At 41.2% G+C, this 72089-nt stretch overlaps 1 protein-coding gene and 2 long non-coding RNA genes across 3 annotated transcripts; 1 reads left to right on the top strand and 2 right to left on the bottom strand.

Moving 5' to 3' along the window:
• Window positions 1-10329: 10329 nt before the first annotated feature.
• On the bottom strand, window positions 10330-14008 carry LOC119502518 (transcription factor Sox-9-A-like). Its single transcript, XM_037793570.1, has 3 exons — window positions 13569-14008; window positions 12818-13065; window positions 10330-12548 (listed from the first exon to the last, which is right to left on the bottom strand). Exons 1-3 carry the CDS (start codon window positions 14006-14008, stop codon window positions 11776-11778), a joined length of 1461 nt encoding a protein of 486 aa, XP_037649498.1. The 3' UTR covers window positions 10330-11775.
• Window positions 14009-25477: 11469 nt separating this feature from the next.
• Window positions 25478-41300, bottom strand: LOC119502541. The gene is made up of 3 exons (XR_005210098.1): window positions 41291-41300; window positions 39186-39189; window positions 25478-25562 (listed from the first exon to the last, which is right to left on the bottom strand). It is a non-coding gene; the product is annotated as an uncharacterized LOC119502541 (long non-coding RNA).
• Window positions 41301-48310: 7010 nt separating this feature from the next.
• LOC119502542 lies at window positions 48311-60389 on the top strand. Its single transcript, XR_005210099.1, has 3 exons — window positions 48311-48489; window positions 55195-55198; window positions 60379-60389. It is a non-coding gene; the product is annotated as an uncharacterized LOC119502542 (long non-coding RNA).
• Window positions 60390-72089: the final 11700 nt, after the last annotated feature.

The following is a 72089-nucleotide window of genomic DNA, read 5'->3' as shown; positions in this document are numbered from 1 at the left end:
GGGCCCTTTTATCCTCTCTTTTTGTTGTCTCTCTCTGTCTTTCTCTGTTGATGTGGGTCATTGATATGCAACAGTGCATTCCTGGATCTTACAGGAGAGCTTGTTCTCATGGTTATTGTGGAGCACTTTGGCAGATTAGACACAGGGACACAGGTCCTTGGACTTTTGTCATGGTCTAGGTAGGACATAAAAGCTGTAATGCAGAGGTTAACAGACCCCTGAATTATCAGATAGAGACTACAAAAAAAAACAGATTTGCAACTGTAGAGAAATGAGTTTAGTTTCTCAGGTCATTCCCAATCCTTTGAATTTGTGATTCTGTGGTTGTGTTTGATATCTAACACTATTAGAGCCAATAATAGCAGTCAAAACAGGGTGCAGCTGCAACTTATCAGTTTGCTTTACAACAATAAAGAGAAGCTTTAAAGAGAGGTTCATGGGGAAACCTCAGGAAAAAACAAATCTGGAGGCCAAATGTTGCCCGGTTGTTGTGGCTCCTTTGAGTGATCCTCAGTGTTTTGGGGTCAGTGCCCGAAGCCCAAAGGGCCACAGAGGCATGGATGTGCAAGGCTAGAGAGGGCAGGAGGAAGGAGAGGAAAACCTTAACAAGGTGTCAAACAGGCCCGTTGGATCTTCGCACATGAAGCACACGCATAGCTGAACCTGTGCTGTGATGTTTGTTGACACGTCTGGGAGAGAATTTAGAAGTTTTCACAGCTATCATAAATCAGGAGAGGGCATGATTTTTCCCAGGGTTTGGAGCTTCATCTCGCTTGCCATTGGGCAATACCAACGATGGGCCACCGAGGCCCACGAACGCCAGCTGGCTTTATTACCATGGCAACCAGTGTGTGCTCTTCTGCTGTTTGATACGAGGGCCTCTCCCTCTCATCTGCTCGGGGTTAAACTTAATGATGCCAGGTAGGGAGAGTGTTAAAAGACAACAAAACAAAGAAGTAAAATCGATCCTGCAAGAAAAATAATGGTTAAAACATGCAGTGTTGCATCGGAGAAGTTGGCTTTAGTGCACATAAAAACCAAATATCTTCCTCCTGATTCTTCTCTTCCTGACGTCTCGTTGGAATTTCACAGCAAGTTACAGAAAGTGACTGAGAAAAAGGCTGAGACGAGGAGCTTTGGCTCTGTACTTGGGCACAGCACTCACTCACTTATTGAAATCCCACTGTGTGATCCTGGAGATTCAAATTTCTCTTATAGCCCACTTCAAAAAGACACTTAACTGGCACCTTTACATATTCTTTCCCACTGTCTCTTCCTCCAGATGTATCAGCTAGTTTCCTCTACTCTTATAATCAAACAAAAACACAACTCCATTAGAAGTAGGCATCTCTTTCTGTCTCTCTCTCTCTATGTTTTATTCATTTAACATGTGGCAGACTTCATCACCCTCACCATGCGCTCACCACACACACCTGTTCCCTACAGCTGCTGCTGCAAGGCACTCTGGGACATGATGCTAATTTCTAAGCCCCTCGCAGAAAAACGGGGTACTGGAAAAGATTCATTTTTTTTGTTAGAAACACACAGCTGCCGAATAAGGAAGAGTTTTATCTTTTGAGCTGAGGCTGTACTAAACGACAGCCTGCCAGAAAAGAGACACAACCATCAAACAGATAAAACTGTCTGAGAGGAACGGGCATCTGTAAAAACAACTGTTCTCTAAAATTAGAGTTGCATAAAAGCTTCCTGCAGAGAGTCCCCCCTGCACCTCGTTTCAAAGTGTTCCCTTCTGCACACGATGAGGCCAAAAGTGCTGATGCTTCAGAGGTAGTTGGAAAGCACTAAACTGCCTGTGGAGAAAATAATAGGGGCACACAGAAGAACAAGCCCAAAGCCCTGCCCAACCCCCATCCCAGAACTGCTACCAATTAATGCGCTAAAGAGGCCGCACACATAACTTTGTGAAAGTTGGGAGCACATGATGCTTGTTTGACAAATCCATTAAATTAGGTCTCAAATTATTATAATTATTCCCCAGATATTTGCTTCAAAGCTAATGCAGATTTAACTTGCAGTTTATTGTCGCCCAGTTATGTGAGCAGTCAGCTGTCTTGCCGCAGTAATCTACCCGGCGAATCACAAGACGCTTGTGTCTTATTAGCCTCTTTAATTAAATAGAGTTACTGCTTCTGTTTGTTACAGTGATGCGATATTTGCTTTAATTTTAAGACGACCCGATGCTGTCGGGATCAGGCCTGTGGGGTGGGGGCGGTCTGCTTAGCGCTCTCTGACAGACTCTGACAGAGCGCTGCGTGGAGGAAATGAGGCCGGTGAAGACCCCATTGACCGTAAGGCATTCTGCCCATATTTCACTAAGCTCCTCTCCCAAAGGAGAAGGCCGCAGAGACGAACCATATCAGAACACATGCTGGCGCGGGGGGGTCAGCAAAGGAGAGAGAGTGAGAAGCAGGGAGGAGAAGAAACCCACATATAAACCCACATTAAAGCTGCAGTGGGTAGAAATGGAGCAAATATGATTAAAAAAAAATTATTTTTATAACTACATTTTTTGCTAAATGCAGTACCTGTGAGGGTTTCTAGACAATATTTGTCATTGTTTTGGTTGTTAATGTGCATAAAGCAAGCATATCTGCCTACTCCCATGTTAATAAGGGTATTAAAAACTTGACAAATCTCCTTTTAAGGTGCATTTTGAACACATAAAAAAATGTGCGATTCATTTGTGATTAATCACAATTAACTGTATGGACAATCGTAATTAATCCTGATTGAAAATTCCGATCGATTGACAGCCGTAATTCCCATACAACAAAATTGCATTGTGAATTACATTTCAAGGGAAACATATTTTGTGGCGGATTACGTTTGTTTGTGACGTATCAAAAATACGTTTGTAATGATAATCCGCGGAAGGAGGATGGGGTTCATGGGTCAACAAACACCGGAGTGACGCCCAGGAGACCGCTGTTCGTGTCCCGTGTGAAACCAAAAGTCAACATTCACTTATTTTAATCATGATGTTTTGATGCATTTTTCTTGTGTTTTATTTCCATTTTGTGGTCATTTTAAGATAAACCATGCTGTTTTTTTACTAAACCTAACAAAGTACTTTTGGTAGTGTTTTTTGCAGTTTAGTAGGAACCTAGGAGACTCACTCTATGAGAGAGAGAGAGAGAGAGAGAGAGAGAGAGAGAGAGAGCCTGTAGATTTGTGTGTGTGTCACTTCATGTCTTCGTGACAAACTCTGTGTGTAATTAATTGGTTAACTGCCAGGTTCGGGACCGGCTGTCTCTCAGGAATCTGCATCTGGCCCTGAACTTTACTTTTACATGTTAGTTGAGGTATTAACTTATTTGGACAAGGGATTAAGTCTCACTGGTTGTCCCGCAGATGGAATGGACAAACATAGGGGAGGTATGTTTGAGATACTGGGCCCTGTAAGTAAAGAAATGGCTGCCGACAATACTCACTGTAGTCACCGCGAGAACAACTAATACCTCTGTCCCCCCCCCCACCTCCGAACAGACACACACATACATACAACTCCTCCCCACTCTCGCTGTGATCTGAGACAAGTCTTCAATTGACATTGTTTTTCACGCTGTTATCCAGTACAGGACAAACACCAAAGATAATTATGACCCCAGATAGCAAGCAAACACAAACCTCAGAGCAGTGTTCCTGTTTGCAATTCAGTAGCTGAACAAATCTATAAATAGTTAAGACTGCATGGCAGAAAAAATACATCATTTGCAACCACTTTTTGGTTATTTTTCACTTAGCTGTGGTCATATATTTAAAACAATGAAACAACACAGAAGTTGCATTCCTGTGTTGCACGTCAGATAATCTCTCTATATATTTTACAGCCGGTTATGCCTCAAAGATCTGAGCTTATATTCATGCCTTGTGAGGCTAGTAACAGATTTGCTGACATGTCGATTTGCATCCCCTCAAACGACCTGCGTCCGACGGGCATGTGCACCGTAAAACGATACCTTCTGCGGAGATTTACCAGGTACAGACGAGGGAATTAGCTAAAGACAAACTACTGTATCCGTGGTTGGTTGCGCAGCCCGAACTTTTCTTTCTGCGTCTTAATTGGAAACAAATGTAGAGATGGATGGAAAATCTCATTATTATTATTGGAGAGAATCCTTTTTTTCTGAAGGACGAGGGATAATAAAGATAAGGATGAGAAGCCTTGATTATATAAAGCTTATAGACAAAGCCACTTGATCCATCATCTTGTTTTGGCTCCTGGCTTCAATTACGGAGAGTTGTCTTCCTTTTTGGCACGTTTAAAAGTTTTTTGGTCGTACAGTCAATATCTGTCATGGAAAATCGGTTGCACATACTGTGATAAAACACAGGCTCCAACTGAGGCCTACATGAGTTTATGATACATCTGCGTATTGTTTGCCAAAAGGCTAAGATATAATGTGCAGGTAAGCTGCAGTACCATCTCTTATTATCCGCTGACTGCGTTCATCATCCGCAAACCCACCCACCGCCAGCCCTCACCTACCTTCCTCCCAGACTGAGCTGGAGCTCATGAGGCCTCAGACACACTTAATGGGATTATGGTAATATAATTTTGTGACGCTGACCTCGGACCGGTGCCAGGTTTCTTCCACATCCTCAGAACAAAAGGCGGGGAGCTCACCAAGGGTTCCAGGAGGCCGGCCCAGCTCGGCCTCTACTTGGCACAGGCCGACGTCCTCATGGGCCCAAGCGCAAGATGGATGGCCGTGGGGCAAAGTCCCACTTCCTAAGTCTACTCAAACAGGGAGCGAAATCAAACGGTGGCGAGAGGGGATTGTAAACTTAGATAAATATCATTCCCCAGGAGTGAGTTGACTCCGATGCCTGTTGTCTAATGTATACAATAATCAATACGCTTCAGGATGTAGGAAATGTGCCCTCCCTTTGCTCCCGACTTGAATCGGCACGTAGTAGTTTTTCAGCTGAGGGTGTAGCTTCCATGGAAACGGCCTTGTGGTCAGCTTGTCTTTCTCGGTGATTTAACAGGGGTTTCCTCCACTGGATGTTTCTTATTGGTTTAAGAAAGGGTTTTATGGACTGGACAATTTAAAAGTAACTCAGTGTTGGGGTCAATTCAAACTGTCCCTGTAGGTAATCCAAACAGAAGGATGGATACCAGTGACTCAAAAGAACACACAGTAAACTGGCCATACAAACATATATCTGTATATCATTTTATTTTCAGTTTTGCCTTTTTAGAAACAGTTTCCCTTGAAATGCTGTAACAGGCAACACTTACACACCAGGCAGTCCATCTTGCAATACGCCACAGTGCTGTTTGACTCTTCATCTTGTTTTGTCCCGTTTTTACTTTGTTGTGTATTTTATTGTTGTCCAGTCTCCGCGGGTGTATCACCAGATTTTTCCCCCCTTTCCCTTTTCTTTTCCTCTTCCTTTTTGCCTTCAGAAAGACCACCCATAGGGTTCGGAGGGGGCAGACGTCTCTGTGGAATAATAATGGGGTCGTCCTGGGAAAATTGCCCACGGAAAGGCCTGTCTGAAAAAAAAAAAAGAAAGAAAAATTTGGTCTTGTTTCCGATCCTTCTCGGAAACATTCATCAGGGCACTCCCGCTGTTCGGAGGGGAGCGGTCCCATCGTAGGCCCCGATCCACTTGCTGGCTGGGTCACTCTGCCGCTTCCAAGACTTTCTGAGAAGAGGTCAGGAGGCACATGGTGTAGAAAAGATGCCTACAGATTTACAGTGTGTATTTCCCAGAGTCTGAATATCTGACGCTGCACAGTTGAAATTTCAAGTTAATTTCACAGTTAAAATTCTAGTAGTTGCTGTAATCATTATCATTTCTCTTGGCAAGTCGCTGCACGGAACATTTTAAATGCATCATTATGTTCGGGCTGCTACTGGGCAAGGCTGTCCGCAGAAAAGCCCAACAAATGAGTCACCGTGGTCTCACACAGGGAAAGCCTCAATCCTGATGTCATTTCCTGATTGGGTGACACGCATGACACATTATTCTGATGAAACACGATGTAAGTGGCTATCACCCTCCAGCTACTCTATATTTCACACGCAACAAAATTGTCTTCTCTGACTATTTTTAAAACTTTTATCAAATCCATACACCATACTTGCCAACCTTGAGACATCAAAAATAGGGAGGATTTCAAAACCAACGCGGGGGGTCTATGTTTCCTGCATTCTGGTGACTTTTAAAGAATAGAAATAGCAAAATAAGTACACTGCAACAACTTTTAATTTTACTTTTAATTCTCAGGAAAGAATACAGAATAGTTTGCTACCCTGACGTGAACTTTCTATGGCATAAACTTCATCAGTTTTTATTAATTCATTCATTTTTTGCCCCTGCTTGAGTATCTCTCACTCACTGAAGGTGAACCTGTGAGGGTTTCTGGACAATATTTGTCATTGTTTTGTGTTGTTAATTGATTTCCAATAATAAATATATAGATACATTTGCATAAAGCAGCATATTTGGCCACTCCCATGTTGATAAGAGTATTAAATACTTGACAAATCTCCCTTTAAGGTATATTTTGAGCAAATAATAAATGTGTGGTTAATTTGCGATTAATTGCGATTAAATATGGACAATCATGCGATTAATCGCAATTAAATATTTTAATCAATTGACAGCCCTAGTAAAATGTATAAAATTACAAGTAAAACAGAGGAACTATAGGTTTGGTTCTTCATGGAAGAGTCCATGTAGAAATAGTGTTTGTCTAAAGGAGCTCTTATTATTCCTGAACTTTAATTTTGAAAGACTAATTATTTCCCAAAAGCGATAATATGATCACCTGATTTCAGTTTATCTGAACTCATGATGAGCTGGACTTGCAAATGTAAACGTTTCACATTTTCCCATGCGCGCACGCCAACAACCTGAGAATGAAACAATTGAGCAAACATGTTCTGGTCATTCTCTGAAGCCGGAGGAACACGGACCTGTGTTTACCAAAGTCGACTTTTTTCCTTGTTTGCCGAACAGAAATGTTGGCTCCGTGCAGTTTAACCTCTCGGGCAACATCTTCCATCAGGAGCCAATCACGTCCTGAGTGCCGTGTTACTACTATACGCCTGTTGGAGCCGACTCAGACAGCATCAGGACATTGCGATGACTATTGCCAATGGTTTGAGTCAGACGAGATTTCTTTTACATTAAGAGCTCCTCCTAACAACTATGATGTCGGTGTTTGTGTTGAATGCGCTCCATAATTCCCTTCAACTTGTTTTTCTGACAGTCTGCGATGTTTTGAGTCCTATTTTGAATTCTTCTGAGAAATGTAGAGACCCGACATCTTAATATCTCAATCATTAACACAATTCCTCGGTTTGGAAGACAAGAAAGCGGCTTAGTAAAGTTCCTTACTCTGTGATCCCCCTGATCCACCTTCCTGCTCTCCCCCGAGCCGTCACTAACTGGCCTCCCGTTGCCCTGTTGGGCCCCGAGGCCCTGCTGCCCCGCTGCCTCGCTCCAGGTCTGAGCCACTGGAGATCCAGTGATGGATGGGCCTCAGGGGAGCTCTCTGTGGGAGTCGGGCTCAGGGCTTCACACACTCTCAGCCTTCATATTTAACCAGAGACAGCAGAGTCAAGCCTGCAGTAGAATCACGGTCATACATATTGATATGTTTTATTTTTCCTTTTTGTTTTGCAAGTTTATATAACACAATACTGTTTTAATCGGCGGCAGCAGTTTGAAGCAAAGTTACTGAAGAAGAAGAAGCCGGAGCAGTGATAACAAAAGACAAAGAGGAGCCTGATAAACAATTTCAGACATTTTTATTTTTGTTATAGTGGAACACAAATGCACAGGAGAACTGAACAGACATGTCACCAGAGGTAATACAATACAGCTCATATGTTATCAGGTGTCAGCTTGGTGTTACTTAAGGTTAGTTTCCCAATAGTCCCAGGAAGAAACACCAACAGGGCATCAAGTAAGGGTCACCTCAAGTCCATATCAGTCCAGTGACTAATACCTCCAACTAGGGCTGTCAATCGACTAAAAGATTTAATCGCCATTAATCGCAAATAAATCGCACATTTTTTTTGTTTTCAAAATGTACCTTAAAGGGAGATTTGTCAAGTATTTAATACTCTTATCAACATGGGAGTACACAAATATGCTGCTTTATGTAAATGTATGTATATATTTATTATTGGAAATCAATTAACAACACAAAACAATAACAAATATGATCCAGAAACCCTCACAGGTACTGCGTTTAACAAAAAATATATGCTCAAATCATAACATGGCAAACTGCTGCCCAACAGGCAACAACAGCTGTCAGAGTGTCAGTGTGCTGACTTGACTATGACTTGCCCCAAACTGCATGTGATTATCATAAAGTGGGCATGTCTGTAAAGAGGAGACTCGTGGGTACCCATAGAACCCATTTTCAGGTCAAGGGACCCCCAGAAAATGGCCCTTATAGTTTTCCTCACTAAAATTAAGCGTACGTTTGGAGCGTTATTTAACATCTTTCTCAAAAAGCAGTATGACATGGTCGGTACCAATGGATACCTTAGGGTTTCTAGTTTTATATGATACCAGTATATTCAAACTGAGCCAGATACAACCTCCGAAAGATCGATTGTGTTAATGCATTAAAGAAATTAGTGGCGTTAAAACAAATTTGCGTTAATGCAATATTGCTTACAACATTTATCAATAAAAGAAGATAGATCACAGAAAATAAATTATATATATATATAATTATAAATGTGATAATACTGGTAAAAATAAAAACAACACAATACCATGTATTCTTATGTATTAACCATTTGGATTAACACTTATAAAATGTACTGATGCAGAGTCTTAGAGAGTGTTTTATTGTTTTCAAAATTGAAATCAGTGATATTGCCAAGATTTAAAACAATAAAGTTGTGGATATCACCTTCAAATCCCAATTCTAACCGCACTGACATACTGTCATCATCACTCTGTGAATTCCATGCAGTATTGTGTGTTAAAATATTGTTATTTCCCTTTTAGCTGAACCCACATTCCCACAGTGTAGTTACTGTTTTCCACTTTGAACAAACCCCACAGCATGTGAGTGAACCACAAAGTAGTTTTGTTGCATTCTTTTTGTTTTGTTTCCTTCTAAACGTAATCGAGAATGCAGTTTCGAAAGACAGGGTTGTCATCTTAGCATATTATCGTGACATTGATATGATGGCATACAATTAAAATGTTACACAGCATTACTTTAAGCACTTTTGAACCCTACAAAACACTGACATTTTGTTTTAAACTTAAACCTAATATGTTAAACACTTATTGTCGCATACTAAACCACAAATAAATACATTAGTATGATAAAAACTTCTTAAGGACTCTTTCCTTTATTCCTCTTTACACGTGGGTGCAACGTAATGAAAAAAGCCTGCTTCCCTTTTTTTAGAGAACCCATCAAGAAATATTGAGAGGAATCACACAGAATGGTGCCAGCCAGTGTATATGCATAAATATTAAAATGACGTATGAAATGATTTGTGATTGGTTCATCAAAACAGTGTTTAATTGCAGTTCATCTATTTTTTTGACAACTTTTTGGGCATAATACTATAATTATCTCTCCATTTTTTATTGAGTTTTAAGAACAGTTAGTGGACGATGAGTTTGGGGAACGTTTCTAAAAGAAACTGTCCAGTCATGGTGGTGTCACGGTGAGACAAGGTGCAGCGGTGGGTGGCAGAGAAACGCTTCAGTCGAGTTGATGTGAGGAAAGAGACGTCATCGGCGAATGTGCCTCAAGTTTCAACACAAAGCTATAGTACCTGATTGTGTTTACACTGTCACTGATTTATTAAGGGCAGCTCGATTCCTATATTACTTGGCAGGTAATGAATAAACAATATTCAATGTCTTAGTTTGTTTCTTTAAGCCGTGGTGTATACAGGCTGGGGGGGGGGAGGGGAGGTGCGGACGTACGTCTTCTCAATAGTCCGTGGTAATAATGGACCTGTGACCTCGCGGTCAAAGCCAGAAGCAAAACCACTGTTCCCAGTACTGCAAAGTATACTGATTCGTATTTTCACTTCATATTGGATAACTTTACCAAGCTGCCTCTGATTACTGCAGAAATTAGATTATCTGTGTCACATTATAATAATCTTCTGGATTTCCGCTGTTTTCTAAGCATATGAGTCGGATGAAGACTGTTCCAATTCAGACTCAGTAAATAACACTTTAATTTATCTTCTGCCACCTTATCATAAGTGGGACAAATAAACCTCACTGATCTTTGTCTGACACAGATAACACAGTACGAAACATGCTCATAATTAAAGGCACAAGACAATGACATATTTCTCAGTGTTTTGTTTTTATTGCAAACAATATAATACAAAAGATAAGCTTTTAAGACAATGCAATGTTTACCTACGGAAACTGCATTAAGGAGATGACGAGATGAGAACTAATGATGCATGATATAAAACCAGGAACGCAACGTTTTTTTTTTCAATAACAAAAAGTATCCTGTTGATTCCAGCAAATTCTTTACAACAAAAAAACAAAACAGCCGCAGCTTCCATATCCATTAATTCATTTGTTAGAAAGAAAAAAAGAGAAAACTTCCAGTTTTTCTTTTTTAAGAGAAAGACTCATTATAAGTAATCTGTACATAAACTAGATCATGAATAAAGGAAACATTTACAAATGATAAATAAACAAATTTGTACCACATATGGCAGCAAACTATGCCACTGAAAACATCTCAGTTAGCTGCTGCAGAATTTAAAAGAAGATAATTGCAAAATAGTTATTTTCAAATAAAATTAATGCTAAAGAATAAATTAAGAAAAAAGGTTAGGAAAAAAAAAAAAAAAAAGGACGGGGGCTGTAGGAATGATAGAAGCACGCCAGACTCAGACCTGCTGGCTGCTGAGGAGAATCAGGTCAAAGGTCACTTCCTGCATCTCCTCAAGCAGGAAGTCAGAACTATGCTGTGGTTTTTCGATGCCAGCAGATGGAAGGAGCCTCTCCGCTGCGGCTCCAGAGGCACCAACGGTATCAAAAGGCAGTACCCGGATAAAAGCAAGCATTGCTCGGTTACATCTAGCAACACAGTAAGGCCCCTAGTAGAGTTACATGGCACCTGCTATAGTGTTTCCAACACAATCATTAGAGCTAAAGCAAAGAACAAGACGTAGAATATTTGACTAATTCACTGATGACACGGTCATATCGTATGGCCAAAATCTATTTCGAACCTGCATCGCTCAATTCTTGCATCTCGCGGGAATTACAATAAAATATGTACAGTACAAAAACTCAAAGCGGAACGTAGGCTGCAGGTATTATAAGACGGCAGTGTCAGTAAACTGATGTACAAAAAATACATTAGTGAGAAGTAAGGCCACTGAGGGTGTTTTTTACCCGCTCCTTTAGATGTGTTAAACCTTCAAATCGTGACGATGAGGATGCTGATGACACTGATTATGATGAAGAGCAGAACACATACACAGTACATACTAAAATATTTATAACCAGTATGTCCTCACAGAGGATTTAACTTTTTTTAAAACATTATATCTAAAAAAATATAATCACAATTCCAACCAATACAAAAGGCACTGTTGTGAGCCAATCCAAAGATATATTTTCAGTACTATAAAAAAAAAAAGAAGTCCTTTTCATGTTTTTCTGTTGGCAATGAAGGGCGTGTGTGGCGTGGCGGCGCAGAGGCCAGAAAGAAGTCTATATGCGTGGGGATGGGTGTTGTACAGTCAGTGCTGAGGGGCCGCCGCCTCATGGCCTGGAGAGCTGCGTGTAAATGGGCTGCTGCTCCCAGTGCTGCGGACTGTGGGTCTGGGGCACCGAGGGCACCCCGGTGGTGTCGGCGATCGGGGTGTACATGGGCCTCTGGCTGGGGCTCATGTAGCTGAAGGTGGAGTACAGGCCGGAGCCTTGGCTGGCGTGGCTGTAGTAGGAGTTGGCGCCACCTTGGTGGTCTGAATAGTCATACTGTGCTCTTGTGATGGACGGGTACGAGGAGGTGCTGTAGTGCTGCAGGTTGAAGGACCCGTAGGTGACGTGCTGCGGGGAGCCCTGCTGCTCGTTGTAGTGACTCGGGCTCAGCTGCTCTGTCTTGATCTGGGTGGTTCTCTGTTGACCTTGCTGGCCTTGCTCTCCTCCTCCTCCTCCTCCTCCTCCACCCAGGCTGGTCAGAGAGTGCTGCTGCTGCTTGGACATCCAGGCGTGGGCCCCAACGTTGGCCGCCTGACTGACCGAAGAGCCGTTGATGCCGTAGCTGCTGGTGTAGCCGGCTTGGCCCGCTCCGGTCAACCCGGCGTGGCTGTGAGGCGGCAGGTACTGGTCGAACTCATCGACGTCGAAGCTCCCCATGTTGGAGATGACCTCGCTGCTCAGCTCGCCGATGTCCACGGCTCCAAAGTCGATGCCGCCGAGCTGGCGGCTGGTGCCCTCCTGCATGGGGCGCCCCTCGCGCTTCAGGTCAGGTTTGCTGGAGGGGAGGTCTGTCTTGGGGGTTGTTGGGGGCGTTGGCGGGCCCTGGGACTGACCTGGTTAGAAAGAAGGCAGAGTTAACCTCACAGTTCAAATTCATGCATGAGGGACAGGTGATGAAGTGAAATACCAGTATGAATGTTTTCAGGAGGTGGAGTTTGTTGGCACTATACACTTGACAGGTGTCTAATCATTAAATGATTAACAGGTGTCTTGTTCAAGGCCCTAAAGGCTTCTAAATATTTGCCTTCCACAAGCAGTGCCACAATGAGTCACATTTGGAAACTAAATTATTTTTCTTGGTGTCTTCATTTAATTTTCTTACCTGAGTGTTCTCCTGGAGAATGCACCTCGCCCAGACTGGACGCAGGAGAATCGGCCTGCTGCAGCGCCTTGAAGATGGCAGTAGGAGAGATGTGGGTTTGCTCTCCGTCCTCTGGGTCGTTTTGTCCGTTCTTGACAGACTTTCTCCGGCGTGGCTGGTACTTGTAGTCGGGGTGGTCCTTCTTGTGCTGCACCCTCAGGCGCTCAGCTTCCTCCACGAACGGACGCTTCTCTCCCTCATTGAGCAATCTGGAAATAGCACAGAAAATTCACATTAAAAACACATTCAACGAGCACAAGAACATGAGTGATTAAATAGTTGCATGATAGTGCAATTTACTGAATTATTGCATTCACTGTTGTATGTTCTTTCTTGTATGACTGTAGCATGTTTCTTTGTTTTGACGTGCCAAGATGTGAATGAGCTTAAAGCTATAATCTGGTATATGGTGCATCAAATGATGACATTTATGTTTTAAACTCCCTTTTAAATAAAATAATAAATAAATAAAAATAAATATCAATAATTAAGAAGAAGCAGCTGAAAAAAAAAGTGTGCGTAATCTGAGTCTATACCACTTCTTCTATACTGGAACATAGAAAAAGGTATCCATAATTAGAAATAAGTAATAGAGAGAAATATAATTTCAAATGTCAAATTCCCAGTCTGCAAAGCTCTACGTGCAACAGCAGACAGGTGGTGCATTGCATGGAGGAAATAGTGCGTAAAAGAGCGTGCAAAGTGAACCTACCTCCACAGTTTGCCGAGGGTTTTGCTGAGTTCCGCGTTGTGCAGATGCGGGTATTGATCGGCCAGCTTCCTCCGTGCAGCCTGAGCCCACACCATGAACGCGTTCATCGGTCTCTTGACGTGAGGTTTGCTTTTACTGGAGCCGTTTACGCGCACCGGCATTGGCACCAGAGTCCAGTCGTATCCCTTCAGCACCTGAGACACCGCGTCTCGGATGCACACCGGGAATTTCTCCTCGTCTCCTTCCTTCTTGTATTCTGCATCCAGGAGGAGGTGGTTGTTGTTGGACGGTCTGGTGTTCTCGGTGTCCGAGCCGGAGCCGGATCCGCCGGACGGACACGGAGAGCCAACGGAGTCCTCGGACATGCTGGGGCTGGGAGCGTCGGAGTGACACTTCTCCTGTTCTTCTGTCATCTTCAGGTAAGGGTCGAGGAGATTCATGCGTAAAAAATGAAAGAATCTCGCAGAAAAACAAAAAGAAATGTAAAAAAAAAAAAAGGAGAAAATCCTTTTCTTTCTAAATCCCAAAGTGCCCAAAAGACTGCAGTGACTGACAGTCTGTGAGGGCGCACAGCTTCACTGGCAAATCCTTTTAAAAAGGTCGAAAATAAAAAGTTTTTGACGCTCCTTGGACTTTTTTTCACAATTACGCAGAGAAGAAGTTTTCTAATGCTCGACTTTGCACAACTGTGACTTTGGAGAGAAGTGTGACTGAGAGGTCTACTCTTGGAGGAGGATTGCTGGAGAGTCTAGAGACACAGGAGGCGATGCCTGGATTTATGTTTGACGGCGAGGAAATGATTGGGGGAAACTTTTTAGTAGGCGGAGACGAAATGTGACTCTGCTCTGCAAAGCAGAACTCAGCAAGCAAGTCAACAACAGCGAAAAACCAGCTCCAGTTGGAAAAAAAAGGTGTTTTTCCCCTTTATAATCTTTGGTTTCATTTAAATTTAAGGTGTAACTTCAAGTCTAAAAAGTGAATACTTAAAGAGAGAAGAAAAATAGACTATAATTACAAATCATAACTACATGTTATTATAATAATATGAAGCATTTTATTATTATAGTGATATAAAGGAAGATAAAAAAAATACAATCATATGAATTTTCTTTGATTACAGACAGAAAATCATCAACAGTATAATAACTTTCATTAGGACTGTTAGAAGTATAAACACAGTGCAGTTCTTATAGTTCTTTATTATACTTGGTTTTATTTATTTTATTTCAATTTTACAGAAATAACAGGCCCTTTTTGCATATTTTTACAACTTGTCCCCAGATTATCAAACCACTTGCTTTACCAACTACATGCCTAACAATAATTGTGTTTAATTATTATTTCTTTTCTTGGTTTTGTTTTGGTTTTGAATGTTGAGGTTGTTTTGCTCTAGTGTACTTGATGGGTTTGTCTGTAAGCTCATCTACTTAAAAGTTGGTTTATAGACTTTTGTAATTACAAACACTGGATTGCATATATGAAAACAGCCTTGAAAAAAAATAAAGTATATATAAAAAAAAAAATGTGTTTAAGTTTCTTTTCAGAGGGCAATAGTCTGGTGTTTGTATGACATATTAATGAGATACACTGTTTGGTTGATTTATACATTTATAAGTTTTAATCGTGTCTTTTCTAATGTGGGTATAGTTGTGTTGTGTTTGTTGCACAGAGACAGTTGAGTCTGTTTAAAGGAGCGGTTCCCTCAGTGTGTCTCAGAGCTGCAGTGACCTCAGTGACCAACAGGGGGAGACAGCAGTCCAGAAACTTGGAGAGGAAGCCTTGATACTGTTCAGTGGCTGCAATGATCCAAACAAAGTAAGAGAGGATGATACAACACATTTCAATATGTAAGTTTCGGCTCTACATTTATATTTTAGACCTTCCAGCAGACTATTTATTGGAGATTACAAAACAAAACACATTAAATGTGTTTCTTATCTCAAAGAATCAACAAGGGACATGACTGTAAATTCCATCCAAATTATAATGTCTTTACATAAACAGGGAGTTTTTTTTATTTTATTTATTTATTTAAGAAAGTTTGATGATTATTCTTTCATTCATGATTTAATTGATGTTGTGATCGGTTGTTTCTTATTCGCAACTGCAGGATGCAATATTAAAATCGCTTGCTATTAATATAAGGATCTATGCGAATAATAATGAATGAATGAAAGACTTTATTTCGATCATAAAAATAAATAAAACAGATACAAAATAATAACAAACAAAACAAGAGTAATAGTGTACGAAAAGAGGTAGGTAGAAGTAAAACTTATATTTCCCTACCCCTTTCTCACTTCTCCTCTAATAACTCATATATCATAGAATGATAATATAATATAATATATAAACTATCCCAGATTTATTTACATCCCAAATTAAATATATGAACAGCATCCCAAGTTTATTTACAACCCACAATAACAATTATAATAATAGTAATAATGATAATAATGATCATGATGTTATTACTTTAACAATACTATACAAGAAGTGCATGGACATTAAATATGATATTATATTTAATAGGCTAGATATTCTTTTTTTTTTTTTCTTCAAATAGGCCATAAAGTCTGTGAAAAAGCGGATCAAAACAAACGTGTCTCAACACTAAAATCCACTTTGCTGGATTTGCTCCAACACTTGTTTTCTGTGGACAAAGGACACTTTGTTGGGAGAGTTCAGTCACTATAATCCATGTATTCAATTTTTAGAAACCCAATCCGACTGCTAGTTATTATGAGGTGACATATAAGTCACGAAAAAGATTGAATGTTTTCTATTTTTATCACAGAGTTATTGATTTAGCAATGAATTATTTAAAAGTCCAGCGATTTGATCAGTTGCGTAAATGTGTTATTGTTAAGAATAAGACGCTCACACAGAAAATAGTTGTCGTACTTTTTCACAACTACTAATAAGGTGAAAATATTAAATATATATTAATCATAGAAGAGGTAATAAAAAAAGCTGATCACCTACGATTTTAAAACTTTAAGACAACTTAGATGAAGATTGTGTAAAATGATTTGCAAAATTTAAAGAACATATTCCAAAGAAGACATATAATAAATAAATTATATATAATATAAATAAAGAAATTAGTAAATATTATTTATTTATTTATTTAAATATAAGATTTAATTTTTATTTTTTTATATTTTTAAAATGCCTAAATATTTTGTCACATTTTGACATATTTATTTCCGTTATAGAACATATTTGTTCAGTAATAGTCAGTATTCAGCGCCTTTCATTGCTAAAAATAAACATTTTTCCATGAATATCATCTTTCTCCATAAAGAGGGCATTGGTTCAAGGTCTCCTGTGAAAGCTTTTCAGTCTGTCTGGGCCCTGACGTGTTCATTAGAAACAGTCAGATGTACCTGCTGTTTCTGCCCCTTTTCGTATTGGTTGACTGTGGCAGACTGCCCTGCATACAACTAGATAACATACAATTTAGAAATGTTGTTCTTCCAAAAGTTCATGCTGGTGAGAAACACAGTGGATCGGAAAAACTAAAGGGGTGCAAGTTGTTTTTGTTTCTTTGGCAGTTAATAGGTATAATTATGTTGGTTTTGTAATGCTTCAAAGTAACCTGATTCTCTGCACTTGGACTGAAATCCTTGATCCATTTCCCTCAATAAAGTGTAGCTTCTGAGATGCCTCTCAGGGTTGCAGCTCACGTCAACGCAGCGGTCAAATGATACTCTTACTTGATACAAAACAACACACTGCGTCTCATTAGAGGGTAAATATTTGATCAGTTTTTGCCATTTGAGATATTGCTGAGCTGGAGAGGTGACTGGTCTCAACACGCAGAGGAGGAAACCCAACGATGGCTAACACAGAGGCATCAGAGGTGTGGTCGGGGCATGTTCGCGCCCCCGCAGTGCTGACTGCTGAGGGTTTGAGGTGCCCTGCAGACTGACTTACGGTCGGGGGTGGGGGGGGAAGGGAGACCCACATCCTCAGGGGCCGGGCTCACACAGCTTATACATGGAATACCCGCCTGCAGGCCGAGCAGGTCTTGGGAAACTTCTCAGCTTGACTTCGAGCCATGGCGTCAAAATTTTGAGGCAAACACTGGGGGTAAACTGCCAAATCATGTCTTCCACCTCTCCTAGCTCTCTCAGATTCCACTGCGAATGTCTGAGCAGACTGCCTCTCTTTTTAAAAAAACCTTTAGTGTGTTTGTATTTTTTCTTTTGTATTTCTTTTATTACAAGAAGGGTTTGCACTGTGCAAAGAATTCATAGAATTTCAACCAAATACAGTAGTTAAAATGTCCACATCATCACCATGGGAACCATTGATTAAGCATTCATTAGGCTATGTGGACACCTTCTAAAATGCTGGGATCCACGTGTTGTAATAGCAAGAAGTGCATTAAATCCTTTGCTTAAATGATCTGCCATGAAGAATTAGAAGAGTGACAAATAGTGCGGCGGAGGTAGTGGAGGCAGTCAGAGGTGGCTTCAACCACTCACAACTGACATAACACCTGTCTGAGACTTTCCACAACTAGTGCCAACTGCCCCAGACATGGCAGAAGACTGCAGGAGGGAGAACTGACAAAATACCATCGGCGAACCATCTGAACTTTCTCTTTTTTCCGGCTGCTGCCACAGTCGGTTCCTCGTCGAAATGGCAGTTCGTTAATTCTTGAAAAGTTCAGGCCGGTTTGGTTGCAGTTCTGCGCCCTCGCCCACTGTTAGGTCTCGTGGGGAATGGACGCGCCGCCCCAGGTGTTTGCCTAACCAGATCAGAGCGCTTTGGCCACGGGGCGACTGTTGACACATTGCATTTTGCAAAGGGTAACGTTTAAACAGGAATTATCAAGGCCCTGACACCTTCAGAAGGATGGGCTTATATTCCTCGCTCTGACTCTCTCACACCTCCCTGATATCTCACCACAGCTCCCAGTGGGCTTCACCAGTAAGACTGAGGGGTGGAGGCATGCAGACATTTAGGAATTGTAAACGCAAGATACATTTTCAGATCGCATATTACGAGATTGATTCAATATATCTGGAAAACTCTGATCAATAAATAAAGTATTCATTTAAAATTGCATGCATAAGCTGCGTTCAAAATGATAACTGTGCAATTATTAATTGACCTGGCAGTTGCCACCTGCCATCATCAGGTTAGATAACACATTAGATAGCTCAGCTATGCCACTAACGAAGTCCAACTGGGAAACAAATGCATTCTGGCCTTCACCCCAGTGACCAGCGGTGTGTGTTAATTGCTGCTGCACGCTTTCTTGTATATCTTCTCCTTTCTCCGGCCTCCTCTGGAGATAGTGCAGCTGTGTAATCTCGGCCTTATCTGCTCCTGGCTTTTAGTAAATCGAAACACCTTGGGCCCTAGTTGATAATGTATCTGCCGGGGAGGAAATGCACGGTGATCTGGGAAAGCAGTGAAACCCATAGTTCTTGATAAACATCATCAGTGTTGGATAGGTTTGAGCCTTAGTTTGATGTTTAAACCAGTCTAGTTAAAACCTCGAAAAGCTGCTTGCATAAAATCCTAATATTCAGCACACCTGAAAAGCACGTCCAATATTGGACTCTGCTGAGTGACTACGTGGTACCCTCGGTGCCTTCAGGTGAAGTGACCGCTGAATCGGTTCAAAAGACAATGAAATGCTGTATAAGCAGAGCGTGATCTCAGCAGGTCACTCTCCTGCATTTCCAATAATAGAGCCTGACCTGTAATTATGTCCGAATGACAATGGCTCATTCTCAAAGTGCTGACAAAATGTTATGACATTACCCGGGTCTTTGCAGAGGGCTAATGATGGGCTTGCATCCTCAACGGGGGTCCTCTCAACAGACACTAGCTTACAGGTTGAAATAACACTTATCTTGTGCTGTCACTGCTATTTGCAATGATACAAGATCACATTTAAAGTAACTTTTAGAAAGACAAAATGACAGTCTTCCTGTTGCAAATGAAAAGTTGAATTCATAAGCAATACAAACACACCCTTGCTCAAGTCAATACACTGGATTTGGTATTATGTTAGCAAACTTTTCTGTGTTATTGACAATACTGAGTAATTGTTCTGACTTTTCACAGAGATTTCAACCACATTTATTTCCAGAGCAAAGAGGAAAAACCTGGTTTGAGCAAACTCTATCCATCTGCTCAGGAGGACCATGACATGTGGTTGAAATCTCCAGAAAAAGCTAGTTAAGATTACATTTTTGTCTAATACAGTTATCTAAAATCAACAATGTACTTTTACACCCTAGAATGTAATTATTAAAGCAACTCACCTACGAAAATGTTGGAAAATTAAATGAAATTCAACATGTCATTATGCTGTAAGTTATATACCCACCTAAAAAATGAGTATCAGTTTAAGTGAACGCTATATTTAGAATATTTTCACCAGTTTACCTTGCCATCAGACAGCCCTTTCCGAAGGGGAACTGAAGCTTGTATCCATCTATGCTCTCGTCACAGCCACCAGACTCCATTGAAAAAAACTGTAATTTTACGTTGCAGAACACCGGGGTTGCCGGTCTACCGCTGCCTTCATCGGTTAGTTTGTTTGTGCTGTTGTGTGACTTTGGTGAATCCAAACTCACCAAAGTCACAAAATAACACAAAAAACTAACTACTAAACTGTTTTTTTTTTTTTTTTTAATGGATTCTGGTTGCTTTTGGCGAGACACATAGTCTTTATAGCTGTCTCATGGCAAGGTAAACTGGTGAAAATATTCAAAATATAGCATACACTTACACTAATATTGATTTTTTTAGGCAAGCCTTTCTTTTAAGTGTCTAAAATACGTTTTGCTGCCGTCCACAGCAGTACATTGCTTTGCTTCAGTGCAGTAACTCCTGTCTGCTTCTCCAAACTGGGGGCGTCTACAGTAGGTAATACACTGACTATGGATAAGTACCTCATACAACCCCACTTCCAAACTATCCTTTTAATAATACTTTAGTCTCAGACTTAGTTAAATAATTTTTAGTTGCTTTATAATTGTGTTTTCCACATTTCCTTCATGACCCATTAACATTATCATAGGAGGCAAAAGTTCACCTACTTCCAAAGTGCATTGAGGAGCATTATCAACCACTCTCAACACTCAACAACCAACCAACCTTTCTTGCATCAGGTCTGTCTTCTTCTTTTTTTTTCTGAGTAACCTAATAATGAATCTATTTTTAAATACTATGAGTCATCTGACGACAAAAAAACTCCAATGTTATTGAAATGTAATGCCCAGACTTCATGTTTAGGCATTTTTAAGCAGAAATGCGAGTTCTGAAACTCTCTTCCGTCATGGATTATTGCACAGTTGTGTCTGGAGCATAGTGCTGAGTCAGGCTGGCTGACAGTACTATAGCAGCTCCCTGGCACCGCTACACATGAAAAGTCCCATCCACACAGCTCTGGATGATGTCAGCGTGGCACCTCTGCCTGCACACAGAGACACCTTTCACAAAGAACCTGTATGTGCTCGGGTCTGGTCTACGTAATGGAATATTCAGCCCTCCTACCTGTTTCTATGCTCAGGTGAAAACGAGACTGTTGTTGTGTCATAACCTAAAAATAAACTCTAATGTGTTACTCTACTTCCCCTTCTCACTCTTGTCACCTGCTTATGTTTACATCCTTTTTTTTATTTCTCACTAGAAACTTTTTAGTAGGCCAATATTTAATTTTCCTAGTGATATTGAATCGGTAACAATTTTAAAACATACTTTTAAATACTTACATTTAGAAAAAAAACACATTGCACTATTTCACAAATCCCTGGTGTCATGTTTTTGTCACATTTCCCCCCTCCCTTTCTCTTGTTTCATTATCCTCCCACCTTAACCTGGTCCTTTCAGCAGGGCTCATTAGTTGGGCCGGCCGATGAAAAGGGCCATTCTTTCCACACGGTCACCGTGATACGAGAAATACTGAGTTAATGAAAGAGTGATGATATCTAATCACCTTCCAGAGGATAGCACCTGCATCAGAGCCAGGACCCAAACCCTCGCTGAATGCTCACAACTGGATGGCCTACGGGATGTACTTCCTCTGTACGGTTCTACCTTTGATTGCACTTGTTTCAGGGGGAAATGGGAATATCTTGTGTGGTCGAGCAGATCCAGTCCTCTTAGGTGTTTCCACTGGGGATTTCAGCATTAGACCGCGGCATTGGGATTAATACGTTTAGAAAGGGCAGGGGTGAAATGAACAATGGCATACTTCAAGGGCTTTAAAAAGTGTCTTATTACAATGGGGAAAGCCAAGTCTATTCTTGATAAATCCTATTTCAGGGCAAAGGAAAAAGAGAAGGTCAACGAACGGCATTTAGTGACCGTAGGCTGTAAATGCCAATTTAAAATTGTCTTCATCTTAATATAAATTTTGACACTCAAAGTTGTATCAAAGTTGTATCAAGTTGTATCCTATTTTAGGACTCGTTGAGCAAACATAGCAGTCGATATTTTCATTTATGTTCAAAGACAAACATGCCTTTGACCTCCAATGTCTATATGACTAAATGCTTGACCACAATCGAATCACAGCAAGAAGTCAACCAAATAATTTTATACCATATCATCATATTATTATGGATTCATTATATATGATATCTATATTTTTATTAAGGACACACAGTTCCACTAATACTAAGCCCCTGCTCAACTTGTATCATCGAGCTATAGAGTCACAGCACCAGAAGTTTCAGACCTGCAGACACGGTCCAACCAACAGTTTGTATGATATCTTATGAAAAGTTATTTTCAGACTTTTTTTTTCGGGCATTTTTATCAGATCTTTTTTTTCTGACATTTTTCAGACTTTTTTTTTCAAACTCTTTTTTCGGACATTTTTCAGACTTATTTTTCAGACTTTTTGTTTCGGACATTTTTCAGACTTTTTTTCAGATTTTTTTTTCGGACATTTTTCAGACTTATTTTTCAGACTTTTTGTTTCGGACATTTTTCAAATCTTTTTTTTCAGACTTTTTTTTCGGACATTTTTCAAATCTTCTTTTTCAGACTTTTTGTGCGACATTTTCAGACTTCCTATCAGATCTTTTTTTCGAACATATTTCTGACTTATTTTTCAGACTTTTTTTTCGGACATTTTTCAGACTTATTTTTCCAACTTTTTGTTTCGGGCATTTTTCCAATCTTTTTTTTCAGACTTTTTTGTCCGACATTTTCCAGATTTTTTTTTTTTCAGACTTTTTTTTTCGGGCATTTTTCAAATCTTTTTTTTCAGACTTTTTGTGCGACCATTTCAGACTTCCTATAAGATCTTTTTTTCGAACATATTTCCGACTTTTTTTTCGGAAATTTTTCCGACTTATTTTTCCGACTTTTTGTTTCGGTCATTTTTAAAAAAAAAATTTTCAGACTTTTTTGTCCGACATTTTCCAGATTTTTTTTTTTCAGACTTGTTTTTTTGGGCATTTTTTCAGATCTTTTTTTTCAGACTTTTTTTCAGACTTGTTTTTTCGGGCATTTTTTCAGATCTTTTTTTTCTGACATTTTTTCAGACATATTTTTCAGACTTATTATCAGATCTTTTTTTCAAACATTTTTCTGACCTTTTTTTCGGGCATTTTTCAGATCTTTTTTTTCTGACTTATTTTTCTGACTTTATTTTCGGACATTTTTCTGACTTTCTATTTCGGACATTTTTCAGATCTTTTTTTTCAGACTTATTTTTCAGACTTTTTGTTTCGGTCATTTTTAAAAAAAAAATTTTCAGACTTTTTTGTCCGACATTTTCCAGATTTTTTTTTTTCAGACTTGTTTTTTTGGGCATTTTTTCAGATCTTTTTTTTCAGACTTTTTTTCAGACTTGTTTTTTTCGGGCATTTTTTCAGATCTTTTTTTTCTGACATTTTTTCAGACATATTTTTCAGACTTATTATCAGATCTTTTTTTCAAACATTTTTCTGACCTTTTTTTCGGGCATTTTTCAGATCTTTTTTTTCTGACTTATTTTTCTGACTTTATTTTCGGACATTTTTCTGACTTTCTATTTCGGACATTTTTCAGATCTTTTTTTTCAGACTTATTTTTCAGACTTTTTGTTTCGGACATTTTTCAAATCTTTTTTTTCAGACTTTTTGTCCGACATTTTTCGATTTTTTTTTCAGACTTTTTCTTCTGGCATTTCTCAGATCTTTTTTTCGGACAACTGTGAAATCACTGTGTTTACGTTAGATGTGTGTTACTTCAAGTTGTCTTCACAATCTTACACCAATATTGGAAACTTGTGGGAGAAAACACAAGTAGTTCTTGTGGCCTCCACATGGTTTTAACATTACACTGAAGTTGCTATTTACTGACTTCTACTCCACCCAGGATTACTTTTTAAGATGGGAGTCAAGCGTGAGTCAACGCAATTTGGAATCAAACTTGACACAAATTTTCCAGTTGAGTTGATTCACCAGTGTATTTTGTCCTTTATATTACTAGTATTATTTTCACTTTCTGTCAATGAGCAATATGAAAAAAACTAAAACAATTGTAAGAGATGATCATACATTTTTGTAATTTGAGATAACAGCAGTAGGAGCTTTGTCTTTAATCTCCCCGTCCTTACGTTTTCATCTCTTTATTTCCTCTTTTTTTTCTTTGTGCGGTCTAATGATCACTTTGCAGCATATTCAGGGGCCAGAAGTGTAGACAGGGAGAGACGTTAGGCGAAATATGTGCCAAGTACAACACAGCGCTCAGGGCTGTGTTTGTGTGTGTGTGCCTCCCCTCGCTCCTTCCTCCAGCTCCTTTCGGGTGCTCCTGTGTTCAGGCTGGCTCGGCCACAGCGGGGAAGCTCCATCTAATTGGAGCGGCCCAGCGGTGGTGGCCCCGAACCTCCGGGAGCTAGGCTCGTGCATTCTAATGTTACGCTCGAAGGAAATTGTCCTCCACTATTTCCTGAGATCCAATATTTGAGCGGCTTGGTTACCATTCTTGGTGGGAGAAAGAAAACTGTAACTGGTTTATTAGATTTGCTGCAGAGCTCAGTGTTGTCCTGTCTGCGATAGCTTGCTGCGTCGTGGCAATAGAGTGGGGAGTTCACCACAGGTTAGCTATCTGGCTTACAGTGCCACCTGGTTATTGGTTCGGTGTCATGATAAATGGAGGGATGCTTGGAGGAGTGTCAATATGCATGAATAGCATAGATCATTAGGATAATCCAGTGGGCTTGCTCCAGGTCTGAGAAGCGAAGCTAATGCGGAAGTGCCTTAAACTTGCATTTTTTTTTTAACAGCCAGCAGGGGGCGACTCCTCTGGTTGCAAAAAGAAGACTGATTGTATAGAAGTCTATGAGAAAATGAGCCTACTTCTCACTTGATTTATTACCTCAGTAAACATTGTAAACATGAGTTTATGGTCTCAATCGCTAGTTTCAAGTCTTCTTCGATACAGCATGATGTTCATTTGGTAAATTATGGTCCCATTTAGAGTCAATTAGACCATAAAGCAGGGGATGATTTAGGGCATGGTTACCTTGTGATTGGCAGGTCGCTGCCACGGCATTGTCCGGTCTGGGAGTTGTCCGTGTTATCGTCTTAGAGCTTTGACCCTTTCACGGTGTGTTTTCAGTTCAGGATAGTTAATAATAACCTTTTGGTCACCTGAAAATGTCTTATTTAGAGTTCGATTGTACTTAGCTCCACCCTCTCGTGTCACTTCTGATTGCAACAAAACAACATGGCGACGGCCAAAAACCAAGAGAGCGAAGGCAAAAATGTCGAGGCTTCAAAAACGAAAGACCACAAATCAATGGGTGACAGTGACTACGTCCAATTCTGATAAACAGTCTATGGGATAATCACAAAATGAGCCAGTTGAATGGAACTTCAGCATGTTTAAAGGTGCTCTATATGATATACAGAGCATTAATATAGCAGCAAACGACTATTTGCTAGTGCATGTGAGCGTGCCCCGATGGCTAGCTCAAGGCCGCCGCTCAGCAATGCTCTCATACAGCAGTTACATCTGATAACGCTGTCGCAACCGATGGCGTCGTCCCATTCTCCGGTTCCCCCCAAGTAAACACTGTTAGCTCTGTCAGCATTGTTGCCGTTGTTTCCACTGTTAGCGCCGAAATGCTCAATCTCACGTTTAGCACCTTTAAGGTGTTCTGACGTACAATTTTAACCAGCCAATCAAAAATGGACATTTTCCACAACAAAGCTAAAAGGCCATGTTCAGACCAACTATATATATATATATATATATATATATATGTTCTCATTCACTTCAATGAACGAGCCCAACACAGAGGCCTCTGGCAAATAAAGGCAGGGTTGTGCAGCAAAAAAGCTGAATCAGACTCACACAACACAATCAGTGTCATTTGGCAACCGCACTACGTGGCCAAACAAATATGTTCAAGCACGCATTCATGATTATTTCGTAACGTGAATGGGGAATTCCACCTTTCATCGATTGACACAAAGGATTAATCTGTGACGTTCCAGAGTTGTAAATGTCTGTCAGTGTATTATATAAACTGCTGTGTTGTGTTTTGACGTCTGATGCAACTAAAAACACATGGATGTGTTTTTCAAACTGGACTTCCTGGGATTGAATTTCATCTTCTCGATGATACAACACACCCACGCAAATGCTCTGCTATTTTTAGCTTGAATGTCCTAAAAATAGTGTGTCTAAATAATCTCACTACACCGATGACAGAAGAAATGATTTTAACCACTTAGACTTTCCGCTTTGACACTGTCAACCTCTTGATAATCAACCATTGTTTCCTCTGGATTTGTCACTGTTTTCAGCTGAGGTAGACTTTGAATAGTGACTCAGGTGTGTGGTTTCACCTGTCAGAGGTGAAAGCAGATGGCGGCTCTTGCTTTGAGTCTATAGGAAGTTCAGAGAGACGTATTTGCACAAAGATGAGGTTTTGTCCCGTTCTCACAGCTTACGCTCAGTCTGGGCGACAAACGGCCTCTGACTCACCAAACAGGTTATCAGGAAGCCATGACCCTCTTATCGCACCGCCATGCACACTCTGTAATTAAAAATCTAAGGTTACCCAGCACCTACACCTCAGCGCACTCCCGTGGCCTCAAACTGTGGCTTCAGCGCACCTCGGTTTGGTTGAAGTCGCTCACTGAGGCCTAACTCTTTAATAATGGGTGTCTGTACAGATGGCAGACCCGGAGAAGGGGCAGATGAAGTCCGATGGATGGCGAGCGTGTGTGGGGGAGTGGAAAGTTTTGTCAGTAAGCCCCGATCCAAGTCTCTTGGGTCGCCGCTTAAAGTTGTGCGTGGAACAGGAAGGAAAAGGAACACCTCTGCATGTTTCTCGCCAGCCTAAAGATCACAAGCCAAGGGAGGGAGAGGGTGCGACACAAGGCGCCTGCAGTCCCACCGGGGGATAGAATTTACAGTTGAAGGTGAAGGCTAATGGTGAGGGAAAACAACAACATGGAAACATGACAGAGAATACGAGATGGAGAGCAGCATTTCAATTTAGTATCATATCAGAATCACGTTTATGAGTGCTGCCATTTGGCCCTGAGGTGGCGTTTGGTTTTAAGAGTTTCTTAGTTTATTTAAGGTAACCAGACTGGATCTGTAAAATAAAATAATATGGAACACTTCTAACCACTTAACAGTCAGGAGCCAAAAGGTAGGTAAGGTGGAAATCCGTGTTTTAGGCGTGACTAGGGAGACTCTTTGTCCTCGGCGGTGACAGGACATACACAGGCACCTCCTCAACAGGCGCCAGCTGATTTTTATCGCTTTTGAAAACTGACTCCACTTCCCCAACGTCTTTACTCTCTGAGGTTCTACATATATTTCCGATTTCTTGCAAATGATAACAGGTAATTCTATGTTGGCTCAGTCCAAATCTACCATCAACAGTCTCAGTTATGAAGCTAATATCTCTACTTTAATGTTGTTTTTTATGAAAATAAATATTTGTAAGCTTTATGAACCGGCACTTCCAACAGAACTGCTTTGGATAGAATTGCTGACCAAATGGGACTGATAATTAAATAAATAAAGCAAAGTACAGTTAGTTTAATTTGGGATTTGCCCAAATACAAGCCTCTGATCTGACCTGCAGATATTGTGTCTTATTAATATTCTTTTTTTCTTTAAATAACGAGTCCAATTTTACTAACGGAAAGTTCAATTTCATAGCTCCAGGTTTCTTCAAGGCATAAATCCACATCTAAGATACAGTGATTAGATAAATGTTGTTTATTTGTTATGGCAACCATTTTATTTTTTTAATATGGTCTGCTTATGAATAATTTATCTGCTGACGGCTCATGTAATCCTTTTACTGTACTTGCCTGGCATCCTGTCGTGTGCTGAGTGAAATCTGGATTCCATCAAGTCCTGTGTTGTGCATTACAGCAAAATCCACTCTGTGTGTGACTTTTATGAAATCAGACCTCCATTGCATTCACCAGTAACAGGCTCATATCCTTTTTGGAGGACTCCGTAGTGTTAATCGGCCAATGAGGAGCCATATTTGATTGCAGGCTTGTAGTTGCAGGCCAGTTATTGCCCTGCAGGCTGTAACAGATACGGTGGATCTCAGGGCCTTTCTCCAAACATTGAGGTTTGGCTGATCTACAGGGTGCCAGTGTGGGTGATGCCTGCTTTCACACATTGGGAGAGACTGCACAAGCAGAGCCAATTACATAATAATGATCTCATCCATGGACAGCCATCCCCACATGACAGCCAGTCTATTACCCTGTTACTGTCACCTTGGGAGTCATGGAATGGGTTGGCATTATTATGCTGTGTAAATTGCTTAAATGTGAACACAAGTGTCTCATATGAAACTGCACAAGGAGGACTGTGTCAGGACGCCAGTTAGCACTTCTAGTTTCTGAATAGGGCTGTCAACAGATTAAAATATTTAATTGCGATTAATAGCATGATTGTCTATAGTTAATCACGATTAATCGCAAATTGATCACATTTTTTATCTGTTCAAAATGTACCTTAAAGGGAGATTTGACAAGTATTTAATACTCTTATCAACATGGGAGTGGGCAAATATGCTGCTTTATGCAAATGTATGTATATATTTATTATTAGAAATCACTTAACAACACAAAACAATGACAAATATTGTCCAGAAACCCTCACAGGTACTGCATTTAGCATAAAAATATGCTCAAATCATATCATGGCAAACTGCAGCCTAACATGCAACAACAGCTGTCAGTGTGTCAGTGTGCTGACTTGACTATGACTTGCCCCAAACTGCATGTGATTATCATAAAGTGGGCATGTCTGTAAAGGGGAGACTTGTGGGTACCCATAGAACCCATTTTCATTCACATATCTTGAGGTCAGAGGTCAAGGGACCACTTTGAAAATGGCCATGACAGTTTTTTCTTGCCAAAATTTAGCGTAAATTTGGAGCGTTATTTAACCTCCTTCGCTATGAGTTAGTATGCCATGGTTGGTACTAATGTATTCCTTAGGTTTCTAGTTTCATATGAGAATAGTAACATTATTCTGAAGAGGTATTTATTTTGCAGTGAAACACATACTACAACTTTTAGCTTTCTGTGGAGTTTGTTATCAGCATGAATGTTCATTGTAGAGAGGCTGTGGCACAATTCTTGTGTTGACCTCAGTTCATGTTTTATGATATAACTGATGTTTGAGGCGTACTATATATGAAATAGAATTAATATGACTTGCAACTCATGGCATATATAAAATAAGAATGACCCGAAAAAGAGCTATGCCAATGTATTATTAAGGAAAGTCGGCATGTTTACAAAATAATATTTTTCTTCATATGAGAACAAGAAGATTTTTGTTCATATGGTTTAACTTTAAACAAAACGACATGCTATCTATGGCCTATAAATGGTCTGTGAAATTATGAAACTCTATATTTTTTTCTGTTCTGTTGACTTTCACAGAAGGGGCTTGATCTACAGACATCTGTAATCAAGAGAAATACAGACACAGTCTGACGTCTCAGTCCCTGTCTGTGCCAGCGTTCTGAGCCAAGAGCAGGGGAAACAAAGCAGGGCACAGAACAGCCACGAGGTGCACGTGGCTGCAGCAGACAGCCGCCAGATGAAGTTTACTTAACTGATCCGACCATAAAATCCAGAGTTTGATTAGCGAGGCAGCCCGAAGCAGTCGCATTAGCCAAGGGAAGCCTAATCATCATCATCATCATCATCATCATCATCATTGCTGGACTCTTCATTTCTCCTCCCTGTTGCGCTGGACTCGATGCGCCGGCCCCGTTCCATTCCTGTTTTTTCATTCAGCCAGCATCACCATACAAGTGATGTAGTGTCCTTCCCAAATCAAAGTCATAAAAAATGGCCTTGCCTCCAATGCTCTGCACCACCTCTTTCCTGTTCTCCCTCCACCCCCACCGCCCTAAAGCTGTCAGCCCCGGCTGCTGTTCCCCTGAGGGAAAATGAAACCTCACAGCCAGTCACTCAGCCAGACAACTGCAGGCTGGACAGCCCTCGCGGTCTATCATGCTGTCATACGGTTTCTATAACACTCAACAACCGATCGCCATTTTACAGTTGTCTCGCCAATTATTGCTTATCCTTTGCAAAATGCGAGGGATTGCATATGAAAGAGCACAATGCTCTAAAAAACCAGCAACAGATGTGCGTGCACAGGCTGCCTGGCTGAGACGGGTCAGTGAAGCTGCCACTTGAGACTTTGATATAAACAGTCTCGCTGCCAAGAAAACATGTATGTTAAGTTTGAAAGAAATGTATCAGTAAAGTGATAAAGAATGGTGTGCCTGATTTTAACTAACCTAGGGGTTTGTTTTCACCCTTCATAGTCCAATGGCCACTCGTGTTGTTGGACCTACTTTTTAGAAATGTTGCCAATACAGAGATCTCAGCAAGTACTTTGGTGATAGAAACAATGGCCGAAATCATAGTATTCCTTTAAGGTTAAAGTTACAATCTGGAAGATCTCTATTTTGTTCTCTTTGGCGGCATCTATGGCGATAAGCGGTAATTGCAGGTGTGTTTTTGGATCCTACATTTGCCACTTGTGATTTTTTCACGGGAATGTCCAACACGTTCTCATCCCACCTCGTCAAATACTGACGCTTTTTCAGACCCCTTCGGTGTCACTTTTCGGTTGCAGTAAACACGTGGTTAATGTTGTGAATTAAAAAAAACGCTTAGGATTAAACAACAAGACCACTATAGTTAGGTTTAGGAAAAAACACCACAATTGGGCTTAAAATTACTAAGTTTGTACAGTGAAAACGTGACCTGACCATGTGAACAAAGGACACAAACGATCAGCTGATTGTGAAGTGAAAGCAGAAACGTAACACGTGGTACACAAACAGCGGTCTCCTGGATGAAAGCCTTGTGTTGTTGGACCCCTTTGGCTCTTTATACTACAGCACTTTCCCTGTGCGTTTACTGTTGCTGCAGATGGGTTTACATTGTAGTTAATGGATAGCCCAGTGCGTCGCATACCAGAGCTAAAGGGTGTCTTGTGCGGCGGTATCAAACTCTGACGGCCGGGACAAAACGTTTGACGCCCTGGGAATGAGAACCACAGACACCCTGTTTGTAATAATGCAAATGCGAGGGCTTTCATCAGTGGGCCGTATGCTCAATCACTATTGTGTTACCTCATTCAGTGATAGATAGTGACCGAGATTAAGGTATGGTTAAGGTTTGGCAACTAAAACAGTTGGTTATAGGTCACGGTAGGTAATGGGTAGAACATTTACATGTCTATCAGGGGATGCAAATTTCTGTCCTCCGCATGAAAGATGATCCCCATGCCCTTACCATCCACCTCGTTACCTAAAGGGCTCACTATTTCCTACATTGGCACTGAACGTTGGGCATTGGATGTGTCCAGTATCAAAGTAATTCCTAGGGATAACCTGACAGCTCTATTATCGTCACTACAGCAATAAGACAGGTTGTAGTTCCCTCACACACATACTTTAAAACATCCATTATTTGCTGACAGTGGTAACAATTTCTTTGACAAAACTTAAGGACAGGAAATGCCAACCATCGTTGTTGACATGATTTGGCTCCGTTACACTCCCCTACAGCCAATCAGATTCACTTAAAGCCAACAGAGAACAGGCCCCGGTAGCTAATTTCTCCGTCTAACCCCCTCCACCAACCTTCCGTGCCTTGCTGCAGTATGCACTTATATTCAATTTGTCAGCCGCTCTCATTAAACATGCAGAATAGAGAGGCCCTCCACTCTGCATTTCAGTGGCACAGCTAACCAGGTCAGAGTTCATCTGAGGACGGCTTTCAGTATTCCTCCTTGTGCGCAGACTAGGAAACATAAGGAATATTCTGCTGTGCCAGGTGTGAATTTTGACCTGAAAGAGAATAGATGCTACACACATTTTCCAAGCTCTGAAATCTGATCCAAAAAATACTTTAATGGTGCTTTATTTCTCCACTCTGTAATTGGGTTTAACATCATCAGCCTTGGATTTAAGTAAGCGCCGAGTCCGTCTGCTTAGGTACCGTTGTTAAGTTTGACATTTAAACACAAATACCCTTGAAATCATTTCACTCAGAGCAGATTTGTCTGACGTTTCACAGTCATTAGAAATGCTCACTTTTATTTATTTCATCTCTGTTTTTGCATGGATGCCTTCCTCTTTTATTTCAACCTTTCCACAATTGCTAATTACATTTTATTATTACCGCAAATTCCAAGCATTGACCTCAACGTGCACGCTTGAATCCTTACAAGCACAAAGAAGGGCCACTGCATATGGAGTTTTGTATGGATGTGGCCATAGCAGCCACTTGTGAAGTTAATATGTCCTGTAAAAACACTGAAAGGGATATTTATTACATCTTTATGCATTAGAGGACTTTATTTTATGAGGATTTTATGCTTCCTTGGGGTGACTATAACCTTTAGCTTTATTTTTAGGGGTAGTTTTTATTTGTATTTGCGCAGCTTTTTTACCACCAACCATCCCTTCTCTTACCTTCAAACATCATGCGCCATTATATGCTTTCTTAATTTGTATTATTGAGCTGTATTTTGTGGATTCGGCGCGGAGTGGCAGACAAAGAGACGCTCCTGCTTTGCAGCTTTTTACGCTAACTTTCTCAGCTAATTTTCAGCCTCGCAGGCATCCTCATGCAGAGAGGTTTGAGCTGTAATGCATGTGCTTGGCAGCCGTTTCTCCGTTGGCGTCCAGATGTTGCTTGGCCGATGCACAGCACACTTGTCAAATGAAACCTGGTGACGTTTCAGTGGCAATTATTCTCTTTGTGCTCAAGTGGAACTACACACATGTAGACACACACACACATACACACCCACAGTCAGGAAGAGATCTGCCAACAAATCTTCATTTGCCAGGAAGTAATTGTTTCCATGTAGCTCTATAAGATGCAAAACTCCACAGATTTTTCTTTGCTAAACAGTTTGAAGGATTCAAATAGAAATTAAATGCGTATAAAAACCTGTAGGATGACTTTATTATATGAACATTTGAATATTCTGTAGTGTTATATAATATTGTATTGGTTCCTGACTTGACTCCGCACCTCTGTGAAACGATTCAATGTCATGTTCACATCTTCATGGTCAATTAGTGAAGTTTGATCTTTTATATTTCTTTTAAATATGTTGGAAAGATGTCAGCAGCTGTCAGGATTCTCGTCTTCCTTTACTCGATCCGCCCTGCGGAGAGGAGTTTGGAGTTAGCGGCGGAGGAAAAGGGTGGAGTGGGAACGCAGAATAAGAAGGGGTGGTGTGATGATCGGGAGGGGCGGTTTTGGTCTGACATCCAACTCCTCAGCACACTTACTCAGGCTGGTGATGTTTTCCTCGTGTCGGCCTGGAAGCCGGTCATAAAACTTTCCAGTCACTCTCTGTTTGCTTCGTTATTGGGACATTCTGCACACTGCAGCTCAGTGACTGGCACATTATTAGATATTCTGTCTCTGATATACTGATATCACTGGACTGTAAACAATCACGACTTTACCAATGTGCATTGGAAATCATTGTGCTCCAACCTCTGATCTCCATTAAATAAATATGAATCCCCAATTCAAAATATTACCACCATCTATATGTATAAACTGTCCATTCGTCTCAAAACAGAGGGGACACATAGAGAGTGAGAATGAGCCCAGTGGTGGTTTTATGGCTCCTGGTTTTATAAGACAAGGGTGGGATGGTGGAGGTGAGGAGGAGGAGGGAGGGGAGTTGGTGAGCTTTAACAGGCACTTGGGGTTTGATGGCTGCTGAGGAGCTACTTGAGGAGTTGTGTCATTTTACAGCTGGGGTTATAGAGGCGAGGGGGCTAAATTACATCCAGGACCTCAGCTGTGTTTCAGGCCGACTGGGGCTGCCAGATAGAAATGTGAGTCACGCGGATGATGCCGTCCTCCTGTTGTGTAGGATGTCGGTGGATGTAGTCTGCGTGTGAAAACCTAAATAAACCTACTGTGGGTTTCAGGAAGGGAAATACAAACACCTGTCGCCCGGGTGTCAAACACCAGCAATCAATTAGACAGTCGTGGAAATAAGGAAATGGAAATTTAACAGCTATTTTTTTCTGTGCTGGAATTCTTCATAATGTGAAAAGTCTAATTTATTGCCTATTTAAAATGTTATTTTATTCCAAATCTTTATAATTTAAGTGACCTTAAAACTGCAGTGGGTAGAAAAAGTTATTTTTATACAACGGTCACTATGTCCTGACAGTAGTGCATTGGAAGTAAACTGAAAAAAATCATCTTTCTTTGTGTCCTCCGGTGCTCCTGATGGCATCTGAAAGATTTCACAGTCCGGAGGAAAACAACCAATCAGAGCTGATCTGCAGTCTGCCGTCCAGCTTCCGGCTGTCAATCACTCGTGAACTCCGATCAAACGGTCAAACTAGGCAGCGCTGATCAAATATAAATCAATATTCTGTTACTGTAATGCTTATTTCTTGCCTCAAATGTTCTCAGAAACATCTTGTAGTGCACTGTTTAGCTGTAAAATGAGAAAGTTTGTGACCTGGCAGCCATGTTGAGATTAGTTGAGGAAATACCAAGCACCGCCCCCTAGCCAGAGCACAGCCAATAGGAACGCTCTCTCTGAAATGACCTGTGATTGGCCGAAGTCTTCCATCACGGGTAAGATTTGTTAAAGCCTGAAAACAGAGCCATGAGGAGGTGCAGAAGTCTAGTTTTCTCTCAGAGCACTTGAATTACAATATGCTGAAAGGTTATTATGGAATTGTTGCCCAATGATGCCAAAAATATACTGCCTACCGCCACTTTAAATGTAAATAAATTACATCAAAGGTTAAGGCTAAACAAACACTCAACACTTCATATCACAGAAGCTCAAAGACCTGATGAAAGTCGCCCTGAAAACCCTGAAAACGAGACGCAACACTCTCACTTAGCACTTGCGTTTCTAAGTAGTAAATCTGTTTGTTTGTTCTGAGTAAACACCCCGAGCCTAAAAACAGAGGGGCTCCTACACTTTTTCTCTCTGTGTGACGGTAGAGGAGGTGCTGAAACGCACTCATCAGCCTTCTGAAAGTAAGCAACGCACTTGAAAAATAAAAGGTCGCTCTGTCTTTGCAATAAAGAGCCATTGATTGCTGCAAAGTTAATATTTTCATGTGTTTAGAGTATCTCTTTCTGGAGTTAATGTGCACAGGAGTGTCCAACAGATAGATTATCACCAGTCTCAGTGCACGGAGTTGTCCCAGCTGTAAACCACCAGGAGCTTAGTGCGTAGTTAGAGGTCAGAGGTTAATGTGGTGCTAGAGGCAATACAAGACATTGTCCTAAATATAGGCCTTTATATGGAGTCAGGACTGTCATTTGACCCCAGGGACGCTGGAATAGACATTTAAGAGGTGATTTGTCTCAGTTTGTTGACAGAGGACACTGCTGGTAATTTTGTAATTTCAGAGGGAGCTGTTATTTTCTTCAGATCTTACAGTAGAGTGAGATGTCACACTTCTTGACAGATATTTATGTGTTTATTCAGTAGAAATGTTCCCAGTTATTAAGGCTAACAATGGACTAATGTTCCCAATTAGAACGTATAAATAAAGACAGAAGAAGCATCTGTTGGTAATTATTGACCTTGCAGCACGCAGCCCGGCAGCGCAGCTTTGATGGAAGCAACACTTTTCTCGCTCAAGAAAAAGCTGGCCCTACAGCAGAGACAATTATCGGAGGCCACGTCCCGTGAGTTCAGCAGCGACTTTTACACGCGGACCACCTCAACTGCCGTGAAATGCTGGCCTGATCAGGCCTTCCTGTTTCCCTCTGTGTGAGCGCGCATGGCTCAGTGCAAAGCAAGCAGAGTGATGCTACGTGTCGGGATTGCTTTGGGTCCCGCGGTCAACCAACTGTGTTGAGACAGATTGCGCTTTTGCTCGGCACTGACATCTCGGGGCGTCTGCGTCTTGCCAAGGAGCCTTCAGAGACGAGGAGGGAAAGGAACTGCCCGGTGAGCCTGTCTCGTCTCAGCGTCCACCCGCTCAGGCCTGCTTTCCGGCCAGGGCTCTTAATTGTGTCTCTGGGTGAAGTGGTAGCAGCCCAGCGGTGGTGGTGGCGGTGGTGTGTGTGATGTGAATAAGACCACACACACAATCACATGCATTCACACATATGCACATTCACACAAATGCTGTAATCCCGTGGTCCGAATGAATGACCATCACAGTTGGAATTAGACATGACTATTTGTGGATATTAAGTGGTCCGCAGAACTGCAGGTCCCTGATACACACCGGGGCCTAGCAGCAGGAAGACCGTAGGATTACTTCTGGTTTGGCTAATGCCTGGATGGTTTAACTAAATGCCCGGGGATGATACCTTTTATAACATGACTCAACTCAATTCAAAAGTGATGTCCAGCATTATGTCAAAGCCAATTTTCAATGGGTTTGGTTTTTAACTTTAAAGCTACAGTCGGTAACTTTGAGCAAATATGATAAAAAGTTATTTTTTATAAAACTGTCACTATATCCTGACAGTAGTGCATGAGACAGTGAAAAAAAAAACAAGTTCCTCTGCATCTTCCTAGTGCTCCTAATGGCATTTTCAAGATTTCACAGATCAGAGAAGAGAAGTTACCGACTAATTTAACCCAAATGAGACCAATATATCCTATGTTCACACGACTCATATACACTTATAGAATACTTAAAGGTACTATATGTAACTTTCAGAAAATCCTTGCTATTAATAACACCAATGTCCGTTAAGTACTCAATACGCACTCCGTAGGGGCGAGCAATCATCGGCCAAAAGAGTGACGTGACATTACAGTACAATCATATATCACCGTTACTATCTGTAATGTCCAATCTCCATGATACTAACTAGCTTGCCATTTGCAAATTACTTCATCAACTAACGTTACGAAGCAAAACCGTCCCGAGTCTTTACATAGAAATGAGTCCACAGGCTGTTATAGGTAACCGAGAAAGTCGTGGAAGGTATCAGCTTTTAAGTTACATAACAATCTGTTCACAAAATGGCAATACAAAGCGATTAATACATGTAAGTTGTTACATATAGTACCTTTAAGTCTCTGTATATATCAGAGATTTTTTTTATTTTTATCCTTTCAAAGCTAGATTTTGGGAATACTTCAATTGAACTGTCTCCTGTTAAGGATTGTGCTTGTATATAAGCAGAGCCAGAAATAGATTCACAGCAAGTCTCCTCCTTCTCGCCTTCGTCAGAAGACTATCCCATAACAGTGATGTCACCAAGTCTTCCTCACACCTAGCCGAAAGTATTCAGCGCTGGCTCAGGCTGACCGCTGTCTGGCCAGCTTCCTGTCTGACCATCGTGGGCAAACACAGAGAGACGGGGCAGCAAACACGGGTGCATCCACCTGTTAACACAGCCGGGTCACGGGGGCCAGACAGGAAGCTGTCTCAGTTCCCTCTGGCTCAGCTCCAGAGGGAGAGAGAGGTGTGTGTGTCGTATAGGGCCACAGTTGAACTGTATTTCAGTGGAGAAGAGTAGCCTGAATATGGCTTCCTGGTATTTTTGTCTTTTGTTCCAGTTCTGGCTCTCACTGCTTTGTGTAATATGTCTTTTACTTTTAACCCTGAAATACAGTTGTAATGAATGACAGTATCATGCCCAGACTGGTCACTACTTTATAGTATTTGGCTCAAACTGAGCATTTCTTAGTCTCCAGTTGTCAGATTCTTTAATTGGGGAAGTCCGACCACCTACGTAAATTTATCTTATGCGTGTGCATGCAGCCGACCGACCACGGTGTTTATGTAGTGGTAATTGGTGGACAGGTGGGATGGAGGCCTGTTGTTTTGCTTAACCTTCTCTGTGGTAATTCAGAACCCGGCTAACTAGACCTTGCTTAACCCCCTGACTTTAGCCCCCAATCAACACATGGATATTAGGCACCGTGTAACCTCTGCCTTTGTGTATCTGAGAACTGGTTTGTGGTAAAAACCTGTCAAAATATCCCACTCTCGTTTCTGTTCGGCGACAGCAACAAGACCTCTACAGTAATTTCCAGAAATCTGTCCAAATTGCTTAAGTCTTAAATTATGTATAATTGGCCCCTGCGTTGGGTTACTGGGGGTAGCCTCCAATCATGTGGTGGGAAGCAGAAAGGGCCCTATAGTCACTTCCAGCTGGTTAATGATGGCCAAACGGGTGCTTACCAACATCACGCCAGTCGCCAAAGGTTACCACGGATGAATATTAGCTCCATGTGAGGTTTATTTTACTAAATGGCACCGGCACTTATGTGTGGCCAGCCACACTCAATGACTATGAATGATTTCACTGCTGGTACAATGCTGACTTGTCTGACTTGTCAGTTTTTCCTGTACGACACCTTTCCACATCATTTCACCTTTGTGAATAGCATTTCTATATTTAGGATCCAGCTTGATTTGCAATTGAAGATTCACTGAAGTGGATGCTCCCAATATTTCTCCCTAGGTGAACCCCCACAGCTAGCGGCCGGCCTATGCTATGTCAGTATTATCTTTTTAGTACCTGACTCACCTGTAACCTGAACTCTCTAAATAGCAATGATAACAGGCTTCTCTGCATGGGGTCACACTGCATTAGGGGTCAGGGTGAAACAGACTGTGTCTTTGTGCTTTGCCAATGAAGTTTAGGACCAGGGCTAATCAGGGGGGCGAAAGCGTACACCGCTCCAAATCAGCTCCAGCCAGGCCAGCTGAATTTATCTCAAACTTATTAACTTTGCTCAGGGCTCAAATTGAAACCAGCTCGGGTGCTCACGCTCTAGAGGTGCTGAGTGTGAGAAGTGACAGTATGATTTACAGGCGGAGCCATGGCGCAGATGCTGCAGAGCGAAGGACTGGGGGACTGAGGGAAGTGAAGCGTTTTCATCAGACAGGAAACCCTGTAACTCTGGAGAGTGATTGCTCTGTTAGTTTCAAAGTGACAGAAAAAAACCTACAGGACTGCACAAGTCAGCTAATGATGAGAGCATCACTATCAGCATCAGGAGTCTGTACGAGGGTTGGTACCAAACTCGGCACGTATAAAAAGTTGGTTGGACTGGTAGAAAGCAGCGTGGCCTTGTGGATAGAGAGAGATGACGTGTGTGCCTCTACATTCATTATACTTTATAAACTCGTCTTGCCTTCTTTTATTAGGCAAATATGGTTTGGGTCAACGTATCCTCATACAACGGTTTCCATGGTATTTTACGTAAAGTTATTCCTCATTTTTTGTGCATTTTCCTACAAATGTCCAACCAGTCTCATCCCAACTCATCAAGCCCCTTGGCTTCACTTTATTTCCGGCATCAAAACCACTATAGTTACACTTGGTGTCACATTAGGATTAGGCAACAAACCCACTATAGTTAGGTTTAGGAAAGAACTACTTGGTTGGGCTTAAAATTACTACGTTTGTACAGTGAAAATGACACTGAACGTTGTGAACACAGGACATGCAGAAACAAATGATTGCAATGTGACGCACGGGACACAAACAGCGGTCTCCTGGATGAAAGCCTCGTGTTTGTTTGACCCATCCACTTCCCCTCACACCCACCCAGTTTGTATCTTTTAGCTCTTAAGACTACATCACCACACTTCCGGCGCACTTTACCGGGAGCGTTTACTGTTGCCTCAGAGAGCCTCAGTATTTAACGCCTTGGGAATGAAAACGGGCTGGAATGTCCAGCAACACATGTCAATTCTTCTCATTACATGCATACAGTTTTTTAAAGAAAAAACTTCTGTCTTCACAGGAAACAACTTGCTTAGGTTTGGGTAACAAAACTACTTAGTTAGGTTTAGGAAAAGATGGTGGTTTGGAGTGGCAAAAGTTAAGTACGGAAGTTACGTGACTTCTGGTTTCACATGGGGTACGAACACCGATCTCCTGGGCAAAAGTCCAGTTTTTTAACCAATCCATCCACCCCGTCCTCCTCCATACAATGTGTTTGTAGCTCTTTATACTTCCTGGTTTATGATTACATGTATTACATACAAATTGATTTTGTAAGACATATACAGATTACAGTGCATTACTTTTTATAGGTATAGCTACAAACGGTGTATGACACCAGCCTGTTTTGGTAGTTACTTTCTTTCTGAAATTGCCTTATGGTTTATTTTCCCACAGCTCAGTAGCTGCTGTAAATTGAACTGGCCCTCGGACACTTGTTGATTTCGACCAAAAAAGAGTAGCACTACCTTAACTGTTCTCTGTGGGCCTCTAACAGCTGTTGACTAATGATCATGCACAATGGCCTTCATAACTCAGGGTTATCTCACAACACATTTTCTCACCTCTCACACAAATTTCAAGGAAAAAAAATTCTGTTTTCTATTTAGTGAGCAGCGGAAATATAAGTGTTTCTTTTTCCTTTAGCCTTAACAAAGTGTGTTTCTTTCTGAAGCTGCAGATGGCACATTCTCTCAGCTGGCACATAAAGTTTCACTGGCTGGCAACAATTTTTTTTATTGTTCCTGACCCAGGCTTCACAAGAGAGTCTCAAAACATATAAATCCTCAATGATCTTCTCCAGTGCGCTTTCTTATTTTTAGCTACCAATGCTTAGGATGAGCCCACAGATGGCCTTAAAAGAAAACACTTATGAATCCCCTCTTGTTGATCTTCTACCAGTAGTAGTCTGATAGTGGATGTGTGTGTGGTTCTGTGGGAGCATGCCTGTGTGCATGCTCATCCCTCCCCTCTTCCTGGGCTTTGTTAAGCCAGGTGTGCCTATTCTCAGTGCAGCGCCCGGGGAGCCGTGAGAACGCAATCGCCGGCCCTTCTCTCCCTCCTCTATCTGATTTATTTCAGCCTCTGTGGCATTTTAGCAAACAAAAGTACCGCTCAATATTGATCTGGAGCTCTCCCATTTCCTCGCTCCGCTCCCTTTGTTTTGCTCAGGTCCAGGGCTGCTGCTTTAAATCAGGCCCTCTTGACGTTTGCTTAATGTCTAATTAGCCATCGGTGGGCATGGCCTTTGATTATAGGAAGTGCCTGGAGGTGGGGCTGCAAAGACGACTGAATTTTGACAAAACACCACAGACTGATCAATCATTGCCTGACATATTGTTTTGTCCTTAATTTCAGAGTGCTTGGTTTAGGGATATGTCCTCTTGGTCACCTTCTTCTGGGTTCAAATGATGGGATTTCCTCTCACCGGCACATGTGCCACTTTTCCTGGGCCATGATGCGCGTCTCTATAGATCCACTTACATCGACTGCAGGGTGTACTGCGATCGACTCATCAATCTGGAGTGCACTGAGTTGATACAGAGAGCTAAACATCATTGTTAGTGTTTTTAATTGATCTAATTTTAACAATTAAAACCTTCAATAAAGAATCTCACTGCCTGATAAGCTCTGTTTACAAATATTTTGGAGAAAAAAATTGATTTTAGAAGTTTGGCGAATTATTTTTACTATTATATGTGCCTAAACTTTTTAAGATTTTATGGTCTTAAAAAGGTTTTGTATTGCTAAGAGGTTTTGGATACAGAGCCTTAGAAATAAAGCTTTCTCACTCCGTCTCTTCCAGCCTTCAAGGCTTCCCCCTCTATCCCAAACACTGGCCAGATGGCCGGAAAGTTGACTTTATTTAAATCTGGTAATTCCGGCTCTTTTCCTACTCCCCCCAACCCCCACACACACACAACGCCCTGCTCCCACCACACCGCCACTCCTCCGCCTCTCTATCTCCTCTCTGAAGATCACGGCAGTGGTGTGCCAGCGGGTAGCAGCCTCAGCTTAGAGTGGACATGTGAGAATGACACAGTGATGACATGCTTCTGCGGAAGGGATTAGAGGGTCGAACGCTCGCAGAGAGAGAAGTGAAACATTGAAAACAACAACTGGTTTACTCATGACGGAGTTATGAAGAGAGATATTTGTTAAATGATGAACGCGATTCTGTTTTCTTCATACTTTACATATTTTGCTCATGATAGATGATGATGATTCCCAGTGTGAAGAAGTAAACAAAATCGTTGAAACTGTGCAAAAATCTTTTGTTAGGCAACTTTTTTTAAAGCTGCGTCGGGTAGAAATGGAGCAAATTCAAAAAGGTTATTTTTATAAAACGGCAATAAGGTAATCTGAAAGAAATCATGTGCCTCTGTGTCCTCCGGTGTCCTTCTAATGGCATCTCCAAGATTTCAGAGACTGGAGGAAAACAACCAGTCAGAGCTGATCTGGAGTCTGCGTCCAGCTGCCGTCTATGAGAGCCACGAGTCAATCACTCGCGAACTCCGATCAAACGGTCAAACTAGGCAGCGTTGATCAAATATGAATTAATATTCTGTTACTGTAATGCCTATTTCTCTCCTTAAAATGTTTTCAGAATAATCTTGTAGTGTACTGTTTAGCTGTAAATGAGAAAGTTTGTGACCCAGTAGCCATGTTGAGATGTGTTGAGGAAATACCAAGCACAGCCAATAGGAACGCTCTCTCTCTGAACTGACCTGTGATTGGCCAAAGTCTCCCATCACGGGCTAGATTTTTTAAAGCCTGAAAACTGAGCCATGAGGAGGTGCAGAAGTCTAGTTTTCTCTCAGAACACTTGAATTACAATATGCTGAAAAGTTGTGACATTTTTGCCCAATGATGCCAAAACTACACTGCCTACTGCTACTTTAAGCGGACTGTGCTACCGTGTCTGTCACACGTCATTACTGCACCTGCCTCTTCTTCTATTTAAACTGTCATTCCACCTGCAGCCCACACTTCAGTGGGTACCTTTCATCTTGCCATCCTCCTTGGAGCGAGACCCCACACTGACAGAGTAATGTCCCTTATTAAAGCCCTCATTAAAATGAGGGTCATGGGTCAACCAGCCGGCGACAGGACATCAGGCTGTCATTAAGGCTAATTGTTGGCTTGTGATCATCCTCCGTCCTCTGCAGTATTTTATACCCCACATTCTTTTTATTTTTTTATTTTTCTCTGTATATTCAACACCTGTAACTTTCAAATTGTTGTAGTGTTGTCACGATCCTGGAATCGGAAAGATTGACACCACATTGAGGTCATCAAATTTTAGATTTTTATTAAACCATAAATAGCGGTGTGTGTGTCAACTCGCTGTTGGAGAAAGGAGAGAGCAGCTGGTAGGCCGTGTATCGATACTGTGGAAAATGAGTACTGAAACCGTTTCAAATATTCAGTATCGATATATATTCATACCTCGATATTTTTGAAAACACTATTTACAAGAATGCTTAAACAGATCTTCTGCTGCATGGAGTCGAGTGTCCAAATTTACAACAAAACCTCTGACATCACTGCGGCGTGCCCCTTGTGCTCCGCATCTATCCCAGTTCTTCCTGTGTCACCCTTTCAATGCTCCCCACCTTAGCAGGTCTTGTCTTTTAAGCGACCCCTTTTCTGAAAAGAGAGTAGCCCACTTCAGTAGTCCTCCACTGTGTGGCCACCTGAGAAGGAAACTGAATATAAATCCCTAACAATGGGCAGGGTGCTGGGGGAATAGGCCGAAACGGCCATTTAGCAGGTGCACCTTCGTGGCCTCCACGCAGTTCCCACACATATCACCGAGACCGGTGGCCTGCCCTAGAGAGTACCCCTGAATCGCCGTCCAAGATCAAGTAGCGATCAATTAATGGGAGAACAAGGCGTCCGCTGGGGGGATGTCCAGTGTCCCACCCTCCCCTGCTTTGACTCATAGAAGTGCCCATTTGCAACTCTATCTGTGTGGCTGCTCCATGTCAATGCGTGTGGGGCTGGGGGGGGGGACGGAGATATTATCGGGGTGACTGTGAGAACCGGCGCTGGCATTTCCACCTTTGTTTGCGTGAGCGAGGGCCGATTGGCGGCGCTGTGATGAGGTCACCTGGCAAAGCAGCAGGGGGTCCCGTATCTATTGTTCACCTGAAACACAGGGATGAGAACTGGGGTGGGGATGACAAATAGACTCTGTGAACGCACATTAGACAGGTGAAGGTTTTCAGTACATGGGAAATAATTAATACTTTCCTCTTACATAACATCAGTCCGACATATGCGGCCAGCTATTTGGACTTCAGGTCGTATTTGACATTCCTTTCCTATCTGTTCAAAAGAAAAAAACATGTTTGCTCATGGGTGACCGCTAGTGATATGCCAGCATTGATCGGCGAGTGTGACTCTGCTAATTGCATTCTTGTCCATAAGCAAACAGACTTAATCCTGGCCACTGATAAAGTCATGGAGGTAAATCATACCAGGAAAACACTGTCTGATAGGTTAAATTAATGCTGCACTGATATACTTAAAGGGATAGTTTTGGTGTTTTGAAGTGGGGTTGTATGAGGTATTTATCTATAGTAGGTGTATTACCTACAGGTAGATGATGTCGGTGTGCCCCCAACATCGAGAAAAAGACAAGAGCACACACAACGGAGCAAAGCAATACAGGACTGTGGACGGGCAGAAAACGCATTTAAGCCACCTAAAAGAAAGGTCCACCTAAAAAATATCTGTTTAAACCTGCAGTAGGCAGAATGTTTTTTGCATCATTCGGCAAGAAAATTCATAATAACCTTTCAGCATATTGTATTTCAAGTGTTCTGAGAGAAAACTAGACTTTTGTACCTCCTCATGGCTCTGTTTTCAGACTTTAAAGACTTTGGCCAATCACAGGTCATTTCAGAGAGAGAGAGCGTTCCTATTGGCTGTTCATTCAATGGAGGCGGCTGTCAATCACTTGGTAACTCCAATCAAACAGTCAAATTATAGGCAGCGCTGATCAAATATGAATCAATATTCTGTTACTGTAATGCCCATTTTTTCATCTCAAATGTTTTCAGAAACATCTTGTAGTGCACGGTTTAGCTGTAAAATGAGAATAAATTAAAAATAGAAAATAAAAATAGCCTTTCTTTTAGTTGTCTAAAATAAGTTTTTCTGCCGTCCCCATCCACAGCAGTACATTGCTTTGGTGTCGGTGCTTCTGTCTGCTTCTCGATGCTGGATGGTACGCCGACCTTTATCTATTGTAAGTAATACATCGACTATGGAGAAGTACCCCACCCAAACTGTCCCTTTAACAACCGATAAATCATACACAGCACTGATACAGTGTGCCTGCGTATTCCTAAAATATCCTCTTCCTGTGTTAAAGTATAGCTCGGTCCATATACCTGTAGGTTTCACCCACAGAACACATGCTGACAAGTTTGTGTCCATATTGTGGGTTTTCTTTATAAGGCTGGGAATGTGGTAAAAAGGGTATTCATAGCTTTTCCAACTCAGGCGGCTCCCCAGCGACAGTACAGCCACCTCTGAAAGCCCCAGCAGTGAATAAAGCTGTAAGTTATAAACAGCCTTATATAACTTCACACCCTCAAATATCATTGGAACATTTTCTTTACCTTTAGGTAACCAGTGAGCCTCATTAATGCAATGATTGATGGCTAAACTGTTCTCTCAAGGATACTTTTTTTAGACGGGGTGTAAAATCGTAGTGAGAAAAAAAAATATATAGGGATACACGACTCATATAATGTATGTTCTGTAAGAATTTGTGGCTAATTTTATTATCAACACATATTTCTTGGCGTTCACGGTGAGGCGAGGAGCCTGTTCACCTCTTCACCCAGCTGATTAAATGGATCCTTTCTTTCCTTTCCCTTCACCACCATGGAGTGATGGACAACTAACCTGCAATTACAGTGACCAGACAACCCCAACAAACTAGCCTGTAATCACCACTATCAAGCAAAGCGGGAAGGGGAAAAAGAGTCCCGAGAGGAACCTGGTCTGATCCTCACCCCACCCCCCTCTCCACCCTGTTTGCCCACCACCCCCTAAGACCAAAGGAGAATTGTGAAAGGTATCCTGCATCAGTAAACAAGGGAGGTCTTCAGGTCTTTAGGGGGCTTCCCTCTGTTTTCCATAGAATCAAATTATGTTAGAAGCTCACGCAAGCGCTGCCCACGGCTGTTATGACAGCGAGGTAGATACTCTCTCAAACCACCTGTGACACTGAGCCCAAACACGACCCTTTAACCTGGGGTCACATCCACTTCACCACATCCAAACCACCGCACAAGATCAGCCTCTTTTAAATAACGAATCTTGAAATTTAGTCTATGAATACTGGTGGTGTAAGAAAATATCGATACACATGAGAATCACGATATTATGTTTTGCAATACTGTATCGATTCTTCAAAACGCTGTATCGATTTTAAATTAACCTCTTAAAAATTGGACAGCCCGCTGGCTGACCTGGCCGCTATTCTGTCTTTCAGAGGTAGTAGCTGGCTCAGTTTTAAAGCTAGAGTGGAGATACTGCTATCATATCAGAAACTAGAAAAACTAAGGAATCCATTGGTACCAACCATGTCATATTAGCTCGTCATGAAGGAGGCTAAATAAAGCTAATAATAATAAAGTTACAATAAACTTTGGAGAGGAAAAACTGGCATGGCCATTTTTTCAAAGGGGTCCCTTGACCTCTGACCTCAAGTTATGTGGATGAAAATGGGTTCTGTGGGTACCCACGAGTCTCCTCTTTACAGACATTTCATGCAGTTTTGGGCAAAAGACAAAACATGCATGCAAAAGTTTTTTTAATTCAGTATGAATGTGTTATTTTCGCCTATTCTAAAATAGTGTATTTGAATATTTCTGCATACTGGGGTCCATATCCAATTGTATTCATGTGTAATGATGTTAGTCCCCATAGTAGCCAGTTTACATATTGACATTTTTTACTCAGATTTTATACATATGGAGGGTCTTTATACCAGTTTTCCTAAAATTAGATTTTTTTTAAAAATCGCAATATTTCGCCTTGTTTACAGTATCGCATATGCATCATACAGCCCTAATGAATACTATTCAAGTGCACTGAACTTCCCTTAAAATCTAATTTGGTGCATGTCGGATTTGAGATATTTTAGCTAAAATATACATGTTGTGCATTTACAGAACACCCCACATCAAAGTATTAATCCGTGGATAGATCTTTACAGTCATGTGCCTAATATATTTAGCTTTCTGTTTTTCTTCGGGGAGCAAACTTGATTTCTCGGTTCATTTAAATTTATAAGAGTCAAGCAAATGGAATATACATATATGTACTTTTTTGGAAAAGGGCAGTTTTATGGCAACAAAAACAGAATCTGTGGTCTCAACGGTCCAGGTTTGATGCAAACGCCTGTGGAACCTTTTATGCAACCTGGCGTCCAGGAGATTTATGAAAATATTTTGCTTTCCACCCTTTTGAGCCTTTTAGCCCTTGCTAAAGGAAAACTGCTAGCTCCAAGAAACCACACAGAAGAACGAAAAAAATCCACAGGGTCAAATGTCCTGAGTGGGCCGTTTGCCAGGTCTGTTCCACAAGCAGGATGCTGCTCACACACAGACTGGCTCCAGCCTCCCAATCCTGCAGAAACATATGAAAACAGAAACAAATCCCACCACGAGGGCCAGCACCAGTGGTCCATGAGAATATAAGAGGCTGTTTTAGTGCAGGAACAACGCAGATCGCCCAAGAAGATTAGCCTCGGTGCTACAGGGCCTCGTATAAATCTCCTTCTAATTGGCAGGGGAATTTGATTTGACTCATGCACTGTGAGAGGCCAGCGCTCATTATTGCTGCCCAGTTAATGCATAAACAGAGGTCTCAGCAGGTCCCCACTAAGTGGTAGCAATGATCAGATAGCAGCCTCTCGGTCTGAGAGGTTGCCTTTACAGAAGTTAATTGTTCTTATTGCAGTGAGCTCAATCTGTCAACTTTTAGAAACAAATTTAATGCTAAATGAGGTCACAGTTAAATCCCTCAGAAAGCACTATATCTGAATGTGGGTCAGTGCCAGTGACGGTAAACAAAATGTATGATTTCCACTTGATATAACACATATAACATGGAATATCAAAGTGATTTCAAATATTAAAATGTGTTGGATAATATTTAAAGGCTATGCATGGAGGATTAAAGGCATAATTTAAAGGGGAACACCTCCTAAATTAAGAATTACAATATGTTATTTCCATGGTCTAGTAAAGTTCAATCAATATGTGTGAACATGAGCTTCTCTCTCTCAAAGCCAGAAACCAGAGTAGTAAGTCTCAAACTTGTGATGTCATAGGGTATAAAGTCTGGAGCTGCTCCACAGACAATAAATTAGAGATTGACTTTATGAACCCACAGAGTGTTTGTTTTCTTTTTTAGATCCAAATTAGCTTTATTCTATTGCAGTGTTGTCAGTTGTGAAACAAAAAAATGATCCCATATACTCAGATCCTTCCCCTGGGTGCTGTCAGTGTCATCTACAACATCTCTCCCCATTCATTGTCTATGGAGCAGCTCCACACTTTACGTATACCCGATGACATTACAAGTTTGAGGTTTAGCATTCTAGTTTTTGGATTTGGGAGAGAGTTGTTCATGTTTGCTAATATTTTTGGGCTGTCTTAGACCATAGGAAAAACGTGTGAAATTCGAAAATGGGCATAGTTCCTGTTTAATGTGCTTGTTTTGTAAGTGACATTCTGACATATTTTCCGTATTTATGTTACTTTGTTTCCGTAAATATATTACTAATTTATTTACTTATTTTAAGCCCAACCATGATGTTTTTCCTAAACCTAACTAAGTGATTTTGTTGCTTAAACCTAGCTGTGGATGTTACCATCGTTTTGTTGCGTGGCGTACAAATGACGCAAAAATGTGTCCTCATGACACGCGGAATGTCCTTGTAACGTTGTGTCATTCATACGCCTTCCCATGAGATCGGGTTGATATATTTATATTACTGATATACTGATATATATATTGCTACAGTACAATTATAGATCCTATTTTTTATTTCTCCCTTCATTAGCACATCAGTGCTCATTGTGAGGCAATCCCTGTTGGTAACAGATTACTATGAGTGATTATAAATCACATTTTGCATGATATTATCTCGCCTTTTCATTCTGCATGAAATAATTGAGAATTTTAGACAATGTGATTATCTTGATATGGATGTAAGAAACATCTTGAGCAACTTCCTTCTGGTCTTAAACTGACAGAGTGTCATCAGCGGGATGAGTGGGAATGCTTTTATTCCCATCCGTCCACCTGCAGTGAGCCAAACGGTCCCTCAGTGCTCTCACTGTGATTATGGGCACTCTCAAAGAACAAGAGTTAAGATTGGTTACTAATTTGACAAAATTGAGGCCAGTAAGTAGCATGACCCAGCAGGGTCAGGCCCTCCGGTTATAGTAGCCATCATGCTGAGTCTGCCCACAGGCAACAGTAAGGGTCACAAGGGAAGACGGAAGCAGCTCCTGGAGACTGTAGCGGAGCCAACCACCCACCCTTGGGCTCCGTGGGGGTGGAGGGACAAGGGCACAATAATCCAGGATCCATTAAAGTGTGACTGATGCCATTCTTTTTGGGGTCTTATGACTGGATATCTTGCCTATATGGCAGCCGTGGGGATAGTTGGCTTACAATGCGGGACAGACAGACCCACAGCAGGCTGCAAGCGATCCAGACACTGACCTCACAGTGGAATCTACTTTGCTGCCAAATTAATTTTTCCATTTCACTAATGGGTGTATACCAATAACTTCTTTAATATGACAGCTTGTCAGGGTAGCAAATGAAAGTCAAAACTTGGAAGCTCAATCAAACATCGACAGACCCTGCTGTGAGCTGAAAGGTATCTGTTATGAGTTTATTTAGTTTGTGTGTGTGTGTGTGTGTGTGTGTTACATTCCTGAATACATTATCTGGAATTAACTGTTCCTAAATACCATGTAGAGCATTACAACATGCAATTTATTTTAATAGTGTAAACAAACAAGGTTTGCTGGAGCTGCTGCTTGTAGTACGAACAGCTCATGATTAAATCTGTAACAGTGGGTGGCATATCCTACCTTTCATCACCGGCCAATATTCTACGTCTGGCCCCAGATTTGGCCCAAGATGAGGGGTGACAGGAATCAGGATAAGACTCGCTGACCACTAGACTGAGGACAAAGTCCTGAAGCCCAAGGGCCTGTAGGAAACCAAATCCTGGCTATCCCTATGTGAAAAAAATACATTTGAACATACTAAACTTTTTATTAGGACTGTCAAAGTTCGCGATAATAACGCCTTAACGCAGATTCATTTTAACTCCACTAATTTTTTTAATGCATTAATGCAATCAATCTTTTGGAGGTTGTAGCGGGCTCAGTTTTAAAGCTAGAGTGAAGATACTGGCATCATATGAAACTAGAAAACCTAAGGATTCCACTGGTCTAGCTTGGTGCAAAGGAGGTTAAATAACGCTCCAAACTTGCGCTAAATTCTGGTGAGGAACAACTGGCCTGTTGCAGTTTGCCATGTTATGATTTGAGCATATTTTTTTATGCTAAATACAGTACCTGTGAGGGTTTCTGGACAAAATTGTCATTGTTTTGTTTTGTTAATTGATTTCATATGATAAAAATATAAATACATTCGCATAAAGCAGCATATTTGCCCACTCCCATGTTAATAAGAGTATTAAATAATTGACAAATCTCCCTTTAAGGTACATTTTGAACAAATTAAAAAATGTGATTAATTTGCAATTAATCGTGATTAACTACGGACAATCATGCGATTAATCACAATTAAATATTTTAAGCGATTGCAGCCCTAGTTTTTATGCTAATGATGTTTTAATTATGTATTTAAAATACTGTGAGGAGCTGCAGAACTTTGGCACGATGTGCCTTATTTTATAATTAAAAGAGTGTTAGCATTATCTATTCACATCTCACTGCGACTTATATAGGAGCAAAACTAGTGAGGCAATAATACTGTAAATCTTTGTCTCACCAGACAGCATTAACTTTTACAGCACAATGAAATTCATTATATAATGCCACACTAAATTGGCCGCCTATTATTTCCTAACATCTTTACTTTTATGAGAAGTCCTCCCAGCAGGATCACAACTCGGGGATCTGCTGCTTAAGCAGCTATATGGTCTCATCCCTGTAAGCCCTGATAAAGGGGGTTTCTCTCCACAAATCCTGTTTGAGCCAAGCTGTGCTGCGTCGCCCCCAGATGATCATTTCAAGCCCCGAGGAAGCCGACAGGTCTGCCCCATCCCCAGACGGTCAGCAGAAGTGTCTCTTTAATGGTTAATGTGCCCACCTGTGGTGCCCCCTGCGTGAGCCTTATTGCTCAGGTCCTGGTCATATTGAGCGGACGGCTGGTGGGAAGAGCTGCTCCAGGCTATAGGCTGCTGCACAGGGTTGTGATCCCTTTTACCAGAGGTGTGGCACCCCACCGACTCAAGGCTTTATGCTATAAAGCACGGACACTAATTGATTGAATATGCATCACATGAAAGTCAGCCACACTGGTGATTTATGCCACTCTCATGTTGGTACTACAGATTGAAGATAACAGAGTTTGACTTGGACCGTGTAAGAGAGTTGAGATAGTTGCAGGAGTAACTCTAGTAGTCTGATCACATCATTAGGCGTTGACCCTCCTGACCCCAGACTCCGGGAGACCGAGCTGTAACCAAGGGAACTGATGCAATGATGAGAACCTGAGGGGGACCCGGTCTGAGCGCTGAAGCCACTGGTGTAGATAATGCTAATGAACAGTCATGCAGTGAAACAAAATGGCTTAATTGTACTGGATTCATCTCGTGCTGAGCCACAAAGGCTAGGGGGAGGTTACGCTTCCAAACGTAGATTATTGTAATCCTCCAGTAATTACTGAGCCACATCTTCTCATGGGAGCAGTGGGGCACATGAGAGGACTGGACTCTGCGTTCTTATTCGTTATGGCAAACTGTTGCAACCAAAAGCTGCACATTTCGTGTCACTCAGACAATGCATATTTATGTGGTCCATACAGAGCCCGCCGAGGAGATAGGCAACTGTGAAAGTGCACGTCAATAGAGCTGAAAGCGCTGACTGCTTTATGTTGTATCTCGGAAAGTTAGCGCTATAATGTGTTTTTATAATGCTCGCCCGTGCCACAATGGCCTTCGCTTTATGCCTTTTCAATGCCTTGAAAATGTTACGCTTCCATTCTCCCTCTGAAGCCACAGAAAAGCGCACTTGGCCGGGGCCGGCCCCTTTCTGGCTTTTGACAGGAAGCTCATGATTTTAAATGTACGGCTCATGCATAATGAATGAGGCTGCACAGGATGTGAGGGCAGTGCATCCAGAGAGCACCTGGGCCAAACAAAGATGCCCTTTCTGCCACGGGATTTGTGCCCTGGTACCCGCTGTCACCAGCGCCCGGCTCGCACCCAGCTGCGAAGCATTCAAGCTCGCCACGCACATTCATCTCGTCAAAGTTGACTCCAAAAAGTGACACTGTCCACTCAGACATAAAGAGCTCTTTATGGGGTTATTAATGATGGGCTGAAAGCTGTGGACAAATGTTTTTGGAACAAGTTTGTCACTGTGGCTGAGCGTCGCTTTGTTTTAGAGCCATGCCAGTTCAGTCGGGGTGCATTCCGCTGCAATGGCGGCGGAGCGGTCTTGTGGGCGCTGAATAATGTCAGAGGTTAGGAAGCACATCTGATTGTCACAGTGTTGCAGTCTAGTTTGTCTCTATTTCAAAAGTCATCGCTTTAACAACCTTATCTCAACAAGTTGCAACGACAACTTGTGATTATTCATGCCGCTGACCTTAAGTGACAAGTGATCATCTAAATGAATCTCGCAGTTTGACCCCTGCACATGACACAATCTTGTCTGGTCCTGTTTCGTAGACAATGCCAATGAGACTGAAAGGAATAATTAGCATCGTCTGGGGTTTCATTTAGCCTCCGTCTGAACAGATGATAAATGATTAATATATGCATCCCGCAAGACACAAGAAAACAAAAACGCCTTGGTAGATACAAACAACCCCACACAACAACAATTTATTTGTGAGCATGTGAGTGCGTGTGTGTGTGTGTGTGCAGACCCAGCCGACTTGGCATAGAATGACCCAGTGGCATTGTTGCAGTGTTTGCAGCCTCAAGCATGGCAAGATTTATGCCGACGGGGGTGTGTTGGAATCCAAGCTCTCTCATCCAGCCCAGCTGCATAGAGAACAAAACCAAAGGCCCAGCTGCAGATATTAGCATGGGCAGTCTCTCTCTCTCTCCTTCTCTCTCTCTCTCTCTCTCTCTCCTTCTCTCCCTCTCACCCAGTCCATGTGCCCCCCGTCCCACAACTCTGTCACATGCCCACAGGGCTTTTGTGCCTCACTCTGTTGTTATGGTAATGACTCGGCCCACAAGAGAGAAGAAAAAAGGAGAGATGTTAAAAGTTGATTGCAGACAAAATTGAAAGAGGGAAAACCAATAGGAAACAAAGAGGGGACGACTTATAAAAGAATTCTTAATTAATTATTGAGTTCCGCTTAGAAAGTCAAGTCAGTGTTGCCGAACAAAGGCAACACACACACACACACACACACACACACAAACACAGCCCCACATGAAATGCAAACAACCCTTACTTGCTGTATGACTTACATGAGGACTGGACATGTATTAAATGTAAATAGTAGGGCTGCTAGAGTGGAGATTCTCATCCGCGTCATATGAAACTAGAAAACCTAAGGAATCTATTGGTACCAACCATGTCATACTAGCTAGTCGCGAAGGAGGTTAAATAACGCTCCAAACTTGAGTTAAATTTTGGCGAGGAAAAACTGGTATGGCCATTTTCAAAGGGGTCCCTTGACCTCTGACCTCAAGATATGTGAATGAAAATGGGTTCTATGGGTACCCACGAGTCTCCCCTTTACAGATATGCCCACTTTATGATAATTACATGCATGTTATGATTTGGGTTTCTGGACAATATTTGTCATTATTTTGTGTTGTTAATTGATTTCCAATAATAAATATATATCTCCCTTTAAGGTACGTTTTGAACAGATAAAAAATGTGTGATTCATTTCCGATTAATCACGATTAATGATGGACAATCATGCGATTAATGGTGATTAAATATTTTAATCGATTGACGGCCCTAGTAAAGAGTATTAAATGGGAATGTGTTATGTAATTGTGCAGGGATGCTTGTTTTCTTTTATTTCTCTGCTCTCGTCCACCTACCTGGCTGTGTTCTGTGGACCTATAGCAAAGATTACATGTGACACTGACCATATGGCATCAGTTACCAGAGAGAAAGTAAAGAGAACCCAAACAAAAATCACTTTTTCTTTCTTTTCTTTTTTTTGTCAGCTGTGACAAAGTCCAGTATGTAGCGTTAAAACACAGAAAGTGTAACTGGAGCAGAGAAGTTTAATATCAACTTAGCAAAACTGCCAAAGTGGTGCAAAGCAAATGAAATGCACTCCCGCTATTATTATCATTCCCACCTTTTCACCGTGTTTTCGTCTAGCCTCAAAGATCCACTGGTGCTTTACGTGGCGAGACCTGCCACAGACTTGGCATGTGTATGTGTATGTTTGAGGGTAACAGGCGAGGTCTCTTTCAGGTCTGGAAGCTCTCACTATAGTTCCCCCACACTCTGTGGTCTAACGTATAATGTTCGCTTTGCTGGAGAGCAGAAGATCTCCTCAATCCCTTATATTGTCTCTTTAGGCACTTAATGCTTTCTTCTGGCAGCATACGCGACACCAGCCTAACCAAGCACTGGTTGACTCCTTCTTCGCCACACACAACCCAAACACACTGCTTTTTCCACTGCCCAATCACCCGCTGCTAGTTGGCAGGTCGGACAACTCACTTGTGCCACTGCAGCCCCGCTGTATTACAACGATCAGACAGATGGCTGTATGAAAAGGGGTCTCCCTCTGTGTGGCCTGAAAAATCCTGGCAACTGACGACTACTAGATGCCACGATCGCGGCGAAGGAGGACTGTTTTCAGTCTCCTGACCTCACTTATAGTCAATGTATGCAAAGTGTCACAGTGAATGTGAAGTATATTATGCACCTTTCTGCCCAGACATGACTAAAGATTTCCCATTTGTTCAGTCTGACCTTTTCACCAGAATGAGTGCATTTGAATGCATGTTCACAGCCCCGCAGACGTATTCTCACATGAGCATGCTATATTGTATGTGGCACTGGCACATAAACACGCTCATGCACAGATGCATGCATGCACACATACTGTAAGTACATAATAATGTGCTTTCCCGTAATGTTTCGGTGACATAAGTGTTTTGACAGCAGATGTGTGTGCAGTGTGGACTTTTATTTTCTTCTCTTCATCCAGTTTCTACCTCTTTTCTTTCTTTCTTTCTTTCTTTCTCTGATTTTGGGAATTCCCACACACTTTCCTACATGAATTAACACTTTTGCAAATAACCATGTTCTGACACTTTCTTTTAGCTAACCGCTTAGCCTTAATGTACAGTAGTCAGACATTTTAAGCAACACAATTAGATTAAGCAATTACATGTGTCACTCATTGACTGTTTATTGACCTTAGATAGGCCACAGGGATAGGGAGAAATCCATGTTTTAAAAGCATACCTTGGCTAAATTCAATCCATTTCCTAATTCGGAGGTATTTATCTGTTGGCGTCAGCCGGGGACACTTAAGTCTTGTGGGGCAACGTTTGTCAAAATAAATTTCCCCGTGCATGGCTAGTGGAGAGTGACAAGTGTGTATTTAATAAACCCTGATTTGTTTACCGGCTGAGCACTTAAGACCATAGGCTCCCTGAGCAATGACAGCTTGGACAACAGTCAAATGCATGTTGGGATGCAATGTTACTCTCCGTGTGTACATTGGAGTAATGAGACAGTCTTGAACATTCATTATATTCTGGGCAGGTTCTGGACGTTGGGGATGAATGGGACTCCCTCAGCAATCAGTATATACATGAAGCTGATGCAAGACCTTGCATATTTGGTGTAGTGCTATGATGTTGGTTTCATATTCCCAGTCCCTTCCCCTCTCCCTTTGTTTCACAGCTCTGAGTTTGGACTTTGTTCTCACACTGTTCTTTAGACTCTCAGGCCATAGCAGAGATCTCTTGAAGTGGTACGAGCGCTGATAAGAGAACACGCCAGAGAAGTTTCCCATCGTTGATGTCCCTGTAAAAATGCAGATATATTCTGAGAGATGAATATTACATGTATGCATACAAAATGTTAGTGGTATTTGAGACCATTGAGACTGATAGGATACTGCTTATTGCTTATATGGTACCATGCAGGCTAGCAATAACAAAATGTTTACCTTGAACAAATAAACTAAGAGAAAGTTATTCTTTAATGTTCAGGAAGTCATGCTATTCATTTTGTTAACCATTATTAGCAACGTTACGGCCTCATTGTGACCTCCTAAAGGGCAGCATTTGGTTGTCAGTCCATCAAAATGTATAGTCTTCTGGTGCGATGGAACATATACTGTCATAGCTCGTATTTGCATTTTAAAGGGGACATATCATGCTCATTTTCAGGTTCGTATTTGTATTTTGGGTTTCTACTAGAACATGTTTAAATGCTTTAATGTTAAAAAAAATACATTATTTTTCTCATACTGTCTGTTTGAATATACCTGTATTCACCCTCTGTCTGAAAAGCTCCGTTTTAGCGCCTGCCTCTTTAAGACCCTCTCTCCAGAAAAAGCCCAGTCTGCTCTGATTGACTTGCGAGAAAAAATATGATGCACCTTTGCAAAGGTAGTTCTCAAGCTGTGGGCGATATATTCTAATGAGCCTGTATGTGACATAGGAAGGGGAGCCAAATCTGATTGGCTTGTTGAATCACATGTTTTCTGATCTAGGCAGCCTACAAAAACTGACTGGGCTCTTATTTCAGTTTGTGGGTTGGTAGACACTCCAGATATCCACATGTACTTGCACAAGCACCAAAAAAAGTGAGTTTTCCATGATTTGTTCCCTTTAAACTTTTCAACTAGGCATGTGAGAATTCATTTTCTTACCAATCATCAACTTAACATCAAATTTAAATTGTTCTAATCATCCACATTTTGTAAAATGTCGACCGCAGTACATAATGCTTGCAGCACTTGAAACGAAATTCCAGTGTTGGCAAACACAAGCCTTTCCACACCGCCCAGTTAAAGACAGATAATATTCAGCAACATGTGGAGGGCTGACCATTAAGCTGCCCTTTCACTCAGGAGGACGGACAAACAGGAGGAGATTTACTGCTCTAATCAAAGCCCTGCCGGCTGCTGGAAATCGACCGTGAATGACGTCATCAACCTGTCCTCGCACTGACGGTTTGATTTATAAAGCATGCAGAATGCTCGGGCAAGAAAAAAAGAAAGGCTTTCACAGTCCTACGCAGAATGTGCAGTGTGAAAATTCTGACCTTGTGTTTTGTTTTTTGTCCTGTCGTACATCAGGTGTGTTGATTCTCCGCTTTTTGTCTTGGCAAGGGATAAGGAGAGTAGCTCAGAGGTAAACCAACTTATTTGCTCTTATTTTCTGAGAGCTAAAGATTCAATATTTATGTAGCACTGTTTCCACGTTTGAGGTAAAGCAAGTAGGATCATATGTTCCCTGTATGTGATGATGATGGTGTTTACTTGGTGTCTGTGCAACATCACACACCGGCTCTCCGAACACCTTTATCCCCTCTAAGCATACAGGAAGCCCAGTAAACGCTGTCTTCAAGTCCCTGGGTGGAAGAAGACTAATTTGGTTACTTGCTACAGGTTGATGGATGGATTGTGGTTAGTTTGCAAAAACAGTCATGCTTTGGGTTTTAATAAACAACCTAGGACCCTGGAGGAAATACTTGAGAAGCCTGAGATGAGATGGGGGCCCTGTTTTCGCCCCGATGTAAGCACCTTCTTGGAATCCAAAGATTTTCAAATTGATTTTCAAACTCTCAGTGTGAAATTAAAGGTTTGCTGGGTCCTATTAAGTAAACTCTCACAAGGCATAAAATGCTCTCAAATTGAAAATGTGCTTTTCCAAACATTTGGAGCAGCACTCAAAGATGTCCTGAGGTGGTAATGAAAGGAATGTAAATGGATAATGTTTTTATGGGACTGTAGTTGTGTTGGACTCAGAGCAAACCAAATACCGGCCAAGTTTTCCTGGCAGGAACCTTTTATTGGGATTCAATGATAATTAAAAACCCTGACTTATGCATAGGCGTACTTTGTCTTTTAGAGTCCAAGTGTACATAAAGGGGAATTAATTAAATGCTAGGCAGTTTAGTGTGGCGCCATGGAAAGAGTACACAACTTCAAAACATGCCAGATTCTAGATGAATCAGGTCGGGGTGATCTGTCATATATTGCCTGGTTCTGACAGGACATATACAGTTTCAGTGACGTGGCTGAGCGATTGAGACAAATTGGGCGAAGCTCACAAAGTAAACACAGGGGAGTCTCGGGACATTTTTCTGGTTGTTTTTGTTTTTAAATCTGTGCATTGCCAAGTAGGTTGACCTGCGTGTTCTGTAAACAAAGGGTTTCATGTTAGAGCTCATTTGGAGTGCAGCTTTTAAAAGAGGAAGTGTTAGCAGTGAAGCTAGCCAGCATGGTGCCTTGGTGCTTAGTACACTGCAGCTCATTTCACATTCGGCCCCTGAAGAACAAACATGAGATGACATATTGTATATGTCATGCAGCAGGGGGTTGTTTTTTAGCTCCTTATTGTAAAAGTTTAGTTTGAAATGTTTTTTTAGCATCATACACTGTTGAGTAGCATTAGTATTTCACACCTGGCAGGTGCAGAAATTGGCTCTCATACACCGTTCATAGCCATACCTATAAAAGTAATGCACTGTAATTCGTATATCCCACGAAATCAATTTGCATATTATGCACGTAATCGTGAACCAGGAAGTATAAAGAGCGACAAATGCCGTGTTTGGGGGAGGTCGGAGTGGATGGGTCGGTCAAAAAACACCTGACTTTCTGCCCAGGAGACTAGTGTTCATACCCCATGTGAAACCAGAAGTCCACGTTTTATTTGTCACGTAACCTCCGTACTTAAGTTACACCACTTTTGGAGATATTTTAACCCTAACCACAATCTTTTCCTAAACCTAGCTAAGTCGTTTTGTTGCCTAAACCTAACCAAGTTGTTTCCTGTGAAGATGGAAGTTTATTTTGAAAAGACTGTATGCATGTATGGAGAAATTGACACGTATTGCTGGACATTTGCAGGGAAACGCATGAAAATGAGGAAGAAATATCATACGGACCGTTTTATGAGGATACGTTGAACTGTTAGGAGTATTTTCAATTCAACTAATTTTGAGCTCAAAATAATGTCATCACAAAGTGTGTCTTTTTTATAACAAAATTGACATTATGCATCATATCGATATATTTAAAAATAGTCTCCTCAGAAGTGTAAAAACAGAGAGGTAAGAGGACTTGTGTGGCTTGAAGTGTCTGATTGGGCCCTCAACAATGATTGTGGTCTGAATGGCTTCACAAAGCCCAGAGCCAGTTTGTTTAAACCAAACTAATCCAAGCGTGGAGGCAGGACACTGAAATTGCAGGCCTCCTGAAAGGCGATCTGGCAGCAGAGCTATGGTCCAGGGGCTGAAGTTTACATAGGATAAATAAAAATAATGAAGAACAAAATAACAGAGATGGTTGCCAAGCAACCATGCATTTATCAATGTTATATTTATGTGTTTGTCATCGTGTATTTATCTATACCGTTGCTAGTTTACTGCTTGTGAATGACCATTTTAAATACATAAAAATTTGATTTATTCGACATATTGGATTGACATTTCTAAAATAAAGCCAAGAATGAGAAAAATAACAGTTAATTTAAAGTTTTGAGAGTCCAAATATAAACATAGTTAGCATTTTTTGACTGCATACCAATAGTGGCAAATTAATTAAAGGCTGAAAGAAATCAAACTCTCTAGGAACTCTTCATCATTGGGGTGACTTCACTCTCTGTCCATTAGACGATTAGACCTGACAACCTTGTCCTGCACGTCTGCACCAGCAGTGTGGTAATCAGCAGTGTCTGTGCAAACCACAGTATGGATTTCAACCCTGGACTGCTGAGGACTTCCATTGCTCACATGTGGCGCAGAACACCTCTGCCAGGCCTGTCAGTTCATGTTCCAGGCCACCGCTGCCTAAATGGATCCTGATTGGCTATTTGGACAGGGAATTGTGCAAAAGGTTGACATATGAATCACTGTCGCTCCCCTACTTCACACTGTAAAGAGAAACATTAGGAGGAAAAAAAAAAGCTATCCATGTAAGCTACATGAAATCCAATACGCCTGAGTTGACCTTTTTCTTCATGTTTAATCAGGACTCATAAATGAGACTATTAATCTTTATTTCTATCATGGATTATTATGACATTTTGATATGATCAATGCTGCTGAGAGCCTGGGCTGATTTGTCTGAATGTTTTTACTGTGAAGTCTGGTGCAAGACAGATGAGTTTTGACATGATGACGTCACCTCAACCTTCCCAGAGTTTTGTCTACCTGGCATCCTAACTACTGACATACAACAGCCATCGAACCACACACGTTTAGGAGCCATTTCTGTGTAAGCAATCTGAAAATGATAACCATAGCTGTATAATCGCAATTTGTAATGACATGGAGGGATACGACTCTGACGCAACATGGTAGACTTGCTGTGGGCTGTCTGGCTGTGTATTGTTGTAAGAAGCATGACCTACAGCCTCATACGCCTTCTAAATGGTATCACCCAGGCAATGACCCAGCCAGTGAGCCACTACAATGACTGACAACACAGCAGTTGTGTCATCACTTACTGGGAAGGAAATTCACTGTAGACACTGACGCCAGAATGATCAAAACCATCCACACCCAAAAACCAAGCAATTCTTGCAGGAAGAATCAAAGGTAACATTACACATTCTCCTCGGACACAAAAGGCGCTTTCGGACCCAAATGTTCTGGGAAGTCCCTGAGAGGAATTACCCCGAGAACTGCATACCTTTGGCGATTGGCGAGCGGCGAGCTTGCTACGTTCCACAAGCTCTCTATAACTTTTTTAGTGATATTAGTATAAAAGAACTCTGTTACTTGCCACAATCATATAAACATAAGCAAAATAGGTGTCATGAAAGTATCTTTTGCGATTTCGGTTCGGATTGGCTATCGTTCTTCGGCTCAGTGGGTTCTTTTTGCTACTGGGTTAGACTTTGTTCTACTGGGTTAGCCTTTGTGCTAGTCGGAGTGAGCAGTAGTGCTCACTCGTTCTCAATGGTTGTGTTCTCATGATCGAGTTATCTTCTGCACTTCGCTGTCGGTCCCTTTGTCCGTGTTTTCTTCCATTTTTTACATCGCGAGCTGTTGTTTAAGTTTTGTGTCTGTTGTTTACACGGTCGTGTCTAGAAGAAAGCCTGCAAATTGCGAAATTTGATCTGGGATCTGCAAAAACTTGCAAAAACCCTCGCGAGACTCAGTGCCCGATGACCTAACCTAACCTTAACTATTCTAGGTCAATGCCTAACCTTAACAATCTTGCAAGAGTTTCCCCAGTTTCCCTTTTTACTTCTAGCCACTACCTGTTTACACGGCTAACAGGTTTTTAAAAATGCCAGTTGCCGGTGCTGAATTGACTCATTATTTTGACCTATCACCGTACACTTACGTCACTCACGGTTCCTATTGTGCTGGGAGAATACCTACTCCGACATGGGAGCTAAAAAAGTCCCTCAAAAAGGAGTTCTAAGATCTACGATTGTTCCTATTTATTCAATAACAAGGGGTTCTTATAACTATGAAAAAGTTCCTCCTGTTCGAAAATGCCTAAAGTCAGTAATTATCAGCCAGCAGATCCAATGCCAAATCTGTGTGATGGAAAAAACAACCTTGTTGCATCTCCTCCCAGAGTCCGGTTTTGTGTGCAGGTGGAGCCTCTGTTATCATTGGATAGTCGTGCTCATCATTGTTCAGGTCCCACCACAGACTCAGGTAGTGTATCATGTTTATAGGAGCCAGCGGGGAGACGATAGTACTGGAACATCTTCGCCTTAAAGGCTGGCATTTCCTGTTGCAAGGGAAGGAATGTAGAAATACGTGTTTGATGCCTATGATTGTGATTCAGTTGCCAGGAGAGACATATTCCAGTAGTGGTGTCAGGATGCAGAACTGCCACTCTATGATATGACAGCGTGGAACGTGAACTGTCCAGAGTTGGGCGCGCACTATATGATTTCTCGGAAAGTAAGGGAAACCGTGTGTGTCCCGAGTCCCACTGATGGCGCCGTTCCTCAGAAAACAAGTTGCTGTACTGCCTCATGTAACACAATCGTCGACAACAGCTGCTAGAGATAGACAGCCTGTTTTAATTGCATTGGCACAGGAAGTGGGTGGCCAGTGATGGCAAGCTGAGGCAGACAAAAAGACCTTATCCGTCATGTCTACCACTGCATGTCAGCTGAGCATGGTGTGTGAGAAAATGATGTATGGTTGGCACACTAAGATTCTCTTCCAACACTGCAAAGACCCTGGATTGGTTGACTTTCCAATGAACACAATGTTGGGTGGGAAGCAGGCGAGTTCTCGTCTGTGTGTAGGTGTAAAATTCATGTGAGGGAAATGACAATATGTTCTCTTTCTCAGGAGTTTCCTCCAGTTTAACCAGCTCCTTCTACTGTGCACAGCCTCCTTAACAACAGGGTTAACAGGGTCCTGACAAAGCTGCCTTGCAAACTTGCAGAGGTCAGGGCCGAATTACAGAAACTTCTTAACTTGCAGATCCTATCTTAACTGTTTGGTAACCATGGTAATTAGGGTTAGGACCTGATTTAGGAGAAAGACTTTACAGATGAAAGGTTCCTTAGTCAATGTTCCTATCCACAAGCATCCTAACTTCCCAAAATCCTAAATAAACTCTCCTAACTTTAGGATAACCATTAATCTGTCCATAACTTTCACTTCTCCACCACTTTTCTTCTGCTCTTTGGTTGCCTTCGTCTTCGTATCACTTGTCAGTGTGGCATCAACGCTCCATTGGATGCCGGATACGGCGGCGACTGTGTCTGTTATCTTAGTCTACTGTCTTTCTTACACCTCCCGAGATAGCATTGTTGTAAATTTCCCAAAAAGAACATCTTTGGATTTCTTTACAGATGTTACCTACACCTTTAAATCTTCTGTCTTGAAGTGCCCGCCGTTGTTTTTGCTCCATTTTTTTGTATGTTTCAGTGTATGTTTCAGTATGTTTCAATGAGAAAAACAATGGCTACAAAGTTTTATAGCTCGGCGAGATAGGAAAAGTGGCGTTGGTGGGTAGGTAACAGACATAAAAGTTGATGCGATGTTGGATTGAGTATTTAAGATTTCCTAACCTGAGATAAGATAGGATGCATAAAGTTAGTTAGGATTTGTTTAGACTCCTATCTAAACTTCAGACTTAAGATAGTAAGTTTCTGTAATATGGTTGTTCCCATTTAGGGCAAATGACCTGCTTTACTGTTATAGCATTGTTCATGCATCCCAAAGGCTTGTTTTTCCAAATAAATCACTGGTCTCTGGAATTCACATTTCACAAGAAGCTGACAGGCAGGGGCGGTGAGAGAGTACACCGACCGAATGAACAGCTTATCACCTCTTAGAGGCTTATTGGCCGGTAGCTGGAGAATTTCAAAAGTTGCATTTTCTACCGTGAACATATGCAAGGTCAGGGAAGTGAAACAGGAGCAGGAGAAAAATGAAACAATCTTTGCTTAGTATTAAAAAACTGATACAGAGGGAATCCTCTATTTTGCTGAATGTTTCTAGCATTTTGTATTAATTGAGCTAAATAACGCTAGCATAGAATCTAGTTCTGCATATTAATGTGATCTGAATGGTGCGCAGATTCAGTTTGATTTTAAATAGCTTGCAGTTATTTTCCGAGTCCTTTTCGGTGCGAGGCCTTACTTGTACGGAGTGATTTGTGGTTCCACTCTCGCACCAATCAGGGAGCATATTCATTAATTTGTATATTTACAATATAGGCAAACCAAAAGGGTGCCCCATGTTAATTAGCCACTTACAACAACATTGCTTTTTAATGAAGCGTGCATCCACCAGTGTTCTTCGGGCTACTGTTTATTTAATCTCTTCATTGTAATGAACCTCAGATGCCTCATGTTTACACCAGCAGTAGTCAGTGAATGTTTTTCCTAATTCCCTTCAGCTCAAGGTAAAGTAAACCATAGATTTTCACCGTGTTGTTCCACTGGAAGACTTTTTCCTGTAATTATGCTGAAAAATCAAGTTGGCAATTATGCCATGTCCACTTAATGTACAGTAAATGCCACATTGCTACCAGGGGTGATGACAGTGACATCTAATTGTAATTAGAAGCAGTCGGTGAGTTGCAGACAATTTAATCACTGTGGCCTTATATAAAGCAGCATTGTAGATCTCTCTTCTTTTAGTTAAATATATGAGTGTGGGTGTGAAATATATTTGATGTTATGCTGTAATATAGATGTCACAGGGCTATTCTTTGTAATTGGAGGGACCTCTCCGACTTCCTGCAACCAACACTGGTCGGGTTACGCCAAGGGGCGTATGCAGATTGTTATCATCCGGTGATCCGTCAGAGTAAATAGGACATCTTCTATACACAGGAAATGCATGCATTCCACATGAACTGAATGGTCAAAACGTTCAGGACAGCTGAGGATAAGTGGTTCATTCTATGAATGGAGAAATGAGGGGAAAGTGAACAAGTATTGTTTGGTCTGCAATCTGTCTTCGAGAGAGAGACAATGCCCCTTTGATTGTAGTCTCCGTGGCCCCGAGATTCAAGTTCAATGCCAAGGAATCAATAGGCTGTGGCACGGGGGCCCCAGTTGTCAGAGGTCAAATGAGTGGGAGGGTGCGTCGGGTGTGAGGGGGGAAATGGGAAGTAGATGTGTTTTAAGGTCAGACGGAGAGATTTCCCTCTGAAAAAAAATGAGAGAACATGCAGCAGACTGGTGTAAGTGTTATCTGACCTTTGACCCCAATCATCAAATATGCTTGTGACCATACTTGGTTTTGACAGGCGGTTAAATTAGCATCAAAAGCCAAATAATTAGCACGATCAGGTGCAGACTACCTGCCTAGTAGCATAACACTTTGACTTTTCATATTTGTTTTCACATTTTCCTCCAGCATCAAAGCATTCCCTTAATTATCTCAAATGACACAGTGGCATCCCCTTTATAATTTTTAATAAATACATTAAATTCTCACTGGCATTGTTTCTGACTCAACAGATGGTTTGTTACACAGGACCATCTGAAAAAGCCAGCCAGTTCTCATTCCCAGGGCGTCAGATACTGAGGCTTTGTCATGGCCGTTGGCGTTTGGTATCGCCGCGCAGGGCACTGGTATGAGACACATCGGGCTTTCCATTAACTATGATATAAACCCATCCACGGCAACAGTAAATGCTCCGAGAAAGTGCACATGGGAGTGTGATGACGTAGTTTAAAGAGCAAAAGATACACACAGGATGGGCGGAAGGGGAGGTGGATGGGTCCAATAAACACAGGGCTTTCATCCAGGAGACTGCTGTTCATGTCCCGTGCATCACGTTACAATCAGCTGTTCATTCGTGTCCCATGTTCACAATGATCAGTGTCATTTTCACTGTAGTTCAGTGGCTTTTTCACTGTACAAACGTTGTAATTTTACGCCCAACCATGTATTTCTTTCCTAAATCTGATTATAGTGGTTTTGTTCCCTAATCCTAAAGTGACAGCAAGCATAACTATAGTGGTTTTGATGCAGAGAATAAAGAGACGCCAAGCAAGGAGCGTGGCGCCAAGTGGTGACAAAGCGGGGGTATGTGACGAGTTGGGATGAGAAAGTGTTGGAGAAGCCATCATTGGAAACTGTCAAGAAAAGGGCAAGCACTTTAAAAAAATACTTGGCAGGTGATTGGATGAACCATCTGTCAATCAAACTCTTACCGAAGCCAGTCGGGAGAAGAGCAAAAACATCTTTTCCATCGAGAAAAGCCAGTTTTGATGTAACTGATGCTATTGCAGCAGCTACGCTAACCTCTTCTGGAGGTGTGTGTGTCGCGTGATCTGGTGACATTGTGAGAATCCAACTCCTGTTCATGTAACACAGTTGCACGGCCCTCGTTGCACTGACTAGATTATGCAGCAAATGTTCCTTCTGATATTGTGTGCAGACTTTGTCTGTCTGGCAAGGTGTCCTATCAGTCTCACTCACTGTTACAGTCAAATCTAGAAATCAGCATGACTACTTTGTGTCATTTATTGTGCTCCACCACAAACTGATAGCAGTTCACTATAAAAAAAAAAAAAAAAGTAAACGCCGGAAAGTATTTAAAGGACATTGTCAAGTTTGCACGGCCTGTTTAATTGTAATGTGCCTCGGTTATGTAAAATGAGGCTCCGTGCACTAAAGGGTCTGTGAGACAGCCCCATAATGAATCACTCGTGGTCTGGAGGATGTATCGTCTGAGTATTAGCTGAGACAGCAGCCTAATACTGTCTGTGTCTGAGATTGTTGGCCTCCGGCCCGCAGCAATACTGTCTGGAGGACGAATATCAGAAAGGAAAAGGCTGAACTTCTGATAACTGTCTGTCTGTGTGTGTAGTCTTGAATATGTCCCATCTCACACTGCAAAATTATGTCTTTTTATTTATTTTATTTTGCATATATACTTGTGTTTAACACAAGGATAACCACAAATTGCTTCCAAAATATTTTTTTTTCAGTTCAGTGTACAGAAAGAGAATAAGACAGTACAACAACCAACTTGTTTGAAAGCTTTTAAAATGTTTATTTTTACCATACATTAACAGAGAAGTCTGATTAGATTAAAACATGATGAATCTCCTTCATGAACGGTGCTTTCCCTGATAATAAAAGTTGACAGGTGAGGGATCTAATTGCACCCACTTACTGTACAGACGAAGGTATGTGGATGGGTGGGTACATTCATAACACGGCTTTAATTATAGTGTGTGTGTAATAGTATGTCTATTGAGTCACATGCAGTGTAAATGCAAGGACTGGCCTATGGGGGGAAATTAGCTATTTTTTCAACATGACGTGTGATGTGTGACAGGAAGGATTTGCGGCAGGAAACTGCCAGTGGATTAAAATGTGTGCGGAGTAAAAAATATAGGGCTAATTTTTTTATATTTTCCCTTAAACACGGGTCCAAATGAGAGCGTTGCCACAAAGGAAGCCACAGTGTATCCTCAGCACACCCACCTTGTAACTAAACGCTAGGTCAGACTGTAAGTCTCTGCTGGATCAAAGGCTGATTCTGTTGATGTTACAGAGACATAAACCTGCATACTGAGTCATGACTCTCACCGTGAATCAGCAGCCTATCATCTGAGAATGGCAAATATTTGACTTTGGCTGTGTTTATGTTCCTACAATAACTATGAAATCATTGTGTTTGTCACACATTTCACAGTTGTTGAGAGTCACTCTTGCTGCCTCTCTGTGGCATGCACTCTGAGTTTTTCTCTATTGTCTGATACTCAGATAATAGGTTCAACCTCCAAACCACACTTGAATAAACTTTGTGGGACTTGTGGAGGAATGCTTCGTTGCACTGTCATCCGAAAGAGGAAATGTAAAACACATGAAACATGAAAAGGCTGTAATTATTGTCTAAGAGCTGTGGTGAGGTTGAGGAAGGTACACTTTGTGTCGGCGGTGAAGGATGTTTCATTTACTGAACTCTCCGTAGGTTCATCGGTTCAATTTATTCGGGGAATTTATTTAGTAACGTGTTTTTTTCTAATCAAACTTCTTATTGTGACATCATTTATAATCTTTATGACTGATTTTGTATTGCATTATTAACTTTCCCTAAAATAGCATAGCCTATTTATAAACATTACACTGTAAATTATTTTCTTGGAGTGGCTCACCTATCAGAGTAGATTAATGGCTTAGCCCGTGTTGCTGACATGTTAATTATACTAAAAGGAAAACACAAGTTGTGTTGGCACCAAATGTGGAGAAAGCTGTGAGTTGCACAGCAGAAAAGTCAGTTCATGGACTTCCTAGATCAACATGTATTCCTACTGAGTGACATTAGACGTGATAGCAGTACAATTACTGATTCAGTACGCCTTTAAAATGGTGCTTTCCTTTTATTGTGTGTAAATTTGTTGGATAATGTATACATAAACTATGCACGAAGGATTAAATGCATCATTTAATGTGCTCCAAATGCATGTGGATATATTCAACGCGGTCGCACAATGAGGCATACAGTATGAATGACACATAATTTGCAAGGTATGTAGAGTGCAATAAGAACGCCTTTCTTGCTTTTTGTGTGTCATCTGTACGCCCTGTAGTCTGTACTGAGTCCAATGTAAATGCATCTGCATAAATATGCTACGCTCTGAGCTAGTGATGTAGAATAATAAGTGAGAAAGACTGTTTATGGCGGGCGGGCAGGAAGGGAGATGGATGGGTCCAAGTGTTACGTTAGTGACATTTGTGTTGTGTTTTTAAGTGGCGTTTGTGACGTGTTTTTGCGTGCTTATGTTATGTTGTTTCCCTATATATTTTACTTAGTTTACATACTTATTTCAAGCCCAACCATCACGTTTTTCCTAAACCTAACTAAGTGGTTTTGTTGCCTAACTGCTGCCGTTACTGTAGTTTTGTTGTGTGGCATACAAATGACATGCACAAAGCCTGAAATGCATCCTCATGACACGCAGAATGTCCTTTTAATGTCGTACTATTTATATGCCTTCCCGTGAGACCAGGTTGGATCATATATTAACAGTCATTTCATGATGCAAATGAATGAAACGTCCTTTCACCGGCTGAAATCAGGACCAAAAAACCCTCTTAAATGTTAAAAGGACAATAATTATTCAGCACAGACATGACTCCATGCATTAGTCTGCATTGTAAAATACAAATCTGCACTCATGTGCATGTACTGTACGAGTTGAGAAGACTCCATAAACTGAGTGACTTAACAGAAACCTGCATGTGCTTCTATACTGTTTCTTTATCTGACTCACCCTGGCCAGGAATGCCATTTCGTCAGAGGCGGTGGAGACCAAAAGCTGTCTGAAGTTCATGTAAAGGAGCTCTGTTAGTCAACGACGGTTGTTTTAATTGCGCCCTACTTTGGTGTCAGACAGGAAAATAGTTTATCTCTTTTCCCACATGTAGAATGTAAAGTGAAGTCACTTCAAATGAAGGGAGCTTGTGTATCATCATGTCATTAATCACACTTAGTTCAGACATCACTGTCTCAATGATGTGTGCATTTTTTTATCTAATCTTTATCATAATAGAGCTTTTATTGGTCTAGCCACAGTTATTACAGCTACGTTCCACAGAGTATTATCAGCAACGCTACACTGTTGATCAACAGGGTCTGAGGAAAAGAGAGCAGTCATGACAGCATGGTGTCACAGGAGGGGCCAGTGAAGTGGAGCCAATAGATGGAGGGACTATAAGAGCCGATGGGTTACTTCAGTGCAGAGCTCAGCCCACATCCAGCACCGTTCTCCTTTTTTGAGGTCACTCGGTTGGCATTCCTCTCGCAGAGGAATGCGCCTCATAAAAAAACATTACTGATTGCTCAACTTTGACACAGGACGTTCGCTTTACTGTAGCAATTCTCGTGTAAAATGGTGCTTGTAAAATAGTTGTAATCCTTTGATGCTGGCAATTAGTTGGATGGTTATTCTGTTTGATCAGGTTTGCATGTACCGGTTTGAGATTTCATTATAGTTTAATATTACTGTTTTTCAACTCTGCAAGTAAATATTTGATATATTGTTTTGCGGTATTTCCGTAGACACCACGAATATTGCTATACTGTTTTTCTGATTTCATTTTTGTATGATTTTAATATGTGCGAAACAACTTTAAGAGGAGACACTGTGAATAGGGTAAAAAATTAACAAATCGATACCAGCACGAAACCTCCAGTTGATTATTTACATTAAGACAATTATTTTTTGTATTAAAAGTTTTCTCAAATGGTATGTTTAAATATGCAAATGAGGCATTGCCTTATTAAGTATGTGCTAATTTGCATACATTTCCAGGACAGAAATCTGAACATTGGATAAAGCCAGGTTCAAAATTATTTTATTTTGAGACATATTAGATTCAAAGATTCTTACAGAGGGGGATTTTGCATATCTCTTTTTATCACTCCATAAATAGGAAAATACTGTCAAAACCCATTAAAAATATATATTTTCGCAATTTTTTTAGGAATAAAATGTTGTATATATCAGGCTATGAATGATATATGAACAAACCCCTCTGTGAAAACCTTCAGAATATAGATAGGAATGAAACTGGAAAGTTTGGTGGATGTAAGTGCTACTGAGGTGAGAGTGAGAAAAAACGTCATTTTGAGAAAACAGCCTTTAAAGATATGTATTGTAAAATTCCATACATTTTGTAAGACACTACAGGTGAAAAGGGTAAATAAATAACTAATAGATATCATCATGAAACTTCCCCAGTTGATTACTTACATTTAGACAAATATATTTTTGTATTACAAGTTTTCCCAAATTGTATGTATAAATATGTACATTTGGTGAATTTAAATGTACAGACACAAACAGACAAAGTGTAAAAAAAAAGATATAAAATAAACACCTAGATGTGTATTTTGGATGTTTTCTTTCCACTAGTCTGAAAGAAGACATATTATGGAAGCAAAATAGCCCAAAATCTCAAACTTTATATTAATTTCAGTGTATGAAAAACTGAAAAATGTCTACATAGATACTTTTACTAATTCATAGCTGGTATAATATTACAAATTGTTTAATCCTGCTGTTTGATCCATGCAGGTGATACGATCTGCATATCATGACAGACAGGTAATATATATCAATAGGATCTGAGGGGCCTCTTGGATCAGAGAAAAGCAGATGAGCCATAATCCAGGGATCAAAGAGGCACATTCCAGGATAGTCAGAGCCGTCTACAGACATGCTCTCTGACCATATATGTCACCACTCTGTGTGATGTCCAGTTTAAAGGTGCATGAACCGAAGGCTGGTAGACAGCGATATCTATAGTACTGTATCTACAACTGGTGTGAGGATATTTCCTTTTGTGCTTAGCAGGAAAAGCTTTTTAAGGCCTGGTGGCCATTGGCCCCATCATATACCATGTTTTGGAGATTTGAATGTGACCTGGAGCATTTGCTGTCTCCCACTGTTTTCTATCTCCCTCAGACTGCAAAAATGCAAAATCTTACCAAGTGTATTTTTCATATAGTCAAAATATCTCATCTCTTAAAATAAGACACAATCACCTGACAAGTAACATTTCAGTGAGCTGAAATAGGGACTTTGATTTTAGTCGGGCTGTCAATCGATTAAAATATTGAATCAAGATTAATCGCATGGTTGTCCATAGTTAATCGCGATTAATCGCAAATATGTCGAGAATCCATTTCCATTGACATATCTCGAGGTCAGAGGTCAAGGGACCCCTTTGAAAATGTCGTCAAAAATGTAGCATAAGTTTGAATCGTTATTTAACCTCCTTCAATGAAAGTTAGTATGATGGTTGACACTAATGGATTCCTTAGGTTTTCTAGTTTCATATGATGCCAGTACCTTCACAAGTTGCGTTAATGCGTCAAAGAATTTAGTGGCCTTAAAACAAATTTGTGTTAACGCATTATTATCGCATTAACTTTGACAATCCTACTTTTTCAGACAATGCATCTGAATATCTGTTAAATGAAAAAATACCACTTTTGAGCGTTACAGGATTATTATGACACACAACACTTCCTGAGGCTAGTGAAATATAGATAAAAATGAGTTTTTTTGCCAGCTAATTTAAAGATCTCTTTTTATCATGAAAAGCCTTAATATAAAATCTTATTTCAAGAAATCTTACCAAGTGCATTTCCAAGTGTTCCATTGGCAGATTGTTTTTTACTTATTACAAGCAAAAACACCTTGTATTCATTTCTTAAACTTATTTTTGATGTGGCCGTTTACCTAATTCCCTTCAAAGAGATCCAGTATTTTCTTTGTTCCGTTGGTTAAAAAAGGAAAGAAAAATAGAAAGAATCTTTTATTAACTGATGCTGAAGAGTATTGTATCCAGATAAAAGCACAGGTGCAGAGAAATGCCTGTTGACTGTTCTCAGTATCTGTTGG

The sequence above is a fragment of the Sebastes umbrosus genome, chromosome 14 (assembly GCF_015220745.1).
Source record: "Sebastes umbrosus isolate fSebUmb1 chromosome 14, fSebUmb1.pri, whole genome shotgun sequence".
NCBI lineage: Eukaryota > Metazoa > Chordata > Actinopteri > Perciformes > Sebastidae > Sebastes > Sebastes umbrosus.
Note: the sequence above shows the minus strand (reverse complement) of the source record. Positions and strands in the feature narration are given on the sequence as shown.

Coding starts and splice junctions, on each gene's coding strand:
- LOC119502518 (XM_037793570.1), bottom strand. CDS start 14,008: ATGAATCTCCTCGACCCTTACCTGAAGATGACAGAAGAACAGGAGAAG. Junction 13,066..13,568: donor ACCCTCGGCAAACTGTGGAG/GTAGGTTCACTT, acceptor TGCTATTTCCAG/ATTGCTCAATGAGGGAGAGA. Junction 12,549..12,817: donor TTCTCCAGGAGAACACTCAG/GTAAGAAAATTA, acceptor CTTTCTAACCAG/GTCAGTCCCAGGGCCCGCCA.